The sequence below is a fragment of the Corapipo altera genome, unplaced genomic scaffold (assembly GCF_003945725.1).
Source record: "Corapipo altera isolate COAL_440 unplaced genomic scaffold, ASM394572v1 54, whole genome shotgun sequence".
Lineage (NCBI taxonomy): Eukaryota > Metazoa > Chordata > Aves > Passeriformes > Pipridae > Corapipo > Corapipo altera.
The window spans coordinates 1,087,123-1,159,211 of record NW_020884902.1 but is presented as its reverse complement, the minus strand read 5'-3'; the positions used below and the strand labels follow the sequence as shown (position 1 = coordinate 1,159,211).

The 72,089-nt window shown below is 37.6% G+C and overlaps 1 long non-coding RNA gene across 2 annotated transcripts; it reads left to right on the top strand.

Annotated features, from left to right (window-relative positions):
* The first annotated feature begins 23,932 nt into the window (after window positions 1-23,932).
* On the top strand, window positions 23,933-62,551 carry LOC113950694. Of its 2 annotated transcripts, none has more exons than XR_003528852.1 (3): window positions 23,933-24,027; window positions 54,154-54,215; window positions 61,735-62,551. It is a non-coding gene; the product is annotated as an uncharacterized LOC113950694 (long non-coding RNA). The 2 variants fall into 2 exon arrangements; XR_003528853.1 differs by lacking the exon at window positions 23,933-24,027 and adding an exon at window positions 37,242-37,308.
* Window positions 62,552-72,089: the final 9,538 nt, after the last annotated feature.

Genomic DNA, 72,089 nt, shown 5'->3' with positions numbered 1-72,089 from the left:
AAATGAGTCACCCAGGCCCTAAAATGGCTTTTTTAAAAAAAATAGTTTTAATCTCTTCATTGTCTGACTTCACGGCATGATAGTGCTGCCCTTAAATAAAACTTACATAAAAATGGTTAGTACAGCTGGTCAGAAAATGTGCTTGAAGTTTAGAATCACATATCATTGTTTATACAGATGACTGTTGGGATAGACTTCAATAGAATCTGACTTTACTAGCAAAGGAGAAGGCTTTGGCAATAGCATAGGGTGATCAGCAACAGCAACTCATATTTTCCAACTGAGATCAATGTGGACTTTAATCCATTAATGCAGACCTAAATATCACCAGACAGATATGAATAGATGACAGTGAAAGAGTGAGAAAGAAAAGTCTGGAGTAGTCAGATTTAAGAGAGTTGTTTCATATTCCAATTCTCTTTAGTACTCTACAGGAAAGCAGCCTGTTTCTAGATTTTCAATTAGCATATCCTAGTTATGAACTGAAAACACTTCTTTTCTGCTAACACAGATGATTTTTTGTTCACCCATTTTGAGCCTGCGTTCACAGAACTGGATTTTTACAAATCCTTGGAAACATGTTAGCAATACATTTTTTTGAAATGTCAGGGAACGGGTTTGTTTGGAATGGAAAGTTGCCGACAATCACGCCAAGTCGTTCAGATGCCAATTTAGATATTTAGATACTAATGCCAAGCTGGGGAAATGGGAAAAGAAAACCCCCAAACAATAAAAACACCACTCAAACCAAAAAGGCTCGCAGCTCTGTGCCTATTAGATTAAACTAAAAATAAAGATGACGGCAGTGTCTGCAAGCAATTTGGGTGGCCAAAAAACAATGGTGCCCTCTGGTTTGAAAACAGTGTTCAGTGTTTGCACTGTTCTTACTTGTCACAATAAATTTGGATAGGGTTCCTATTTCCTGAATTGACTGAAGCTTTTCATTCTTTAAATTTCTAATGTGTTATGTCACATCTTATTGTATTTCATGGTGTCACTTTGCATTATTTTGTATCATTGTCTCTGAAGTTGATGAAACACAACACAACAACACATGACAAAAAGAAATAAGCTGTTGTTTACACAAAGTGTTGTAATGCAATATCTGTCAGATGCATGAGTCATTATAAAAACCCTCAAATTTTCAATAGTTGTAACTCCTTAATCAGTGAGAAACCTGTTCAATTTACTAGTTTATCACAAAGAAAGGACCCTATACTGGGAAACACAGGATTGTCATTATTTACTCAGCATCAGGGTATGCTGCTGCTGCTTCTCAACCTCAGCATTGCTAATTCATAATATTAGAATGAGATTTGAGACTTACTAGGGTAGAGAATTTCTCAGAATGAAATAATGAGAATATCCATTTGAGACAGCATTAAAGGTACAATATGACTGTTTTGATTTTACACCACAAATACAGTGCAGATCTTTGAGACTATTTCCATTCATTATGATTAAGTCATGTCACTCAACAGAGAGAAAACGGAGGGCTTCCCCCCTCCCTCCACCCCAATTATTCTTGTTGATAGCAATATCATAAAACTGAGGAATTATACACTCACAGTTCTAGTCTGCTTAAGAAAAGAGACTATGTATATTCTGAGAAATGAACCAACTTATTGCCATAAAATATTACAGTCTGTAGTCCTCACAGAAAAAGATTCCTATCAATATTGCAAGTATTATTCTTCTCTAAGAAGGCACTACATGAATATAAGAAAACTTTGTAGTATTAAGTCATGAGGAAAATGGTCTGGTCGACGAACTGAGCTTTAAATTGGAAATATACTTGAGGAACTTCCAAAAATGTGTACATAGAATGAAAACAAAAAGACAAAAATTAGATACTGTCTTTCAGTGCAGTTGTTCTTATTCCTGAATGTCTTTTTTTGAGTGGATGGGACTCAAGTGTTTATTTTCTGTACTATTTTATTCTTATTTTATATCTTTTGCTGCAATACAACAAATTTGTTGTAAAGAAACAGCAGTTGTATTTCTGCTTCATTCAATTGTTCTGGTCATTGCAAGACATGGGCTGTTGTTGCTTTTTGCCTCTCAGGAAAGAAGATAATAGATAAGCTAAAGATATCATCTAATATTTGTGTTATATCAAGGAGGTTATGTTATAAAATATACTCACAAGTACAATTGAGAATGTGCCAGAAAATATACTCAGCCAAGCAAAGAACTGTGAAGCAAGGCTGCCTGAAAAATAGGGCATAGGGCTGACCAGGAGTCATCAGGTTCAAGTGCGTGCCAGGACATGAATCACATCACCTAAGCCCAGCAAATAAATCTGTCTCGCTCTGTGTTTACTCCCACACTCCTTTCCTCCATTTCTTGTCCAAATGTATTCACAACCCCTTTAAGTCCATTTGTTCTCTTGTCAAAATTATCATGTGAATTCAAGAGCTTTTGTTTTACCCTGGCATTTACCTCTTACTATATGTACTTACAGATATCAATTTTTACTCCTCTCGACCTCTGTTTTGCTGGGCGCAGCTTCTTTTCAGACAGGTCATCCTTTCCTCTGATCTTCATACTAGTCATCACCTCTTCACAGCTGTTAAAAAAACCCCAGAACATTTGCACCTCAACCACAGGGATTCAGAATTTCAGGGTATGTCTAACAAACACCTTGGTCAACGGCATAAATACTCTCCTTGCTTCATAAAAAATATTTTACTCAATATATCTCTAAACTGTATTTTCCTTTTCTGCGGTCTAAGTGCACCGGTAGCTCAAAGTAATTCTATGATTGACTGTTACAACTAGGTGGTTTTTCTTTCTGTCATTTCCTACTGATGAGCCTACAGTTCATAGCTGGTTCTTTTCATTAGTCCTTAAGTGCATGACCTTGCAGCACAAGACCTTAAATTCCATCCCATTTCTACTACCTCAGTCTTCAAGGTCATTTAATTCTTCCTGTATAATATTCCAATCCTCCTCTGTATTCATGACATCTCCCAGTTTTGTATCATCAGCAAATTAATTAGTACACTCCTACTTTTTCTGCCTAGGCCATTAAGGAAAATATTAAATAAAATTAATCCCCAGACCAATCCTAAAGGAACTCTACTAGTAACTTTCCTCCAGGGAGAGAGAGAAATCCTTTCAACATAACTCACTCTTGTCTCCTGTTCAATCACTTCTTTACTTATCTTACAGTCCTGATACTTGCTCTTATCTTTTTCAATTTAACTAATAATTCCCCATGTAGTAATGTATCAAATGTTTTACTGAAGAGCAGAAAGGTTGAATCTTTTGCATTTGCTTTATCTCAACAATCAAGCTGTCATTAAAATAAAAGGGGTGAGATAACAAGTTTGTCTGAATGACTTCCAAAAAAAATAAATTCATGTTTTACTTAATCCCATTTTCCCATTTTGATCTTTTTTTTTATTCTTGAAGTCCTGATTTAGTTTTTGGGTCACACCTAGTTTGCATTTAATTTCTATTCAATCTTCAGTGCACAGTGATTTTCTTGGTTATTTTCTCCTCATATGACTGAGAAAGCTTTTGCCATCTGTTTAATTTGGTTTGAAAGGTCTGACTCTGCTCAACTTTTGCCAGTTCTCTGTATCACTATGAAGTGCCAAGGCTCACATTTTTTGCTAAACTGTTCTTACAAGACCCCCATTCCTTTTCAGGCTTTTATTATTTCTTATAAACTCTCTGAGGTTGCAATCTATCTGCTAAGGCATATTGTAGGTCCCACACATTAGTTCACCTGGTTTGAGGCACATCACCTTGCTTATCCAGATTCCCAAATGAATCACAAATGCCCCAGGAAACAGACATATCAAATACTAGAAGCCTGCTTTATCCTCTTACTTGTTTGTTTGTGGTTTGAACAAGCACATGTTTTGATTAGGATTTTGGCTGTAACTATTACATTACCTTAATTTGTAACAATTTCTAAGTTGAATACTGCTCATGTGTATTCTGTGAATTGAGCAGAGTTGCATCTCTAAAGATTGTCAATTGATGTCACTTGTCCTTGCAAAGAGCAACACATCTACCTGGACAGGCAAAAGCTCAGAATAATCCCAGATGGCAGGAAACATCTCACAGGAATGTCAGAGAAAAATGACTTCCCATAAAGCCTTTCTAGTGGCGTTTGATTTGACATGAACCCTGTAGAGCTCACTCAGTGGGCCAGATTGCAAAAATGCTTCCTTCAGCACATTCTGGAATATACTAGTTGGGCAGAACTCCTTTATGTAAGTATGAACAAGCTTTAGGGGCCTTTCCTTGAGTGGAAAAGGATGTATAAGAGGGGCAAGCACAACATTTCAGAGCATTGTGGAAGTGTTTTTGCATGGGGGTTTCAGGTGCCAACAAGAAATAAGAGTTATAGAATCAACCAGAAGCTCTCGTCATTGAAATCCACGAAGATTTTGATCTTTGGAATAGTTTTTCCCTGTGTTTCTGTTTCTTCCTATGCTGGTGCTATCCTTACTCCCAGAACTACCTCATGTGTGTTTGAATTCAGTATGTGCACCTACTGTTCTCCAGAATTTCACTTGCACAGCTGCTGTCCTGACTGGTTGTGTAAAGTTTCTGTAACTGCTCAAAAGCTGTTCTCGTCCAGCAGTACCTCTAAGTCACTGATGATTTCAGGCTGTTTCTAACTGTCAGTATAAGGAGGATTATGAATGTTCTGTGATTCAAAGTTAATATAGTCAAATATGAGACAATTAATTTTTTTGAGGAAGGCTCCTGAAGGGTTCTTTCATTTCTCTTAACATATTCTGATTTTTTAAAAATTTATTCATGGATTTCAATGGTATATATGTTAAAGAAGAGACCCTGCCTATTTACTCCATGTTCTTATGCTACAGAGAAGCCAGAGCACTACAGGTCCAGGGAGGGATCTTGTAATAAAAGTGCAGAATAAGTCATACTTATTTTCCATAGTTGCTCCTTTGTTCCAGCATCACTGATTGGCTAGAGAAAAGCAGAGGCAGTGGTATGCATAAAGTAATTTTTCCTTCTGCATTCTGGATATTTCTAACTTACAAAGTAACTAACCTCAGTGTTGCCTCCAGGTCATCCTGTTTAAGAACCACTGATGGACCAAAACTACATGACTTTGTCTTATTGTTTTTTCAGTCCATCTCTACTTTTAGCCTCCATAGTTTTCTATAGAAATGAAGTCCACAACTGGCAGCATTTTCTCCATTTTAAACCTTAAAAGCTCATTTGCTGTGGGAGCCTTGCATCTCATACTGTGAGAAATAGTGAATGATGATTCCCTGCTCACATTCTGACATAATTCATGTTTTTTCATAGTTTTCTGTCATATCTCTCTTCTGACATGGCTTTTGCAAGATGAAGAGTCCTAACGTACTCGAATTCATATGAAAGCAGCTACATTCTTCCCATCTCCCTTGTAATCCTTTCCCAGTTCTCCTATAGTTTTCTATAGATGCAAAAATCAATACTGAAGACAGTATTCATGATGTTTATAGCAGTTTTATGCAGGAGCATACCCCTTTTGATTTCTTTTTCTAATAATCTAACGATCAATTTTCAATTTTGACCATTATTGATGTTTTTAGAGAATCATACACGTTGACTTCAAACCTCTTACCTGAAAATTTTGCAAGCCACTTTTACATAGGCCTAAGACTGTTTTTCTCCATAAGTGTTAGAATATATCAGTTTCCCAAACACAGGCATGTAATGCCACAGCTAAGGACTGTGTGTGATTTCTGCCATCTTCACTCGGGCATGTTCCCCCTCAGATGACTAGGTGTTTATTTTCAAGCAACTGGAACGCATACTGAATGTCCTATATGATTTTGTCCCCTACTTGGCTAGGAAATACTATTCCAAACCTTCACAGTCAGCTGTAGACACATCAACCTTAAATAATTTTATATCATCTATAAACAGCAGCACCTCCTGAATCATCCCCCTTCCTTGACAAATGTTATTTATGAATATAAAGAGTGTACAGATCCTCTGTGCTTCTGTCAGCAACCTCTGTGTTGCAAAAAAAGTTATTTCGCCCTGTTGTCTCCTATTTTTATTTGGTTATTAATCCAAGCTGTTTTCTCTTATTTCTTAAGAATCTTAAAGATCTTGTGGGTTAGGGATCCTTTATAAGGCTTTTAGAAAAACCCAGATACAATATCTTGATCACATGATCTTATCTCATGTTGTCCATAGAGCTCCTACAAAATTGTATCTGTTCTCAATAGAAACTGTATTCATACTTAACTAACTTACCTGATGTCAAAGTTAAAATTCAGCAATTTCCCTGTTGAATTCTGTCTGGAGAAATACAATCTGATCCTTATAATTAGATCCTGTTGATTTTCTCTTATTTGTTTCAAAATCTTTTCTATTGACTTTTCAGTTCAAAATAGCTTCTTATATTCATGTCCTGTGAGAGTAAACCTGGAAGAGTCTCCTGGCAGCTTTAGTGATAAAGGCTGATTCTAAAGTTTAAATTTTCTGCTGTGATCTGACATTACTTAAATGCTCTGTTCATAATTTCAACATTGAGCTCCAGGAACTCCTTTCAGGACTTTCAGCAGACTTTGCTGCACCCATTTTATTGATCTTGAAGATGAACAGACAATAAACGAAATTTAACCTACCCAAAACCACACATGGGTCACAACATCAAACAGATCTGTCTTCTTTGCAAACCACTCCCATACACCTACTATGGTACTAAATTTCTTTCAAGAAAAATCAAATCGAAGCATATCAGTGCATAACAAGGGAACTTTTTTTATTGATAGATAAGCCTACTCAGTCTTAATATCAGACAGAAGTAGATACTAATTTTCAGTATGTCACCAGCCTTACTGTCTTTGATCTAACTCTCTGTAAAAGATCTTTTTTCTTGCTCAAGTAGCACTGTCATCTTTATAGATATTCAGTGCCAGTGATCCACTGCCTGTATCGCAAATTAAAAAAAATCCACTACTGTACACGTTTCTGCTCTTCAGAAGGATGCAAAATCCCTATTAATTATATATCAACCATGTGTATGCAACCATAGACATAGAGTTAAAAAGGAGTTTCATGATAGACATACCACTTACTGAACTGAATGGATATTTAAATCCCAGTTGTCTGAAGAAGGGGGAATTGAATGTCTAGTCTCTGTGTGTAATATCTTATTGAAATGAACAATACTGTGCACTTATAGAAGGAGAAAGAAAATTGCTTGGACAGGTAATATGAATTCCAGACATGTCAGTGATTGCTTTGCTTTGCCATTTCTGAAGTGTCAAGTTTTCAAATCAGTATTATTCACCTCTAATTAATATCAATACCCCAAACCCAAATCTTTCTGTAATTGCTTTTTCATGTGTATTTTCCATATGTTCTCACCCTAAGACAGTATGTAGGTTTGAGAGGCCTAAACCATTTATAGTTCAGCAAAGACCTTAAGCTGTGCTTTTCAAGTTTTATTAACAACAAGTTCCAGTTCCATACTGATTTTCCTGCTGTGCATACAAAAATGCCACAAGCATTTTTGGTGGGTATTAACAAATGTCAACAGTACAAAACCAATCCTACATTTTGCAGATAATTAGACCATCTGAAATAATTTTGAAAAGGTGGTTTCATTTGCGATCTGTGAGTAATTCACTTTCATGGACACATATTCCTTCTTAGAACTGGCTAGAGTAATTTACACATTACAAGGTTTCTAGACATAGTTGGCCACTTATCCAGCGCTAATAAATTGAAAATGTGTGTGCATGATTTAACAGAAAAAGGAAGATGTGAATGTAATACAGGTAATTGCTGAACTACAGTTCTGCTTCTGACAGCTAAAGAATATATGAATAGAGCTGTCTGGAGGACAAAAGTTACCTTGCATCAACTTTCAAAATGTTGATTTTTCTTCTAACTATTTGAAAACAATTATATGACCATTTTTGTGAAAATACTTTTTGTCAAAAAGTCTAGTTCCAGGAAAAGTGAATCTAGATGTTCAAGTGTGAGTCTGTATGTGGGGAGAGAATGTGGAAGCACATTCTTCGTCCTTCAGAATCCATACTGGACTTCAGAGGAAAAGCAAACCTTTCGGAAAAAAAAAAAAAAAAAAAAAAAAGGTAAGACTTTTCTTGCAAAATATTTTTCTTTCAACAAAAGACTGATTTCTTTTTAAAATAATTTCTGCTATAGCTAATTTCTGCCAGACTTTTCATGTCACCAGCCACTGGCTAAATTGGTGTATCATTTCCAATGCCCTACTTTACAAAATGGATCTTCTAGATTTGGTTTCTGGTTGCTTGGAATGGACCTTTGCAGATTCACAAAAGTTTTCAGTTTTGAAGAGCTCTCTACTTCAAAGGATAAACCTTTTCTTTATAAAGGTTCATTCCTGCCTCAAGAAGTCTGAGAGTTCTTAACAGAGGTGGGATTTTAAGAGGGGAAAAAAGAAACATGGTTGAAGAGTACAGGGCTGCTGTGTGCCCTGGTATATTGATGATGCAGCAAGTTTCCCCTTTTTTCATATGCATTTTTTCTTTGCTCTTAAAACCCCTCTGTTTGGGATGAGTTTTTTGGTCAGTTGGTTGGTTTTGGGGTTTTTTACTGTTTGATGTTGGATTTCTCCCATCCCAATGAGATTTTAAGTAGATGTATGAAAAATAAAAACCTAGATCTACAATCCTCAAGTAGGAAAACAGAAACAAATCGAGCTGTGAGGGACAAATGTCACAACTAAAGTAGAAAAATTCAGTAAATTCTGTAACACTGCAATCAATTGAAATTGCGTCACAGCTCAGAAATTGAGCTGTAATTACTGAAAGGCTCAGGAAATACAAGGATTGCAGTTCTTATTAAAACAAGCCACATTAGCCACAGTAAAGAGAAACAGGCAAAATAAAAAAAAAAAACCCACATTTTTTTAAAGTAAGAGATTTCTTTAAATATCAGCCCAGGATTCAGTGTCTGCTCAAATTATGGACATTGGGAGGAACAGCCATGGTTGGGTCATATTACAAAGGCATGAAACAGATGTAAAGACTTTGCAGTTTACATCTTCCAATTGAAAGGAAAATACTTATCAGAAGAAACATTTTTTTTTGGCTTTGTTTGCTGGCTAAAACCACTCTAATTAAGATTTGTAGAACTAAAATTTTTAGTAGTTCCTTTTAATTTCTGAGGCACTTATAGCTGAAATGATCTACAATCACTTGGTACTGAGCCGACAGAGTATTTCAAAAGCAACTCAGCCTCTCCTGCCTTCCTTCTTAATTCAGACATTCTGGAAATGGTGCCATTCTTACCACTCCTACTATTATTTCTGCTCCACATCTCTAGTGGCTTCAGATCTTCCTGCCGCCCATCCAACATGCTCTTTTAATATCCCTCAACGACTCGCACCAGCCACTGGCATCAGAATCAGCCCTCAGCAGCCCAGCACTACCTTGGAAAGCGAATGTCATTATTACCATTGATCACCAATGGAGCAGGGGATCTGTGTCAGCTGAAAAGGCGCTTAACTCTTCAGCATCGCCTCAGTTCACGGTGGTTACTTTTCTGTCTCCTGATATTTTATTACAGCAGAATAATTTTAATTGGCACATGCTGGTGGAAACAAAACTGCATCTGTTGAGGGCCAGATTCTAGCACTCCTGCTCAGGTGGTATAAGTCCCTTGTTCTGGAGTGTGTCCATTGAAATCAAGAGATATGCCCAATTGTTAGAGGTTCATAGGAACACATTGTTCTGATAGGTATTCACTTTTATTCCATAATATACTTTAAAAATACACACTGTAAAAACCATTAAAAAAACTCCTATTAAAGTAAGTTTTGCCATAATAGAGCAGGGAAGCAGCAGGAAGGGAACAAAGGGCTACCCAGCACGACACTTATGCTAGCAAACACCAATTCACACCTGTTAACTACTGTGAATAAAATCTTTGGAATCAGTTCCTCAAAAAAGTCAAAGAAAGAAAGAAAAACTGTTCACCATGAAAGGAAATGGGAACCTCAGGTGTGCTGCTGAAAGCTTACAGAGTCAGATCAGCATTTATAATCAGTCACTTCTGAGACTACCTGAAGGAATGGAAGGAGAGGACTTGGCAGGTATACAAAGTATACACAAGCACAGAAGAATCCATCCTCGTAATTTTGAAGTGAAATGGAGGATAACCTCACCAGGTCCCGGCAAAGACACAATGTTCTGAACTAAAAGTTCTACCAGAGCTTTGGTTCTGGGAGATAATTATAAGGCTGCCTGACCTAACTGACCCAACTTAATGAAATGAGTATGTCTGAACTGAGGAGAAAAGAAAAATATGCGGTGAGCATCAAAATGAGGTTCCTGATCTGTCACTGCTATTCAGATTCTTGCGAAAAGAGATGTGTCATTGTCAAAGGCTTTTCCATTAATAGATGTCAGTCTTCGCAGCTCCACACAACCAAGCAGAGTATAGAAACATAAGTGAACACATTCTGATCTCATTTCTATGTCCACAAACCTCGTGATTGTTGCGTGAAAACCGTCACTAAAGACTGAAGTGATTGTATTCAGGACATCTGCTCAAGATGGGTATTTAATTGTTAGTGCTGCTTGTCAATCTAAAGTCCAATTACACATCCTCACCTTTGTGAGGATAATGCACTTGAGCAACATTTCATCAATATGAACAAGCAGGAAAAATCTGTCCCCTCATTATTAATAATATTACATTATTTGCTCTTGCAGAGAGACCTTAGACTACTGAAGAACCTATCGGCTTATATCTTACATATTTTAAATCATCTTTACACTAGCCCTGGTCCCAAAGTAAGCTTAAACTGGAAAAATCCAGCTGTGGAAGTCTGGCTTGGTGAATTTTCTAGTGGTATGGGACTGCCTTCCACTGCATACCACTGAGAACTGAGGCTTGCATATCCACAACCCAGCAGTTCTTGGCTCCCCATGCAGCCCAAATGGCCTGTTCACAGATGACACAGCATAAATCCTGAGGCTGTATCCCATTTTCCTTTATTTACACACACAGGTAGTCTTAAACAAGGGATGCTTCATCAGGCAAGAGCAAGGTACAGTACTTAATGTGCAAATTCAGTTCAGCAGAACTCCAACTAAAGCACGTCAGCCTCAAGGGCTTCTCTCTCAAACAGTGATCCTAAGTTCTCCACAGAAGGAAACTTGCTGAACTACATTTTTCTGAACTTTAAAAAGTCCTGATTCTAAACTGAACTCATTCAGCAGTAAATGAATGAACAACTTCACTGAAAGCAAGGAGTGGCCCTGGTCTATTCTAGGAGAGATATAGAGAATCCATACAACGAAGTCAGGACAAGAAAATGTTCCCACTTACTTTTTTTTTAACTCTTTTGTTGTAAGAATGTTATCCATCTCAGTGGCTTTATTCTCAGCAGCAAACCTTAGACTGGTCTTTGAGGACTCTCTTAAATAACCTCCAGTAGATGTAAAAAGGAAGCAAACCAGAACAATCAAACCTGAGGTTTACTTTTCACCATATTTCTAAGCTACCTTTTTGATTCTCAGGCCCTTGCCTTCAGCCTTTTCCCAAGTCAGTTTCATTCCCATCTTTTTCTCCCTGGATGATTGCCTCACAGCGGGCAGAGAGGCACCACTTCCAGGCAACTCCTGCTGTGCATCAGTTGTTCCACTGTAGTCTTTTTCTTGAGGCTCCTTTGCATGGCTAAGCCTTCCCAGCTACTTTGGCCTCAATTTCCATGCTTCTGTGTCATTTAGTGTTTGGCTACAATGAAATCTCATTTGATTGGAAGCTGACCTGCTGCCTATTCTGAATTATTTTATATTTGGTCCTGGGATCTTACTGGGATCTTGTGTTTTAAGAGCCCTTCCTTACTTTTCCTGGTGATTAATGAACCTTTTCAAATAGCCTCATGTGGTATAACATCACAAGGTGCATTTGTTTTGCCAAAAAAATATACAAAATAATTAGTATTTAGCTGTTACATATCTCCTGTTTTCCTTACTGTTTGAAACTATGAGCATCCGGGAAGATATGATGTTCCCATTCTGGTGTAGCAGACCCTTGATGGACTGGCTCATGCAAGTTCACCAACTTGGGTACAGCGTTACATTGAAATTGGAAATTCATGGCTCTGGCAAATAAATAAATCAAAAAAGCTGTGGAAAACTCCTGGTCTTGTTAGAATTTCAGTTGTCACTATACACTTCTGCGGATAAGTTGGGGGACTGCAGACGAGGAAAGAAATTAAGTTCAGAGGAGACTGATCAGGCTCATGGCTGTTCTGTTGTTTACTGGTTACTCTAAACTAGAAGACTAGTCATGAACTAGTTCCAAGTCAGTTCTGTCAGGTCCTTTAAGCCAACATAATTTTTAATCTCTGCCTCATTCAGCTCCTCATTCTTCCTGGCTATACCCACATGCTTTCCTCTTGTGCAAACTTTTGCTGAGGAAGAAGTAAAGTTATTATTGAAGGTCCTTTGAAGAAAATCTGGGACAGTGATGAGACAATGGAGGAGTAGAAGCCCCAGCCTGAACGGGGCCAGAAGGATTCTTAGTCACACATTTGTGACTTGGTCATGCAGCAGAGGAGTGTATGCTAGTATTGCTGGTGGAGACTGGGCGGAGTTTTCCTAGGCTCTGCTTAGATGTGTCTAGATTTGGTTCCCTAAGGCAAGGGCCAGTCAACAGCTCAACACATCCTTGGTGTTTCTGCAAGACAGAACCTCACAGTAGTCTTTGACCTTGAGGTAATCAGGATTATGTCTTTGAGCTGAGATTTATCAGCATCGCCTGGTTTCTTTCATTTGCCCGGCCAAAATTTCTCCTAATATACACGGGGAACTTTTCTGTCTTATCCCAGTCCCTCTACATGACTCTACCTAAACATGTAAGGACAGAATCATAAGATGTTTCCATGTAGACTGCTCTTTCTTTGGTCTTCACAGCACTTCTTTTGCAGGTGTTAACAGTTTTTGTCAGGAAATATTAAAAAAACCAGTTATTAAATTGTATAAAATAAGGTAATTTGGAACAACTAAGATAAAGTGATTTAAGAAAGAACATAAAAAAATGACCTTCAAGAACATTTTCAAAGATATTCCTTTCCTGATTAAATGTTTGAGAAAAATGCCAGTATTTCCTTTCTGTACAGGAATATTCAAAGGGCAAATATAACCATAGTAAACTTTAACAGTACACAAAGTAAAGCTGAATATTCTGCCTCATCATCTCTATATTAATGGTATCTTGTGATATTAATCTTAAAAAATCTAAGAAAATTAACATTACATATTTATTAGCAGATTACTAAAATGATTTATGATCTCAGAGGTTCCTGTAAGTAATGCTGAAAATTTTTCCATTAATTTCAGTGGGCACAACAGCATAAAATGACAAAAAGTGCTTCTCTTGTTTGCTTATACTTCTTGCCAGGTTACATAATCTTTTAATTCTGCCACCAGATATATCTCCTTTCTTTCTGCCCTTAGGATTCTTCTACACAATTTCAATATGCTTGTCTGAGGGAGGGAAAAAACATCTGTATTACCATTTCAGATTTTGAAAATATCTTATGCTTACAACTCTCCCTTTTCACATTAAAAAATTATTGTTTTGGGGAAATCGTTTTGGTAAGATCTCAGAAAGAAGACCTTCAAGGCTCAAGGGCTAAAGACAAGACACTCTCACAGTGCAAAGATTCAGCTGAAAATTTTAATCAAGACTGGAAGTGGAGTTGGCAGATTGATTTAAATTAGGCAGGCCTGGCTCTATATTGCAAAGTCTATGCTTGCATATCCATTTTTTTTACGCCAGTGCTTCTTTTGGATTCTTAGATAAAAGAGAATAAAGTGGGCATTCTCCACTTGATGCAATTTCACTATACAGTGATTCCCATCAATGTATAATTAAAAGTGGATTTCCTTTTCCCTGTTTGGCTGAGATGGGGGAGGGTCTGCATAAACCTGGTTGATGTGAAGTGAACAAAGAGAACTTTCATGAGTTCTCCTGCAAACAGTCTATCAGTTACAATTCCTAGTGTTCACACTGCTGCACTGTTCAAAAGGAGCTCTAAAAAAAAAGTCAAGCAGGGGGTCCAAGAAAAATTCAACCCGCATGCCAACTAAGGGAAAGAAAGAGAAGGCAGGAAAAAAACCCTAGCTTTTGTTGTAAAAAGAACTAATGAAGCTGCTCTTAGAACTGTCCACGGTGACACAACAAGCCTGTGCACCCACACACATTGTGAGAATGCCAGTCACCCACGGTAATGAGAAAAGGAAACACTGTGGGCAAAGGAAATATATGAATACATTGCTTTTATGGTTTAACTGTAGGGAATCACAACGCTGGCCCACAATATCTTGCGCCAACTGCCAAAAGTGGTAAAGTAATACATAAGGTTGTCTTATATTTTTCTTACAGACAAGATGGACTGGTGGGGGGTAAAATCCCATTATCATTATAAATTGCTAATTAAATAATTATCAATTAGATGGGCAGACAGAACTCATTCCAATGAATTCCTTAGAGGGCTTTCAGTAAAGAAAAACAGTAATTTTGATTATTTTTTTTATCCATACTTCCTGCCTAGGGGCTCTAAATAGAGATGATATATGGTGTATCCCATGTTAGACTTTCACACAGTATATCCCATGTTAGAGCTTAGGGACAAACACTGAACTTTGGAGCATATATAGATCTTTTTTCAGTTTTTCAGATAAATGGCCTTAATTTCATGATATTAATTAGAAACCCAGGGTTATTTCCTAAGGAATAAAAATAATACTTTGCAGACTTTTACATGGCTTTGAGAAGTCACTTTTTCCCAAGTAACTGATAATATTTTCTGATATGTCATTGCATTTTCTTTTGCCTTTTTTGCATAATTCAGAATTTTCTTTGAAATAAAATATTAAAATATGTAATATAGGTATTTATACAGACTATAGGCAGGATTGAACACAGTGCAAGGAGTATTTTTGTTGAACTTTGCTCTGTTCATTGGCACCAAAATCAATGCAAAATTAAACCCTATGTGCGTTGGTTTTAGCTGTCAAGTTTTCAGATCAGATCCTTGGGCATAAAAACTGCTTCCACAGTACTGAGCAACAGAATTGACCCTGTCCCTTCCTGTACCCCTTACTTATGTAAGTAATTTTTTCCTGAGGAGAGGGGCCCTGCTGGCTTTAGTAAACTTACTCAGCTCTAATCAGCCACTACTCACATGTGCAGAAAGTTGTTGCACCCAGACTTTTCTTGTCTTAAATCAGTTTTCCAAGACAAAGCTACAGTGATGCACAAACGCTATTTAAGAAAGTTTCAGTTGTCTGTGACAAGGGATATTTTCTAAGAACAGGAGTTCTACAGACTGAACTGAAGAGTCACACTAATGTTTTGGGGCAGAGCTTTCACTGCCAGCAAACACCAACAAAAAAGTGAGGAACGGAAATGGTAACATGAAAGATAGACTTTTAATTCCAAAGCCAGGAACATTTAAATATGAATGGAGTTTGCTGCAGTCCTCTATCTTTTGTCAGGAAATATGAAGCCCTGGAAGTCCTTTTGTTGCCTTCTTTGTTAACTGTATGAGGCTGAAAGGAGTTAGATGGCTTGTTTCATTTTCAAGCTCCATCACAATGAGGCCCTCAAAAATGAATGCTGATAAATACACGAAAATGATGAAGGGTTCATAAAGGATAGAAAACTTTCCTTTTCATAATCATCTGTCACTGGGCAACTTACTAGGGGCAATTATAATGAAAAACAAACAGCAAGGTAGATTTTTAAGGTTTAGAAAGGGGGACTGAGTTATATAAAATCAAATTATCATGACAGGAAGACAGATATTTGACAACAAAGTCAAGTGATATAAAGTATGATTAGCAACATGCACATCTTTTCCTTCCTATTTTGCTAGTTTCCCTGTTAGTTTTCAGGAGATCACAGAATCCCAAGGTAAGTTCCTCATGGTGATGTTCTCTAATGCGATTTACTTTGAGGAATACTTAATAGAGAAAGGTGCCTACTACATTTAGTTATTGAGTTTTTGTTCATGGTTCAGGATTGATCCACTTGAGTCTTTCAGCAGGGAGTAGTTTTCCAGTGTGGCACAGCATGACTCCAAATCAATAAGGTTAATAGATGTGGTGGCCACACAGTCAGAGGTGATGTGCCTGGCATTTTCTGTGCCAATGAAGAAAATTTCTGATGACGAGATGTCATTTTTGTGCCGGCAGTAATGTCACCCTGATTACCTAGAGCACATAGCCTGTTAGTAAGTTAGCAAGACTGTAAATGGCCCATTAATCTGAATTATCTTTACAGGAACTGTTTCAAAAAATTTTGCTTGCACCCAAATTACTGGCGCCCCTGTGATTCTTGAAATGCCAACAGCATACTTGCTATATAATAACAATATTGCTGTTTAGAAGTGACTACATGGGAATGGCTAGCCTGGAACTTCACTCCATATTTTTAAAGTCCCAATAACACACCATAAAACCAGCAAAATGCTAGCCTTAAAAAAACCCCAAAATTTGCAAGTTATTTTAAAAAATAAATACATGAGCAAAGGGGAAAAACGTATAAGATACCAATGGAAAAAAGTAATCATGTGGATGTCAAATCTACTGGTGTAATGAGAGTGCAATACATTGGTCTTCCTGCAGTTCTAATTTTCTCTGACTTTTTAAAATATGCAAACTCTTAACAGTGCCTCCCAGATCATTAATGGGTACACATTCCCAGATGGCCTGCATTGTGAACAAAGTGTTGGACTGGACTGGAAAGAGAAATCTGTTTAATATTCCAATATCTAAATGTCAGGAAGGTGTCATTCAGAGTGCCACTGAAAGATGAGCTGAACAGAATACAATTTATGATGACTTTAGTTAACAAATGGCATTAAGGGAAGAATTTCCATAATTAAATCATTAACTAATATGAAATATTGATTTCCTCTTTGATGTTACTGTATTACAGCTTGTCAGACATGCAGATACTTGAAGAACACTCAGTGTAGTCCCTACCAGCAACAACAATAATTTGCATTATGATAACACTGTCGAGCGCTATCAAGCATAGAAAAACAGAGCAAGGCACCATGTGCATCAAACTACCCCTGCCCCAAAGAGCTCACAGATAAAATTTTGATGAAAAATAGTAGGATGGTTGCAAAAGACATCTGTGCAAACAGACTGGAGAAAACGATGATTTGTATTAGGAGGCTGCCTCCACACTGGTTTTCTCACACCCTCTCTCTACTGCCTGGTAAATGATTTGGAGCTTCTCCTTGCCATCTTTACAGGGCTTCTAGATAGTTGCTTATCTGAAGAGCTAAATTCTATTGCAGTTTACATCAAGAACTTCCATTTCCTAACTGTAAGATCTGGAGGGTTTTTTTGGCTGCTTTTTATATATTCGCTTTGCCCAAGGGAGGTTGAGGATGTACTGTGGAAGAAATACAGCACATTAAATTACAATTTTACTTATATTCCAATATGTTCATTAAACACGTTAAATAGCGGAACATATTAAGTTACCTTGAAAATGTAGAAGGACTAGAAGAGGCAAGATTAAAAAAAAATTACACTGAAAAGATCCTCCTTAATTGAGTTGTAATCAGTTAGTATTGATCATTAGTCCTTTCTTTTATGAGCATGATGAAGATAATGATGATAATGATGACGATGATGCAATGTGCAGCACTTGGATCATAAAGAGAGGATGGAAAATTGTTTAAATATTTGATGATAATTCTTTCTTGAAGGTGATATAGGCTGCACAACTCTGAGATATTGCTCTCAAATTCATGACAAAGCTTGGAAAAGAAGTTGAATAAGCAGGGCTTTTTATATACTTTCCCAGACCTACTCCTAAAGAATTGGTCCATTCTGCGTTAAAATGGAAAGGGGTTATATTTTTGAGGCATGTTTTCAAAAAGATGTTATTTTCTACCTCAGTCTTTCAGCAGGAAAGCAGTTCTTTTGCCAGTTAAACATTCAAAAATCATGTCTCATTTGAATAAATTAACATATTTTGTGGCAAAAATTAATTCCAAGGAAGGAACAATAAATAGGAAAGCAATTTAAATTGTGTATTTTACAGGGGAGGGGAAAAAAAAAAAGAAAACCCAACATTGTCATGCGTATGACAGCTCAGCTAATTTGATGGGCTTTGATGTTAATTTAGGGTTTACTTTAATTTCAAAACATATTTTTTCACTTAATAAGGGAAACAAAAGAAACTTTCAACCAGTTTGTTATCTGGGAATGTTTTGGCTTCTCAAATGTGAGAACATGATTGTTTTTATTTCCAGGAGGAGATAATAACACTGAAGCAATAAAAAAGAGTCAAGGCAGCTTGCACAGCACAGGAAGTTCACAGCCAGAGACTTAATTTCCCACACAATGTACTGTGCAATGGGCCCATTAACATAGATGAATAGGCTCTTTAAAGGTTTTTTTTTTTCCAGATATGCAGCTGCCGCTGAATGGTGCTATGTTAATAAGGTACTCACTTGCCTATTCTTCAGGTACTCTGGCATTCTCTACCTAGGTAATCTCCATATAGGAAAAGCTATTAGGGGTTGTATCTCCTACCACACCTTCAATTATTTTAACACCTGCACTGATAATCCAGGCAAGGTAAACTGGTAGGGGGCTGAAGGTCTAAGTCCATCCTCTTTTCCCCCCCAGAGTCACATCTCGGGGGGAGGGGCTGAAGCAGAGGGGGGAAGGAAAAAAAGTAAAGTCACTTTTATTACACATCAGTGGGAACATTCTGAAAAAGCTTTCATGCCTAGGAAATTGTTATTTCTTCAAACAACTGACAGCCTGCAGAGGAAACTCTAATGGAAATCCAGCTCATGCATTGTTATGCATGGCCCTCATGTAGATACATGGGGGTGGATTAAGTTAGCTTCCAAAGGGTCTATTGTGTGCAGCATTAATTTGCAGTGCTCTTGATATTTGAGTTTGAAGGTTTTACAACCTTTGTGTTTACTTAGATGCAGTATATCCTAGGTTTGTTTATTTCCTTCCACAATCTTTTATTACTCAGTAAATGTTACATTTATCTTTATTAACTTTCAATACGTTGCTGTAAGTCACAGAGAAGGAAATAATTACAACCATCTTCAGATGTATTAGATTTAGAGAAGAGTTTTTTCCTTTTTTTTTTCTCTTCCTGGTCAATTCTGACTTTCCCATCTGTTAAAACAGTGGCTTTCTTTATAAAGACAGTGGAATAAAAGCATAAAAACTGTATCATTTGTTATTATTATTATACAAATATTAATCTATAAAGAAATATGTTATATTTCCCTTGCTATATATGACGAATAAATAAACCAATCAATAGTCTTCTAAGAGAACTTGACACTGATGCAATTGCCTCTTACTACACAGGGATATAAGAAGAGAAAATGCACATACAACTCTTCATCATCACAAACTTTCCACTGTTTCCTTAGAATTCATTAGAAATTTGTTGCTATAACATACAACTCCCCCTGGTATTAAGATGCAAAATACAAACAAGAGTTTTCTCATGCTGCCTTAACCTCTATTTCTGTTTTCCTGTAAAGATTCATATACACTGCAGATAGGCATTTTTGTAAATTCAACTTTTCAGTGAGCTTTATATTCAGAAGAACCTAATGGATTTTATTTGAACTTGTCAGGGATGTCTGGAAGTGTTAGTTTTTCAACACTGAACTAAGAACTCAAAGTAACTTGTACATTCAAAGGAAGCTATGATCCTAATTTGAACTAAAGGGCTCAATTGAATAAAAATAGCTTATGCTCGAGTAACTCAAGTTATGTGTGGCTCCTTCCCCTCCCCCTTTCTGTGGAAGTCAGTCAGTTAGACATTTTTGTATTTTAATAACACAAAAGGGTTTGTCCTGGAAAGAAATAAGTGCCTGACTTACAGTAATTAGGGTCTGAGTTGCATCAGGTGCACAGTTTATAAAAAACCAAAAACAAAACACCCCAGCACTAACAGAAGACCTCCTAAAATTAAGGAAGTTTTGAATTCAGTTTTTGATGCTACATAATGGATAAGAGAAAAGAAATTACCTTCTTTAGGGCTCACTCATTAGGACACAACAGCAGAAACAGCTGCCTCTAGACCTGCTTGCTTGTTAGTCTGGGGGAGTCTATTTGTAACCTGTCTCAGACTGAGCAACAAGGACTCCAAATCAAATGACATAAGCCAGTGACCTCAGCTGTTGAAGATGTGGAGGAGATCTTAATCCCACTTTTTGGGTTCAAGATATTTTCTAATATCCTAGGAAATAACAATAGTGGGGATAGAAGGAATTGCATTTCACACTTCTGAAGTACTGTGGTACTACTGGGATTGTATAAAACAATGACACAGCATCCTCTAGAACATGAACAAAAGTATGTGAAACCATGGCTGGTTCAGAGAATATAGACCTAGTGCTTCTGTTCTCTTTTGTTCTATAAACACAAGGACAAAGAGTGATAATTAAGAGATGTAAACACAATAAAATGAACCCCTTTTTTTCCTCACTTTGGGTGTTTAGGCGGTCAATATGCCATATCATATTATTTCACGAAAGTCAGGCTAAATCCAACAGAATAAACAGAAATCTGATGCTTGTATGATACAAGGATCTCCAGCATTACATTAGTCAATTTGAATTACTGGGAAATAACAAGAGACAGGTCTGAAGCAGTATAGTCCTCATTTGCTATCATGAAATTCTGTGTCTTCAACTGAATATTTAGACCCTGGCTCCTGCCAGAGATATGGTGCAGCAATATGTAGACTGTTCCCTGATACGATATAGCAATTCTCACTTTGTAGCATTGCTAATTATATCCTTCACCTTTAGTCATCATTGGGTTGTACTCATAGATTATTTTTTTTTAAATGAAACTACAAGAACTAGAGAGCAGAAAGCGTGTTTGGGTTTTTTTTCCTTTTCCTTTGTTTTTTTTTTTTTTTTTTTTAAGATGGATAACTACAAAGTTTTTCCAAAATAGAGCAAAGAACTGAATAAATATCATCTAGCCCATTTTGCTCTCATAAAAACTGGTAAAGTTCTTCTGGTCATAGTGTCCATGGAAGACTCCCGCAAGTCATCAAAGACTGTATTATTGAGATAAAAATGTACTCCTACCCACCCAGTAACACCCATTTCCCTATTAAAAGGGAAAGTGGGTGCCAGGATTTACTGCTGCCATCAGGCAGAGATTGCAGGCTTTTCTTTATTACTTTTGCAACTGTGAAAACATTTTTGATCCCTGATCTCGTTTCTGGAATGACACATCATATTCTGTGGGTCTGTTGACAACAAAGTCTTTACAGGCACATGAAACAACCTCCTATCCGTATATTTTTTGAACATTAACATATACTCTGTGTATATACTTCTCTAGCAGAGCAGCTATTTATTTAATATATGAGGTATGAGCATACTTAACTTACTGCATGTTAATTCTCTGCAGTTTTTTATATCCTCCCCATATTTCTCAAGAGTCATATACAAAGAATACATTATATACCTGAAATGGTCTCCTTCATTTTTTATCTGTGTCTTCTTTAAGCCATCATTCCAAGAAATTTGTGGTCTGAAATCTGGTAATGAATGCTCACTGTATTAAAGAAGGGATCTGATTTGCCTTTGGTTTCAAAGTGTGCACAGTACTTTGATTGGGTCTCCACCAAGCCCTTGGCAAGCTAGGGAAGGATAATCTACTCCAGTGTTCATAGTAATTCAAGATGTTCACTGCCCTCACAACATAATGGGGAGGTGTAGGATGGACCAGACCAATCCCCTCTCATTACTGAAACCTTCCAAGTAGGTATGTAGGTGTCTGTATCTCCACTTTTCCACCTCTCTGGAGCCAATCAGGAGTAGGCAAAATGAACAGCATTTATGATTTTGTGCACCCTTTAAAGGCAAGAAACCATCTATCTCATAATCTTCTGACTCATACAATACTGAGTATTGAAAGAATATCCAGAGTTACCTGTGGTAGGGAGGAGATGAAAGTCAACAGTTTCCTGATCAGGAAATGAGCAGGTAGCATTAATCTTCGAAACAGGGTACACTTCTGGGTTCTCTGAATACAATCAGTTGACCTGGGGGAACCCGGAGGAGTGGTTAGAGGCACTGTACTGTAAAGTGGAAGAAGATGAAGATAAGTTAAACTACACAATTTGTATATTTGAGATAGTAAAAGACACTCTTCAAAGCTGGTCAATCAGAAGTTTGTTAATAGCCCAGAAAAATTATAGGTGCTCTCTAGAGAGTAAAAGTTATTGGAAAGGAGCTAGTCAAGTGGAAGAAAAAGTTTAATGAGAAGCATTGTAAGGAAGAAGTAACTACAAAAAGAGAGAAGAGAGTAAATAAGCTCTCAAAGTAGTGGAAACAACTGGAGAATTATAAATATCTGTGCAAAGTAAAGCACAAATTGTGGGAGCAGGCTGCATGGGTGACAATGAAAAACAAATGGAGGGCAATAAAATGACACCTGCCTCATTTGGAGAATGATATTACTCTGTCAAAAAAAAGGCACAACTATTTTCTCTAGACTTACATGAATTATAAGAAAATGTGTAATTCTGTCTCTGATTACTCCCTTCTGTATTCATATACCCATTGCTCAGGGTCCTGAGCACCTTGTCAACCAGGATACATCACCATGGAAGCTCATCAGACACTGACCCGCTAAGCACAAACCTCTTCTGGGTGCCCCAAGCCACAGTCACACCATCTCCGAGCTGGGACTGACTCTTCCAGATTTCATCAAACAAAAAACATGGAGAATAACAGTAAGGATAGCCAAGCAAGGTGCTAGCCAGGACCCTTTGCTCACCAAGGACATTAAAGCTCTCATGTTCTGCTTTATCTGGAGTCTGGGTATTACAGCATGCACACAAAACGGACCAGACTCTTTTCTCTCTCTTTTCCCTGTCTGCCTGAGCATCTCTGGCATGTACACCTATAGGCTTAACTTCAGTCCTGCCTTCTCCAATCTTTGTAACAGCATGCTCTGAAGCACAACTTGTTATTAGTCAGATGGGGAAGAGATGGGACCAGATTCCCTAATTATTTCTAATGGCCTTTCCTGGTGAACTGCAGAGCCCTGCTCCCCTCCATAAAGGGTAGGCTGTCATGAGGCTCATGTTGTATAGTATCGGACTGATAAATCACCCCAATTTTAGCTCATTTATTGTTTGTTTTTTTTTTTTTTTAATGGAAAGCTACCAAAGCTGTCTTTTTAGATAATGTTGAAATTAATTAATTATCACATTATATAGATTTATTTTTTTCTTAATAGAAAGTGTTTTCTCATATTTTAAAGGAAAAAAAATGCACCTCAGACTTGGAGCACTAGAAGTTTTTGGGATGTATTCTGGTAGGAAAACTCAATAAGTCACTGCTTACTTTTGCACCCCAAAAATTTGGTGTCTATGAGTTCAAAATGGGCCTGTGTTTCTTTACAATCAGGACTGCCTCCACACACAGCCAGGGACAGTTACCTTCAAATGAAAACTCCTTTCCCTATCACTGTGCTTCATATAATGGAATATTGACCCCAATTAGCCTTGGTTTCTAATTGTACCTGACACAGCAAAGGCCCCTGGTGAGGGACAGTCCCAGAACTATGCATTTTAAAATGCAATATGGGCAAAATTCATACAAAATCCTTGCACAGGAAGAGGAAACCTAGACAAGTAATTTTCTTCCCTACCAAAGAATACTTCATTAACTTGATTTCTTGGGGACTAATGAAAATTACAGGACCAGGGATGGTTTTTTCCCCTACTTTATTTCTCTGTAAATACAGACTGAGTCATTAACAGGAGAAGGAACAGAGTGATCCCAGCAGTCTGCATCTTTAACACTGAAGTCTGTGTCTCTATCTCTCTGCTGCTCCTGGAGGCAGCTCTTAACAGCCACCTCCAGGATGATGTGGCTCAGAGACAACCAGCCTCATTGCTGAGCACTGTGATTTTTTTTCTACAACCAGGCAGATTGTTTAAACCACCACAGAGCAGGGGCAGAGCCTGCAAGAAGCTGAGGTAATCATTTTTGCATTAAATATCTGGCAAAGATGTGGGCTGTGGAAAGGGAGAAGGGACACGGAGGGAGGGAGGAGGTGCAGAATATAACAGTGAAAGATGAAGAAACAGTCTTTTAAAACAAATCCAGTGTTCCTTGGGAAGGTATGACACTGCAGCAATACTGGAGGCAGAGAAGGGAAGGCAGAAAGGCTGCACATCTGCATTCTACACATTTGGTTCTAATGTGATCTTTTGCCTTTATCTTTTTTTGTTGCTTCTCCATCCGGCTGCAAAGTTTTGCAAAAGACTCCCACTAACAAAGCCAACTAAAAAGGGAGGGTACTGTGGTGGTGCATCTTATCTGTGGACATTTTGTTTTTCTGAGATGGGCTGTGAAGGAAATAAAACTCCATGTAATTTCTAGCAATGAGAATGAATCAGTTCTTTTACTTAAAAAAAAAACCACCTCATTTTCATATTTCCATATTTAATTTTTGCACTTGCATGTACATTTCTGTTATCTTCCAGCCACATGTTGCTATTTGTCTCTGTAGTGAAGGATTTTTTTTCTTTTCTTTTTTTTTTTTGACTGTGGGCTATGTGGAGCCTGACTTGCATGTAAAAGATCCACAGGGAAAAAATCCTCCAGTCCTCACTGAGAGCTGGCATACTGCACGTTTTGTGGGAGCACTCCATGCTCACCACTATCTCAGATAGCATGTGGCACAGGCATGCAGCACCACACACCTACAGACCAGTATCACATGGCCAGAGAGCAAAGTTCCCCAGCAGATCAACAGGCGTGGGTGATGGGAGGCTGAAAAAAATTAGCAGCCACTAACTCTTCCAAGAATCAGCGAGATTTGGCCAACTAAACACTGTTTAACGCTCAGCCAGCCACTATGTAACTTCCATAGAGTACAACTGCCAAAACTTGGGTAGAAGGAGAGTTCTGAAATTTATGAGACCATTCCAGGCAATCTCACTGCATTTAGACTGTTTTTTATTTAGTCACCCTTCAGTTATCTGACTTTCAATGAGATTCAGGCTTCTAAGATATTTGGGTGCTTTCGAAAAGGTTACATGCAGTCACCAGCAGGCAGCCAAGACTCCCTCATTCAGCTATAATTAGTGAGGCAGCTCATGGTTACGATACATCTTAACCCAGAGGCAGCAGTGCTTGGACAGACATAATTTCTGTTGTGTTTGCTGGCAGACAAGATTTCAGACAGACTCTGGTTATGATTTAGTTTTGGTCTACATGTTCAGTGCTCAGTCAAACTCGTTGTGCAGCCAACACAGAGACTGCCTTCAACAGGAAAGGGAGCAAATGCAAAGTTTTCTCTTCAAACAATATTTCTGTTGTTGTTTTGTCAGTGGACCACAGCCACTCATGAACTGCTCCCAAACTGCAGACAGTTCTGGTTTGTCCACGTAAAATGTATTCAACAAATTTGTCCTACAAGTTAGCAGAGGGGACATAGCACCAGTATCTCAGTGTTTCTTCCGGTGCCATCATGAAGCTGCCAAACCCACCAGTGTTCCTGCTCTCTGACAGGCATGTGCTGTCCTTGCAGCAGGAAGAGATGTTTAATGGAAGATTTTTTTCACCCCCAGTTGTGGAGTTGGAACTCAAAAAATACAACAGTGCACACTGTGTACTCACCTGGTGTGTATCTCCCTCCCATTTCACTCAGCTTTCTGTATCTCCATGTTTACAAGTCTTCCCTCCCTGGCACCCAGATGCCATTGTAGTCTTCAATGTTTGTGAAGTGACTGTTGATAATGCATGAAGATTATGATATCTCGTACTGGAATTGCCAGGTTTTGAACTTAAATAGGCTACAAGTAAAATGAGTGTGAGACTCTGGAAAAGTTTTTGAAAATTAAGGAAAAAAAACTTCTAAATGTGAATGTATCCGCAATTAATATTGAATTACCACCATAAATGTTAAATAGGATAAAGACCTCATATATCTATTTCTAATGTACAGGAAAAAAATGTGGGTTGTTCTTTTTTGGGGGGAAGGGAACTGTTTGTGTGTCATTTGGAACTTTGAAAGTTTAACTAGCCTATTCCTATGAAAATCTTAAAATTCAGCCAAAGACTTCATGGTATTACACACTTTTCTCTTGCAACTCTATTCATATTCTATGGCAAATGTAGCATTTTCCTTCTGGAGCAGTTAGCATAAAAGTTCTTGGTTAAGAGAAGCTTTTCTCTTGGAAAAGATAATCTGCCTTCAAAGTTATAAGTTAAACAACTGAGTGGTCTAATTGATTGAACATTTACAAATTATAATTGAATTTGTGCCAAACTATGTGAAAAAGATTTATGTTCCGCTTCCCCAGACTGTTTATCCCTCATTTTTTTTGTGTGTGTGTGCATGTGTGAACTGAATCTTTGGGAACTCCTTTCACTTGATGCATCATTGAGGTGGTTAAACACATTGCATTATGGCAGTCTGTCACATCAGTGTTTCACACTGAAATACTGGACTTGACACATCACTGGAAAAGGAAGTCAGACGATCCAAAATCCAGAGTTATATTTCTTTTGAAACTTGATATTCTGAAGACAGAATTTTCACTTACTTAACTCCAACGGCAGGGGGAAAAAAAAAAGGAAAGAAAAGAAAAAGAGATCTAAGCAATTATAATGTAGCTTTTTAAGAATTACAAGAACTTGCATGAAGATAATAATGTCTTGATTATCCTGCTTGTGAGTGGAGACAGGCAATACCCGTATTTATTTTGGTGAACCTCTGTAAAGTAGTTATGTAAGGACAACAGAGAAGGAGACAGAATCTGACTCTCCAGCAAATAAAATGAAATGTTTCTACACAACAATGTCTAGAATATGACAACTCTAAAGTATGAACTCTTACCCGAACCCTTGATGTTGATGAAATCTAGCCTGTGAACAACCTTCTTGAGAGAATGTTTCTTTCAATAGGCATGTGATCTAACACTTATATGAAGACCTGTAGCAGTTTTGGGGCTGTATCTTGTATTTCCAAAGGAAGAATTGCGAGTCCATTGAAACACAAAGCTTAACTTCTAGAGTTGTGCAGAATATCCCCCAAAACAATGGTATCAACAACAAAGGTACAAAGTTTGAAAATTTTGTTTTCCTATGTATAAAACCCAAAACAACTAAAAAGTCTTTTACCACGTCCTTCACCTTTACCTGTTTTCACGTGGTAACCCTCCGCATTGCCCAAACAAGTCCACTGCACATATGCAAGACTGTATGTGATCACCTTCAACTCTAACCAGAGCATCAGAATTTTTCTGTGGAGATTTCATCACAAAAAAAGAGTCAAAATTATGAGCAACCATATTTCAATATTGTAGTGCAAAAGGGTAGGAATAGAACTGGAACTTTTTAACTTTTTAACTAGTGGATGAGTAATTATTATGGAAACAAGAGTGAAGATAAATTGCCAGAGCTTGGAGGAAAAAGATATGTTAGCTTAAAATTATATGCAAGTCTCAGTTATTTAGTTGTATGTAACAATGGAGGATATGCAATATATCAAGTCTAACAATAAAAAGACAAGGTTTATAATAGTATCAGAATGCTTGAAAATATGCCACACTATCACACACACATACTGCGTGGATTCTAAAGAATATCTGTTTCTTGAACACCCCATGGCATCCTTGATCCAATTTGCATGCCAGTTTATTCTCTCCTTCCATCTCTGAATCATCTCTAATTGACTCTACCTTGCTATCGATGGTTTTCCTGTGGAAAAGTCCTGTCTCTTACAACACCCACCTCAAAGCTTCTGAGTTTATAATATGCAATTCAAGGCCTCACGGGATTCTCTAAGATTTACACAGCTGTGGCAAACAGCTTCAAAATTAACCACCTGACCTTCCCCAAAATGCTCAAAGAGCTCGAATTCCTTATTGCAGACAAAAGAATAAAACACATTTGGAGGCCCTAGGGCCATGATGTTTTTTTAGCTATCAGGCATAAAAAAATGTCCCTCTGCTTTTCCAGAGGACTCCATTTCACCACTGACTTTTCTATCTGCTCTCCACATTCTGCTCCATCTTCCACCTCCACAAAAAAGCCTCTCTATTAGAAGGGCAATAAATGACCATTGAGGAAAGAGTGGTCACATTTACCCAAAAGCAAAAGAAGTGCTAAATTAATATCAAATTCGCAGCTAAGACCTAGACTTAGACTTTGGTATGGGCAGAATATAGATTACAGTCTTTACTGAGCTCCCAAAAAGTGGCACATATCTATTGTATCCTTCTAACTTCAGTGCAATTGCCAACACACTATGGGATAAGGCCTAAACCTTTACAGTATTTTTCCTATTTTTATTTATAATTAATTATTACAGTGAATACCTTAATTTACCTTCTATCTCTTCTCAGGATTCATTTTCCATGAAACAAACTCCTGTGAAAGAAACTAGTTTTTCCTCAGAAATTTACTTTCAAGATGGATGTTGAACGGAAGAGCAGAAAGACAAACACTTGGCACTCACCAAGGAGCAGCTCCAGGGCTGTTCTGAGTACATACCTCTCCCAAGAAGAGGAGAGGCTGGTGGGCACTCAGTTTAGATCCTTGTTAGCTTAAACATGTTCCAAGTAGGTTAAAATACAGCAAATTCATACAGTGGGGCTTTGTCCCTTAACAGGGACACAGTCCTTGTCCAACTCTAATCGGCTCAGTAAAATAGCACCGGTTTCTTTGCCAAATTACCTTATAAGGCCACAGCAGGGTCTGGATTTATCCATTACCACAGGGTTTAATGACTTTAAGCACAACATTGAATTACACCTCCAATTGCTATTTCCATCTGATTAACACCAAAAAAATACAGAAGGCTGGGTACATATCTACAGCACTGGTAAGTGGACTAACACACTGAGCCATAGCATGCCATATTTAATCCTCATTCAACACTTAACTCATGATTATTTACTGAGCCATTCAGAAAGGAATGTGATACTGCAAACTACAGAAGAGAAAAGGTTGTGCTGCTTAAAAAAAAAAATTTGAAGCAGTTAGCAAAAATCTTTTAGGAAATATGTCACTGAAGTGATCTCATGTAGCTACTACTCCCATTACCCATACCAAAGGCTCACCAAAGTCACGATTGTGCAAATAACTACTCAGGAATGGGAGAAATGAGTTCACAGCTTTGCCCTTGGCCACAATCTAAATTGTAAAATTCACAGAGATTATTTTGAAAAATACTTATCAATTTTACCATTGTGGTATAACTGGTTGAAGTTCATCCAAGTGGCCATTAACTAGTCTAGAAGTTTATCTAAACTCAGCATCACCATCATTAAGAAACTCGGTGAAAGGTAGTGTATGGATGTAGAACAATACTACCATTTTTAAATTACTAAAATAGAGCTTTGAGTTATAATAAGAACCAGAGCTAAAAGTTGAATGCCAGCTTTTTTTTTTGTTTTGTTTTAGGCTTTCATGTTGACCTCTGCTCTACACAAACTTAAATCTGTTTTACATCAGAAGCTGCAGGGACAGAAGAGTACATGGGAAAAGAACATGTCTGGGAGTTTAGAGAGGACCAACTAAATTTTTTGAGCTCCACTGGGATTGGTGACATAACTAAAAAGCAACAAACAGCAGGTGAGAGGAAGGATTTAAATATAAATAAGGACACTTTGAAGCCATAGGTTTTTATTGATCACATTCACATTTACAAATCAAAGTCTCTGCTTTTAGAAAAATATTTAGCTAAGAAAGAATCTAAAAACCATAAAATACCAAGCAGGGAAAGAAAAAATATTAGAGAAAAGTAAAGGCATGGAATCATGTTGATAAATATTCCCCAGACTAAAAAAATCAACTAAATACTGTATTTTCTTTAATTAAAAATCACTGAATTATTTAAGGATATCTGACTGAATTAATTATTGAAGACACATCAAGATCTGCCTGGTGGTTTGATTAGTTGTTTATATGGTTATTAAGAATTATCCATTTGGACCTGAATTCAACCTCCAATTAAAAAAGTTAATAGAAATCAATCCCACAAACAACTTAGCACATACACTCTCCATGCTTTAAAATGGTTAAATATTTTAATTCACATGATTCATTCATAGTAAAAAGAGAGAGTTTATTTTCTCTTTTCAGTGGTCAATGTATACAAAGAAATTATGTCCATTTAATGGCCACAGTTTAACAGATAGCATTTGCCATCTTACTAAAGGTGCTGTTCACGCTCCATCCATGAGATCAGAGTTCAAATAGCAGCACATTCAATCTGGAAAAAAGTGGTGGTTACAATAGTGTAGTAATAACAGTTGCAGAGAACAATCTGAAGAGCTGAAACCACTGAAACATGATGGTTTGCAGTCAGAAAATATTTGTGTCTTTTACCAGAATGTAACCCATTACACTGCCGACTGGGAGGAATAAAAATCCGGCGGGAAGACACAAAATTAGATCAGAGCTCTCTCAAATGAAAAGAAATCCTGTCTTGCTGAACTGAAATGTGATCATTTGGATAGCATTTCTATCAGCTCATTCATTTAAAACTCAATTAGAAACTTTGCTTTAACAAACACTAATGCAGATGTGCATCTCGGCTCACCAGAGCAGGCCCATTGGTAGGTCTGGAGAGATGTTCCTCTACAGGGAACTCACAGCCACACTTTGTGAACAGAGACACAGATTCACTCCACTGACTGAAGACAGACAGCTGAGATACTGAATAGTATCAAACATGTCTTGCCAGCTTGTGCAAGACATGCATTCAGCCCAGTTGGCCTTAACAGTGACCAAGTGGATGCCTGGGAATTAGTGTAAGCAAGGAATAAACATTTAGTGATATTTACCCAGAAAACTTTGACAGTCGCCAAAATTTGCATCTTAGAGGATTCTCATTAGCAGACCTTGCTGGATTTCTCTTCCATGAACTTCTCTAGTTGCCTACTGAACACCCCCATAAAGGATCAATACCCACAGCATGAGGGCCCCCCCTGTGCAGAACCATCGTGATCCCCTCTGAGGCTGTGCATGTTGCCTTCATTTAATCCCCTCACTTCTGATATCAGAAAAAATAGTGGGTATTTCTTCCTCTCCATGGCAATCATGATCTTCTGACCCTTTTTCTTATCTTCTCTGCATTACCTTTTTGGCAGACTGAAGAATATGGCCTATGTGGATGTTCCTCTGTAAAGGACGTGAAGTCAGGACTCCAGGGGTCCAAGGCTGCTCTCCGGCTCCATGGAGGGTGTTCATACACCTTCACCTTGTACTTAAGGATTCACTTCATATGGGCTAAATTATTCTCCAAATATTTGTGGTTTTCCCTAGAGTAGACCGTCATGATGACAATTCTAATCTAAGACCTAATTTAGATACCAGGCTGCTGTTTTGAAGGAGACAAAGTTAGATCGAATTGCACTAAATTTATCAGGTGAAGATCTGAGTGTTTCTGTTTAGTGAGATATAGAAATTTGTGCCATTAATGGTTGCTGTTTGACAGTGGTTTCTTTTCATTACATGAAATGAGAAAACAGAGCCAGTTCATTATGAAGATAGTGAAAGTTATAATAAGGCCAATACAGGCTGAATCCCACAAGTGCATGTGGGGAAAGTAATGTATAAAAATGCAACATCAAAGAAAGATGAGCAGGGAATGGAGGGCAGAGAAACGTAATGAGCCAAGTCAGGCTGAAGTCTAAGATAATTGCCTAAGGATTACAGCACTTGGGAAATGCTATCCTACAGCAGGAGTAGAAAATGGTTGAAAATGAATGGGACCCAGTCAATGTGTAACCAAATGGTAAGGACCAGGATAATTTCCCCCCTTTTTCAGGTATAGAAGCTGAGTCTCTGAATAGAGCTAGCAGTGACTATCTCACCCAGAACAGACCAACCTGATCTCGGATCAGACCTAACTCAACTTGCTCTTTGCCCAAAAGTCTCTTCTAAGTATTTTTCATATTAATTCTGGAGCTAGAGAGAACTTAATAACCTGTCAGTGTGAAATAATTAACTCTCCTAATGGCAAAGGCATGGAGTGGGTTTTGTGGCCCAGTATAAGTTCTTGCTGTTTGTGCAGTGTTAAATAAGCCAGTTGATCAATGGTGCTCTGATGATTTATTAACGCCATGCTGCCAATGAGAACTCATGCTGAAACTTAGGATGGATCAAACTTAATTTTAAAATACTGAAGAGAATATAAAATCTTTCAAGGACTTATAGAACTGGTTGTATATTTGTCATCTACTAAGACACAAAGCAAAATACACCTGAAAAATAAGGAATGCATCTCTTTCACCAGTTCAAAGCACTACTAACAGCAGTAAATAGCAAGTTGTGTTTTATCATGCTTTCCTGCAATTCCGCAAAAATAGCTTGATATCCTAGTGTATTAAGCAATTCCTATGTTGTTTACTAAGTACATTTGTTTTTGAAGAAAGGGAGAAAAGCCCTAAATCTATTTTCATTTGGGCAGGAGTACTTTGCTTTCTCATTTCAATGAAAACAAACCAAATGACCTGAAGTTCTCACTGAAAATAAAAAGCATTATTAAAACTGCTGAAACAAAACACTACAAAATGTATTTTTCCTTTCTCATAAAAGATTCACAGCACCACACTGCCCTATTTAAAATAGTTATTTCTAAAATTTAATTTATGATTTATGCCTTATTTAGGGTGACAGTGCACCCACCTAGTAGAGATTTATTTAGCAACTGTCTGCTACACCAAGAGAGGTGATGTTCTCCTTTACCTTTATATATACACTTATAAGCAGCATCACAGCAGAAACTGATCCCTAAACAATTAGTAGGCACTAAAAATCATATGGGAAACCAAGCAGAGCTTATATTTAAGAGGATTTGATCATGTGCACTGCCATCAGCTTTGGTGTATTTTTACAGTTCTGATATGCAAGTTTAAAATATGTGTGTATATTAAAGACAATTAAAGGATCCTGGAGATGTAGTAACACCTAAAATATTACTACACTCTGGACTTGCTCGGGTTTTTATCTCAGATGGGTACTGTTTGATAAAGATGTTAAAGTTTTATCTTTCCCATTTCACTCTTTAAGACTGAATCATGATAGACTGAATCATGATAGACTGAACATTTTCTGAAGCCATCAGAAAGTTCTTTTTACACTGAGAAAAAAAGCTCAGTTGAACTTTTAGGCTTACATCCACGTTGGCAAATAGTGCAGACCAGAAGAAGTGGATCTGCAGAGCAAAACAGTTGACAGTAAGAACCAGAAATCTACATTACCAGCAATTTTAATTAATTTATTTATTCTTACGTTGGACTGTCTCTTGTTTAATCCCACAGATCAAGTACCTATTTCTATCTGGAGTGTGTCAGATGTGGTTGGTTTACTTTTATCCGAAATTAATTCCAGTTCATGCACTTGAGACAGTTCCTCAACATGAATAAAAGCATAAACAGTGGAGATGGTCACAAGATTTAATTTAGAAGTTCAATCTTGAACTCCAAGTGTGGAGCCAGCAGGGAGCTGAGGAGATGAGGCACTTCCAGAAGCTCCAGCAGAACCAGGTTTTGGGCCACTAGGAACCACTGTTTTCTTGCCAGGTGCCCTTAGCTATTTCTGTACAGATATGCTCTGCAGCTCTTGGGTTTGCATTCTGGCTGAAAATATGAAAAACTTGCTTCATACCACACATTATACTGTGCATGAAAGCTATCCACATGACAGGCAGTCTTCCAGAGATAACAATCATCTTCAGGTGATGCCAACAATTTTTACTGACTGAATGTGTACGGTGCTCTGCTGAGCCCAGCCACTCAACACAGTCTGCTGAGCAACAAGAAAGAGTCTCCAGTCCTGCTATGCTCTGTCAGCTTTCCTAACCGCTTCCAGAAATTAGTTCTGGGGACTTTCCTGTTACATTTATGTGAAAAGACAATGTACTCTTCAGCTCCCTCATACACATATTAGATTATACTCACATATCATGTTCCATAAGAGTGCATGCGGGTTTCAGGCATCAGGGAGTTTTACATGCTTCCAGAACACAGAAGTCTATGGAGGCAGCAACTTGTAGACTTCTCAAGTCAGCTTCCGTGGGTTTTCATGCCTGTATAATGAAAATGAACATTGAGCTATTGCTTGTCATCAGAGACCTGCTGTATATGTGACACAAACAGGACAATTGTTCCTCTGTTAGTTTTATTTTGAATAGACAGACAAGGAGAAGAGAAATTTAAAGGCAGAGAGAGGTCATAATACACCAGAAAAGCTCTAGAAAAATTTCTGGAAGAATAGGTGTTTTTTTATATAAAAGATTGGAGGCAGTAGATTAGTTTGTTAATACTCTTTTGGCTTGAGGGACTGTACATCATGTGAATACAGCATACTCCTGCTGAGAATTTTGGACCCAGCTAATTTTTAAGTCTCATGTAGACCATGAGAACTCTGGCCCTGAGCACTGTCCCAATATCCTAGAATTCTCAAGGTCTGCAAAATTATTTTGAGTGATCTATAGAGGTTTGCATGTGGATGCAAGGCTTTTTATATGGAGATCCATTCCAAAGCATGTTAAGGTACCCATTTACTATGTAGACATAGCTGTTAAGGCTTTTTTAAAAAAATCAAAGAGTATGGAAGTATTATTTAAAAGTTGAAGAGGATTTAGTGCCAGATCTTTAGTCCCTTATGCAACCAATTGCTACCTTGTACCTCATAAAATATAGTAGAGTAGTTGAACTGCAGGCACTATAACTTGTACTTTGAATCTACCTAAATGTAAAAAGTAATAAACTATAGTGAGTGATCCTAGCTTTTTGACTGGCATTCCAAGTCCATTTGCCTTTCTAATGCATTTTGAAAAAGATAAATGCTCAACATTTAAGCTGCACATAAACTTCTTGTTCCTTTATATTATTTCCTATAAATAAAAATATAAAAAAAGCTTGCAGTTATGCAATTTGATCTTTGAGTACATGGTACTATAAATCTAGTCATGATATGATTTCCCCGGAAAATAAATATGAGCTTTTCTTTTAAGATGCAGGACAAAAAGGCTCTTTCTTAAGAACATAAACACCTAATAATCCAAACAGCCACTTAGCCCAAAAAGTAAAGCCGTTGCTCCTGGATATGGGTAGTCACTGGATACATGGTCTCCATGACAAGCAAAAAGCAAGTTCTTAGTCAGAAATTTTTTAGGGACAGAACTGTGCTACTGTCAGCCCTTTCCCCATATTTTCTTGACATATCTATTCTTCCTGTAGTTTTTCTTGTCTTCTGCCTTTTCTATCATGCTAACTTCAAATCTCCATTTCTTATCTCCCAATCCCCTTTATCTCCAAGGCTGTAATTTTTTATAGTAAACCCCAAGGTATACTACACATTTCCTAGATATACCATAAGAAAGGTCTCTGGTCCATTTTTTTTTTTTTTAATGTACCATACCATATGTCTGTGACAATATTATTATATATATATGTATTATGGACACACCATATCACAGAAAATTCCTTAGGGTGTAATCAGCACCTACCTACTTTTAACAATATTAAAATGATATCTTGAGTTTGGACCTTGCCACTTTCCTGCCACTGTAGACATGATGTTCTAGGAGCTTAATAAGTTAAACATATTAACAGTTGATACCAAAGCACTCTTACAGAGTTTACTTTCCATGTATAGAGATATCCAATTTTGAAGTAAAAGAAAAATTAATAATTAAACAGATGAGGGAGATTTTTTATGAATGAAATGAAATAGGATTTGATTTTAGCATCAAATATATACTATATAAAAGAATGTCTGTATTCTGTGTCAATTACTTTCTCTACTTTGAACTTACGTTCTCTGCTTCGCAATCGAAACTATTCTTTCCCTTTAACTGAAGTTGCCAAAATACAGTCTTCATCAACATTGATTCAACACATCATCATCTAAACCAAGTGATAAAGCTGGTATTTATATTGTCAGGGGACTGATTACAGATGATGGCAACGACCATCTCAAAAGGTATAATTCTCTGCCACAGTGTATATCAGTATTTTTCTTAATTATTTCTGACATTTTACCTATTACTCCAAGGACTTTCTCAGAGGGCGGAAATAAAGGGGAAAAATGGGTTTTGTGCCACAGATGAAGAAATACATCTTCTGTAAGTAATTCCCAGAAGAAATCTTGGAAATCTTATGGGGTCAGGAAAGAGGCAAGAAAGTAGCATTTGTCACCCTTGCTGAATTGGTCATCTAAACTTACAGTAGCACTAAAGCTGAGTGACTTATCTGCCACCTCTTAGGGAGGAAGAGAAGTGAGGATAAAGAAGTATAAGGAGAAAAAAAGAACACTGTGAAAGTATCATCTAGAAAGCTGCCTAAAGATTTTGATCTTTCAGTTATTTATCTCCTATTTCCCTACAGTGGATGTGGACATCACTTCTGTTATTAGAAATCACACATAGCAAAAATTAAGAACCTTACAGCTGAGGTTATGGCAAGAATAAAAGTTCACCAAGTTTAGGACAAGAAAATGATATCTGAGGGTGGCTGGGAGAAAAATGTCTAGCTGAAGAGCTATACAGATGCAATAGGAATGGACAATGATCACGATCTACAGGGAATATTAAGGTAGGACGAGTGACAGGCAATCCACAAAATCTGGAGATGCCTTGCACATGAAAAAGGTTGTTACAAGTCACCACTTTTGACATGAGTTTAATGCAGGATGGACAAGTGGATTACAAAAAGCAACTTGTCATATAGCTCTAAAAAATATTAAAGCATAGTTGGCTGCTCAGCTTAATGACACCATTATTAAACTCTAGATAAGTAAAACAGGCTATAACAGAGCTTCCTGTTCTTACCTTAAAAACATATAAAGACTGCAGTCATCTCAGAGCAATACATAAAGAACTCATTCTCTGAATCCTCCAGCATCCCATGTTGATGACCCACCAGCATGAGCATGGTTAGCAAAAAATGAGTTTTACACAGCTATTGTGCCTATTTGATCTTGCATTACACAAATACAAATAAAACTAACAGCACTCCACAGAAGCTCCTACATATAAAAATGGATTGTTAGGCATAACAGGGTTTTTAACATGGGCTAGTTAGGACATACCAGGAGCATGTGAATTATTCTGTATTTAACAGAATGAAACATCTATCTTTCAGATATTCACTAGTCAGGTGGTTTGTCCTTAATTTACACTCAATCAGAAATGAAAATGCCTTTTTTCCTCTACTTCTAGTGTTGGTTGCATGGTGGCCTGCCTTTAAGAAGGCATTCACTGCCTACCTCTGAGAGATAGAAGAGGAAGGGTGAGTGATTTTCATGCTCTGGCACTCATTGTAGGCTGTTTAATTTGTCAGGACTACTAGGCCATGGTTTTGTGCTTTGACAGGTTTTTGTTATTCCTGCTAATCCCATTTCTGTTGTGTAATGTGCGTGGCAGCATCTGGTGACAACAGAATAGAACACCTAATTGTGAATGAATACAGAGAGCCCTGTTCTGCCACATTGCCTGTTGCACTATTTTTGCATTTTTATGGCTGAGGGTGGGCTTCCAGAAGCTGCAAAGCAGACAGCCCATCGTTGTAATCAAATTTGCCATTTGCATGTGTGTGTTCTCAGCAGTCTTCGTATTTCTATGGCCCTCAGGATTCCTTGAGTTTGGCTTTCTGGCTCCCTCTTCTGAACAGAGAGGATGATCATATATAGTTATTAAACAACTTCTTTTTATTTTAATTATTGAGTCACAATGTGAAAGTGATAGTTTTAAGTGCATTTGGGTGTCACGAAAAGGAGCAGTACATGTGGAGAGCCAGTGCAGTACCTGCAGAGCTGTCATTGCCTTCACCCATTTCATGGTTTAATTCCCTTGTTGGACACAAGAACCAGGAGCTGCCTGGAGATTTCCTCTCCATCTGAGCATTTTTTTGCTGCTCCACTCCATTATGATTTGTCAGTGACTAACTAGGTCCAAATTCAATTCTACTTTGCCACTTGATATGTACTAGGCTTGGGAGCTACGGGCTATGCTCAGCACTGTTCATATAGACAGGCTTAGCAACTTGTATGAAAATGGGACACTGACTATAAATGCTTCCAAATGCAGGATATCTGTTTTTAAGAAGTGGTCTTAAGGATTTTGAGGGAAGGAGTTCAGCTCAACATCTTCAAAAGTTCCTGAAAGTAGATTACTGATTTAATCAAGAGTTTATACAAATACTGTCCTGGTGGGGTTCTAACCAGATGGCTTCATCTGTGTATAACTTAAACTGGTTCCAGCTAATGTCAGTACTGCAACTTAATGCCTTCACTTACAGGATGTGTTGAAAAACACCCTTTTGCAAGAAGCTAGTTTTGGTAACCATAGCTATCCAAAGTACTGATAGATCAGAGCGGTATACAATATTACAAGATGGACCAAGGTTATTATTTTACAGGACAGATGTTTTGAATAGACTGATAAGCCTTTAACAGAATTGCAGAATGGGTGAGGTGAAAAGGGTCATCTGGTCCAACCTTCCTACTTAAGAAGGGTAATCCTAGAGCACATGGCACAGAATTGCATCCAGATGGTTCTTGAAGGCCTCCAGTGAGGGCGACTCCACAACCTCTCCTGGCAATCTGTTCCAGTGTGTGGTCACCTGCACAGTAAAGAAGTTCTTCTTCATATTCAGGCAGAACTTCCTGTGCATCAATTTCTGCCCATTGCCTCTTGTCCTATTGCTTGGCACCAGAGAGTAGAACTTGGCTCCATCCTCTTGACATTGTTGCTTCAGATACTTATGAACACAGATGAGGTGCCCTCTCAGATGTCTCTTCATGAGGCTGAACAGGCCCATTTCCCTCAGCCTTTCCTTGTGAGAGAGATGCTCCAGTCCCTTAAACATTTTTGTTGCCCTCTGCTGGACCCGCACCAGGAGCTCCACATCTCTTTTGTACTGAGGACAGAATTGGACATAGCACTCCAGATGTGGCCTAACTAGAGCTGAGTAGAGGGGCAGGATCACCTCCCTCGACCTGTTGGCCATGCTCTTCTTAATGTACCCTTTAGTGCCTTTTTTGGCCACTTCTTGGCCCCCAGGACGCACTGCTGGCTCACCAATGGCTTGTCGTCCACCAGTATCCCAAGCTCCTTCTCCACAGAGCAGCTTTCCAGTAGGTTGTCCCCCAAGTACTGGTGCCTGGGGTTGATCTTCCCCAGGTGCAGAACCCCACAGTTGCCTCTGTTGAATTTCAGATGGTTTTTCTCTGTCCATCTCTCCAACCTGTTGAGGTCCTTCTGAAGGACCTCTGGGATATCGTCCACTCCTCAAAGCTTTGTGTCAGCAGCAAACTTGCTGAGGCAGCACTCTACCCCTTCAGCCATGTAACTGATGAATAAGTTAAGCAATACTGGGCCCAGTATTGAACCTTGGGGGGCACTGCTAGTGACAAGTCTCCAACTAGATCCTGTGCCACTGATTACAATTCTCTGGGATGTGCTGTTCAGCCTGGTCTCAATCCACCTCACTGTCTACTCATCCAGCCCACACTTCCTGAGTTTGCCTACAATGATGTTGTGAGAGAGTGCCAAAAGCTGTGCTAAAGTCAAGGTAGACAATCTCCACCACTCTCCCCTCATCCATTCAAGTAGTTGTTTCGTTATAGAAGGCAATCAGGTTGAACAAACATGATTTACCTTCAGTGAATCCATGCTGACTACTCCTGATCACTTTCTTTTCATCCACGTGGACAGAGACGGCCTCCAGAATGAGGCACTCCATCACCTTTCCAGGGACTGATTGAGGCTGACTGACCAGTAGTTCCCTGGGTCCTCTTTCTTGCCCTTTTTGAAGACCAGGGTGGCATTTGCTTTCTTCCAGTCCTCAGGAACCTCTCCTGATTGCCATGAGCTTACAAAGATGATTGTGAGTGGCCTCGCTATAGTGTCCCCCAGCTGTCTCAGCACTCGTGGATGAGTCCCATCAGGGCCCACAGACTTGTGGATGTCAAGTTTGCCTAGGTGTTCTCAAATCCAATCCTCCTTGACCAAACAACTGTAGACATTTTCAGCTTAGATTCTTAGCAGACAAAAGCACTAGTATTGCATAACAAGACTGAAAAAATTCACTGCCCACATCAATCCTGCAAAAACGTTCAAAAGATTAATTAAAACATAGCTCTAAAATCCAAGAGATCTGAAGTATATGAACGACAACATCAAAAAGAAAAACTTTAAGGAGAGTGTTCAGAATTTTAAATTAAAATGCAAGCTTCAATTTTCTCCTGGTAACACTTGGTATAATTTTTCTCCCAGTAAACAACACACCTCTTCTGTATTTATGATAAAAATATGGAATCAAAATACAAAACCTGTTGGATGCAGCAACCAAGAAAAGATCTAAAGCTTGTATAAAATTTAACAGATTATTTATACATTTTTCTAACTCCTCTGTATTATAGGATGCTGAATTTACTAAGTTTTAAAAAGGTGGTCAAATAATACAGTAAATATGAAAGCAGTTTCAAGACTGAAGCATGAGGCAGCATACAATCCATGAAACTAAGATCTTGTCTTATGCTTTCTCTTATCAGCTACAGTTCAATTCTAAACTGAGTTCTAAGAAACATAAGATAGTGTGAAAGTAAAAATATTTATGTACGCTATGCATACAAAATAGACAACCAAGGGAGAAATGTTCCTCCTTATCAAAGACTTGTATTAGATGTATCCTTCTTCTAAGCATCTGTGGACAAGTTCCCCAGAAAAGATGCCTTTCATCAACTATGGGAGCTGTTATTCGTTATCATCATCTGTTTATAATCAATGAGAACAGTTGGATGCTCAGCAGTCTTGAAAATTGAACCAATTATTTAGGTCAGTAGTTTTTAACCTTTTTCTATTTGTGGACTCTTAAGCATTTTTCACTGGATGTGAGGAACTGTTAGAAATTTTGCTCATGTAGATAGCTGTCACTTTCTTTGGCACTTACAACAAACTGTCTAGAATTTATCCCTTCCCTTACATCTCCTTATGAAAATATTCTCAGACTTCAAGCTGAAAAAAAACCCCAAACCACAATAGAATATATACATTTTTGGATAAATTAAAAAAAAAAAAAAAGGCTACTTGAATCCAAGTGTTTTTAAGCGTCTTGATAAACTACGCAAACAAAACTTTCTCAGTTTGAATCTATGCTATTTTGATTACAATCCAGGACAAGTGCAGTTTTCCACTGGCATGAGCAGTTTCTGCTCAGGCTTAGCCCTCTGGAATCCTCCCTGTCCCTGGCTGCCATGCACTCATCTCCATCATGTGTCAGCACATGTTTCTTTTCTGTTGAATGAGCTGTGCTGTGAGACCAAGAGTATTCAGGTAGGGATGAGAACCTTTAAGGAAGAACTGCTACCAAAAATACTTAAGTAACACTGAACCCCAGAAGCATTTTTGGTGCTACAGTCTCCAAGAAAAATGTGAACATAATTTTGAACAGAGAGGGAGGGAGAAAATCAGAGACAAGCAAGCGATGACCCTAATTCGGTCATAATAGCACAAATTAAAATGTCCCGATTCCATCCAGTATTTGACTTTACATTCCCAAACATGCATTATAACCAAGCAGGATGGCTTGGGTCTGCCTTGTGAAGAAGCTCTGACTGAGGTCCAGCCACAGGTAGCTTCTGAAGTCCCACCTGAAGCTACCCTCCACTGTATCTCGTGACCAGTAGCAGGAAAAACTGCTTCTGGCACTGATGCCTCTTGTGAAAATGGCTCTGATCACACATTTTGCTGTGTCAAAGGAGAGTCACTACAGCAAATCCAACCAAATCCAAGGATCACACACTGAACAGAGATTTGTTGGTAAGACCTTAAAATATTTCTGTGTCATTTTGGTGTTTATTGTAATTATAGTTACTGAGATACTCAGCAATTACATATATTTGATTGTATCTCCATTAGATTATGGTAATGCAGATATGCTTGTACAGCCAGTGTGAACACAGAAAAGTCTCATTAAACAGAGAAGACTCTTAAGGTTCCAAAGCAGCTCAACCTCTGGTCTCAGAATAGGCAATGAAGCAGCACACCTAGGTCAGCCCTGTGGAGGCTTTGGGAACGCCTAACACAAACCCTCTGGGAAACGCTCCGAACTAAAAACTGGCAAAAAACTTTAAAAAATAACTACTAAAAAGACCTTAAAAAAAGAAAAGGCTGGAATGAGCCAAGACCCTTCCTGGTTTTAATGAAAAAACCTTTAGGCCTGACTACTGTATTTAAATTAAATCTATTTGCTTTTTGCACAGTTCGAATAGATGCTTTTTAATTATTGCTAATTGTTTAAGATATTGTTGTATCCCCCTGAAGATTTAAACTGAATAAATTTAATTCCTTTAAAATATCATTCAGCTACAGGCAATACAGTAAGAAGCCCCATAGGTATGGCAGTAAAAATAACCATAAAGGCATAAGCATTTAAATGAGGAGAGCATGGAATACTTCCCACTAGACCAAAAAAAAAAAAAAAAAGAGAGAGAGTAAAGAGACAGAAAAGAAAAGAAAGAAAGGGTGGGGGGGGAAGCTATGTGTTTTGGAGACACAAGAACCAAACCATGAAACACACAGTTGAAACATTTAGGATGACTATGAAAAAGGTCTATGTTCACTTGTTAAGGAATGCGCTAAGGCAGACTAAAGCATATGAATGGCCCTTTCACAGGTCACAGATTCTATTCAGTTCTTGGACATTGTTATTATCCGACAGAAATAGATGGGCCTAATTAATATTCTGGACATACCTGAGAGAACATTCTTAAGGAAATCATCCTCTGGTGGTTTAGGTTTGTTGTGTTTTGGGGGTTTTGTTTTTTGTTGCTTTTTCTTGGGTGCTATGTGCTTTTCGTTTTTGTTTTTAACAAACAGCAAATGCTACAAATAGCATCTGGTTAAAAAAAACTATGAGCACAATTTTGGTGTTAAAAGTTTAATAAAGAGTCTACTTCTGAATATATTTGTTCATGCAAAGACTTGGATTTTTTTTTTTTTATTTTAGTAAACAATTTTGCCATGTAGATTAAAACTGAACTGCACAGTCATTTTGCAAGCAATTATATTCTTGGCACTTTTCTGAACATAATATAACAATTACCACAGCAAATGCATTTTATCAGAGCACTCCAAGCATGCAGCAGGTTAATATCAGTGTTCAGCAACTTCAGATAATATTTCTAAGATGCTAATGTTTAGCCAGTTTCAAATGAGCAAACAGCTTCTGATATGAACTGAGTTCTGGTCTTTTAAGATAATGTGGTTATATGGGCCCCAATCTTATATGTAGTGGGACTACTGTCCCCCTTACAGAATCCTGTTAAAGTTGATGGGAATCTGTGCAAGCAAATCCAAATGCAAGGCCAGCAGCACAGCAAGAAAGACAGACTGATTAGAAAGTTAACACGTTACACAGTTCCGGGTAAGCATCTCGGTGCTTGCTCTGCCTGATGTGGGGTGAGCCATCCCCTCATACAACTTGCCCATTTACCTTCTAACCTTTGCAAGCATCAGCTATTCACTGAGTGTCTCTTACTGATACCAACCACCGCCCTAAAATGATTTTGTTATTAGTCTAATCTACACTGAATTTTAAAGATATGTGGTTTGGTTTCAGTTATTTGACTCCTGCTGAACAATCCCAAAAACCATAACCTCATTTTTTGAGTCTTGTTTTGCCTCACTGCTCACCCTTGTGGGAGTTTTGCTGTTGATTACACAGAAATCAGAAGTAGGCCCAAAAAATGTACAATATTCCAAACTCATCCAAGCTATATCACTGTATTTTGAATTCAGAACACTGCTTCAATACAGTAACTTGTTGTTCTCATCTTAAATGTCTGGATGGCATACAAATATAGATAAAAGTAGATGACTAATTATCACATCTATTCTCAAGGCATGCATGGAGGGAAGGCAATAAAGAGGAGGGGAAGTTTGTGGGTTACTCCCACACATAAATCCTCTATGTGTCAATGGGTGAATAGACACTACTTTAGTCTATTGTGCAAGGTTGTTTTGTAACAACAATAAGCTGAAACAGAGAAGAAACTATATTAGAAAGGCAAATATCAAAATACATCACTACTAAAATGCCTGCAAGTAATCAAGTAATTCAGTTCTGTAGTATACCCAGAAACAGGAGTCAAGTGTTTTGTACTCAAACCTTAGTATGGCATATGTGGAAAAAAAAAAATCCCATTGAAATAAATAGACCTATTCATTTCAGAGACAGTGAAAAAGAGACGAACTTTCTTTGTCTTGCCACTTTAGGGCCCCTTGATAGCATTTTCCTTTTTTATTGTCTTTTAGATATAGATGCCCCTCTGCTTAAGTATCACCACAGCTACCAGTAACAAATATCTAAATATATAACAGATGCATAAGTGCATCTTGGGATAAATACATTATGGACAATTAACTGTCATCATACCCCTCAATTACATTTTCACCCGCTCCTGTAGTGTACACCTGTGGCTTGTTAGTAATGCAATAAGTGTTGTAAAGCAACTCTAAGGTTCAAAGGTAGCGCCGCAAAAATCTGTTTTCCTCTCTTTTCTTAAATGTGCATTACATAAATGTGAAAACAGAGAAACAAACACAAGAAAAAAGAATACTACCTTTTCTTTTGCTGACTGACACTGTTGATCAAGTGAAAATTTTTCACTTTCCTCTTACATCACACAAGAAAGACCATCTGCATGAAATATTGGACCCGATTCTGAATTCACTAATGCAGAAATTAACCCAGAAGCAGCAATCAAAACTCACTTTAGCACAGTTTGTAAAATTATTTTAAATGTCACATAACTCATCTATGAGGGAATAATATAATGACCACAAACATTATTTGAGAAAATTTTGTAATGCACATAATTTTTAATAAAAAGTCAAAGAGCTTGTTAAATTAAATTAATTAAATTAAAACTGATACACTTCTAGGTTACAGTATAATTAAGTATACAACTTTGCAAAATGGATATTTTTATAAGTTAAAGTAGCTATTGGACATCCTTACTATAAGCACACTTAAATCCATAATAGTTCCTGCAAGGATTATTTGTTATTAAATATGTGAGTGGCATAATTCAGTAAACTCTGTATATGACATTGATGGAGTGCCTGTAAAGAAAAATATTAAACAAAAATATACTGTACAAATGGTCTTATAATTGTAGCTAGAGGCAAATCCAGAACAGAAATACCCCTCTCAGTTAATATCCCAATGGCATTAACACATCTGTGTGGTTGCTCTATTTTTTTATGTATTAGTCTTATATGGTCAACATTAAGATTTTTTTACTCCTATCCTGCACTTTTCCAACCTTATTTACTACCTCCCTCTGTCAATACCTCTGGAGTACTGCACTACTTGTTCAGGGAGAAAGCATAGGAAACCAGAGACTTCCCTGTGCTTCAGCAGGAACAACGGGGTGATCTTTGAAAAGGTGACGTTGACTGCTCCTCTGACCTCCATACACTGCTTGGCTAACATACAAGGAATCACCCCAAAATCTCATGTGCTGGAGTTCAGATGACCCACTTCACCATCAGGGTGCCTGAAGCACCCTGGCAGGGACAGTCTGGAATACCTGTCCCTGTGTTACAGACTCCACCTCACACCCACTGCTGCACCCCTTCTGGATGATGCATCCAGCAAGTCCCAGCCATGGTCCATGGAGCAAAACTACTCCCACGGAATTACTTCATCAACCAGGAGTAGGAAATGTTATAATTCTTTTTGGTTCAAGACTTTCAGTGTAGACAGGACATAACTGGTCATACCTCTGATGCTGACCGAAGACAAACCAGGCTATTAGGACTTTGCAGCTACATTGTCACTGCTTTTTGTCTGACCTCAGTACTGATAGGGTGAATGAGCTGAGTAAAGCTAATCTTATCCCTTGTTGATTCAGGGGCAGTGAGATGTTCACATACTCACCAACAAATTTCAGTGGAGGTTCTTAATCGTATTTTTCCTTTTGGCAAAAAAAAAGTCTTTTTTTCAATCTTCACGTAGCTTTTCCCAGAGCATTTATATATGTAAAAGTCAATAACTTTATCTGTATAATGAACAGTGGTATCAGCTGACACTTCTATAGATTTTAGTAGCTCTCTTTAATTGTGTTGGTTTTTTCTTTGCCTGTCTTTTAAAGTTCTGTGAAGGTGAGTCGAAGGATACGACACCATGGTATTCACAGATAACATTCAAGAGCTGCATTTTGTTCTATGTCCCGAGTGACTTACCTGAGAGACACTGAGAGGCTGGAAGTTGGGCTGCAGAATTAATGAAGGATATTACAGGTGTTTATTCATAGGTGAGAATCAAATTTGCCTGGGTTGACCAACAGTGACTTAGAGATTGTCAAATAGCAACATTTTAATGTGTTCAGGCAGTCCTGTGAAGAACTGGGTTAGCTGACTAAATGATAACAGTGGCTGGCCAGTCAGCATAAGCTGTGATGAGTTATATCATCTTACTTTACTAAATCCATAGTCTCAAAAGAGTTTAATCACTGTTGGATGACATAAAGGCAAATACAAATTGCCTTGCTTAGCAAAGACTGTCAGCTAGCTTGCATTTTTGCTACCACACATGAACTAAATATCATAAAGTGAACCATAGAAAGAACAAGAGAAGATACATAAACGTAAATATTTGGAAAGTGTTAGGATTAACTATGGAGAAATACTTAGCAGAAACAGGAGAGGAAATAACTGTTAAATTGAGAAAATCCTTTCTGATACATGCTGTATGCAAATCCTCTGATATTTGGATGCTTTGCTGCATTTCTGAAAAACCTAGAGAGCACCAAGCAGCAGAAAAATGCGTTACAAAGAATAATGCTGCATGATCCAGGAACTGGACTGGATGATCTAACTCGACACTCATTTCTAGCAATTTTTTTCCTTGGAAGTACTACTCCTTTTGCTAAAAAGCTGGCACCATTAAAAACAATAACAAAACCCCCATGTCTTTCCTGTCTCTGGTCTTTTTTTCAAAAATTATTTTATTAGGAATTTTATCGAAAAGCATCTTTAGGACTTTAACTTATTTAATGATAATAGGAAACACCCTAATGTCTATTATATAAGCATTTTTGTTGACTAGCCAGGGCAAAATTAGTATCAGTAGCATTTACATTGTTCTATAAATGGCCTGAGCAAAATCTCATAACAAATCCACAGTGTAGTCGGAACTCATCTGTTCTTTGCACTTCCTACTTTGCAGATGAGACAGTCTCAAAAGACAGGGTAGGCTGAAGACTGGTTGGACAACTCTATAAGTGAAGTCTCAAGACTCTTGTCATTCTAGCTGTCTAAATTACTTAAACAGGACTCAGAGGAATTTAAAGGGGAGAAACGACATGACAAACAATTATATTCTAACACACTATTTATAACAATGCCCTTTCAGATTATTGTTCCACTCAGACTGACACATTACTGTAATCCCAGGGATGAATCAAGGGACTTAGAGTTAGATCGTGCACAGCTTGTAGGCATAAAAAAAATACGAATAAAGAACTGACATTCAGGAAATATAGAGCGACTCAAGGATAAATTCTGCTGGGATGAGCTTAATTTATCAATGTCAATAACAACGGTGAACACATCGCAAGAATACATGCATATTAATTGAAAATAACTCAGATTAAATCACTGTAGTTTGACATTTTGAGATAGGCACTTTATCTTTTCAAGAAAGAGAGCACTATAAAATCTTTAATCTGAAAACACATCTTAATTGCGTGTTATCACCTCCTAATTGCTTCTATATTATATTAAACATTTTGCTAATTACTAGCCTGATCATGGTGTAAATAGCTTGAGGCTAGAGCTCATAACCAGCTGAAGACAACTGGGCACAATGAGGGCCACAAAGAAGTTTATCACTTCGGTGTATTGTCGCGGACTTCCATCATTATCAGTGTCTATCACTCTTTATCTCTGCTTCCCTTGTGAGATAAAGAAGAGAGACAATAATGTAGATCAGAGGTTGGGTTGCATTTCAGTTAATCCATCTATTTCTAGCTCTAGATTTCTAATATTCCCTGGGGACAAAAGTTGTCTGCCTACTGCTGTCACTAATCTACTGCTTGAAGACTGAGACCAGAATGCTATTTGCTCTATCACAAGACTGGGTAATGGAGGCGCTCCTGGGCAGCTGGAAGCGCGTGCTGCATCCAAAACCAAAGGACATGGATGAAATACGTTGCTGTGAGCAATCTACCCACTTAGCTTCAGACCCCAAGTAATACACAGATGATACACAGGGAGAATCTGAGGCAGCAGCTTGTGAATTAATAAGAAAATTATTTATGTACAGGCAATAAAAATGCTCCTACGAAACTGTCAGGTGACCCAGCAATGCAGGCAGTCACTAATAATTTAGGTACAGTAATTGTTTAAACAATTACTGTTATCTGAAATGAGTTGACCAAAACATAATTGTTGCAGGTTTCTTGAAAGCAAAATGATTTTATCCAACATTACATTCAGGAATTAACTGACTTTTGGGGTTCCAAACTGCAAGGTAAAACACAGCTTTGTCAAAAATGACTTGCATTTCCCAAAGGAACCAGGGAATAAATTAAGTAGGAATAAATCAGCACACAGGTAAACAGCTTTTCTCACCGTCTCCTTGGCAGAATATGAGTTTAGTCAGTGCTAGGAGGATGTGCTGATGTCTGGTCTATGCATTTTGCTCTCTGTGTTTAAAATTAGATTTTGACTACAGCTACTCTGTCAGGGCTTGCTGTAAGATGCCAGAGGCCCAAGTTCATCTCTGTTAATAAAAGCTTACTTTTTTGTCTGTCTTTGCACTGTGGCAACAGCAAAGAATTTACACCTGGAGCTTCATTTGCTAGTTGGAAAAACCTCACAACTTTTACTAAGTAGAAAGTTTATAAGTCTGGCAGGAAGAAACAGACTGCAAATGAGGGAATATGAAATATGGATGAATTTAGGCCTGAGTCATGAGACGCAAAAACAGAGCATTCTCAGCTTCAAACTTTTTGTGTCGGAAGACCATGTTTAGTGAAATTGTACATAATTAATTAATGAGAAAGTAATGCTCAAATCTGAAGAAACACAGAGATAGATGCCTAATTGATGGGATAAGTGACACTTTCTCCAGTGAGATAAGTAGTCCCTGCTTAGCTCATTGCCTTCCAGATTCCCTCCCACACCTCCTGGACACAGCTGCGGGTTGTTTTTTTTTTCTACTCCAAGAAGTATATCACTCTCTGTTTACCTAAACTCCTGATTTTCAGGAACAACATAAAATAAGCTGGGGAAGTGGACAGTGTCCCTATCCATGGCAGAGGGTTTGGAACTAGATGATCTTTAAGATATTTTCTAACCCAGACTATTTTATGAGTGTATGAAATAAGAAGTGCTAACACCATCCCTTTGCACTACCTGTGTACCATTGGACTTGCTGCCACAGGTGCTGCCAACCTCCCAGGGTCTGTCTCTCTCCTCCCCTGTGCCTGCTGCATCCCCTTGGCCACCCCATCTCTGTAGCACTGTCCCATGGCAGCTTGATCGATCGCTTCGGTGACATGAGCTTCAGCGTGACGGTGACAGGAATCCAGGGCTCTCAAAGACTTTGTGTTGAAGCTTAAGAAACTGGGCTTCTTGTTAAAAAAAAAAAAAAAAAAAAAAAAAAGGAATGAAATAAAGCACAGCTATCCTCAAGCAAGCAATGATGCACAGCTGTTTTATTGCCTGGTACACGTAAGACAGTTTTAGGCAATATATTCTGTCTTTTAAAGAGCCCAGGGCAGAAAGCCCTGAATTTGTTTCAGCTGCCAGAATCCTTTTACTCTTTCAGTTTCCTATTACTTTATTTCCTTCTTTCTTTGTTTCTAGGCTGTGTCTCTTTAAAGTGTCTCAGACTCTTTCTTCAGCTCCTAAGCAGTTTTTACAGGTGCCTGTGTTCTCCCTAAGAATTCTTTAATTTGCCACTTCCTCTTATGGCTATGGGAAAGCCATGCTCTATTCTTGTCTTCCTTTGTATCCGAAGTGAGGAGAGGGAGATATTTCCCAGAAGAATAAATATTCTGCCATAACAGGTTGGGGCAAGGCTGGGCCCCCTGTGTGGTGGTAGGCAATTTCAAGAATACCTTGTACTTACACACGAGGGTGCACACAACTTAAAGGAAAGGCTGTACCACACAATACACAACTTCCAAGGGCTCATTTCTGCAGTTGTATTTTAAGCTTGTGCTACAGATGAGTTTTATGATATTTGCTTGTTTGTGTTTTCTCCTCTGTGTTAACGTATATTATCTCCACAGCCACTAATTCCTGATATAAATGATGCTAAGCAGTAAAGTATGGTCCATTAACTTGATTTTTAAAAGTATCTAAAATTTACGCAGTGATTTAAATAATAATATAAATTATATTAAGTACGTGCAGCAGCAGAGGGTACGGCCTCCTAAACAGAATGAATTTCTCCTTGGAGAGCACTGATTAGTTCATTTTTCCTAATGAATCTTTCGTTGTAGTCAGAAGTTCCTTTTTTTCCCCCTCACTGTCTCACTTATGAAGCATGCATATGTATATATGTATGTTCCATTTATATATTTGATAGCTAGATTAAGTAATATCCTACTTCACCTCCAGAAAGGGCACAGCACTTCTCAAGGAGGCAGCTGCATTTCTTAGGAGGGGGAAACTGAGGCCAAGGCACTCCACCCATGGATCCTCAACCTGCTCAATCTATGGGCCAGCCACTTCCAAGCATGTAATTCATGGCTAAAAAACACTGCAGAAAAGTGGATGGATACTGCTGCTTCTCTCAGTGCAATTTATTGTTGAGGCCAACTAGAAAGTGTTACCCCTTAAGCCTGATGTAGCCAGCATTTCTCCCGCCCTGTCAAAAAAGTGCAGCAGATGGTTTTGCACTGCCTTCTCCGGCATCTAGTGATGCCCCCCTGCTTCAGCTCTCCCCTCACTCTGCGTATTCACACCATTTTCCCCCAGGGCAGGGTGAAGGAGAGAGAAGTTCCTCCGTTCCCTCATAAGTGCTTTACGTGCTCCTAGAAGACAGGCTGCCATCTGGCCTAATGAGCTTTGGAACAAACTGCCTTTAAGACAACTTTCCTTTACCTGCAGTGACGCTCCTTTGGTGGTTGTTTACCAGCACCCCGGTCAATTAGGCTGTAGTTTAAGATGCATCACAGTTGTTGGTTTTTTCCCCTAGAAATATCAATGTAGGTAGTGTTTTCCAATAAGTGGACATTAATTCATGCTGAATTACAGTGGGATTCCCAAGAAACTACATATGAATACTGAAAGAAATCATTATGATTAATGATATAATTTATATGTGCATGTTGATGAAAGAATCATAATCTAGAGTAAATTAGTAGAGATTTATGTACTAATAATTTTGTTGTGCTCTAAGGTCCAGATGAAAACCAACTAAGTGATGTTGCATTGACAGCCAGTTCATATTAGCGTATCTTAAAGGGATAGTATAATAGAAACAAATAAACAATTTCTAATGCATATTAACTCTATTTAATTTTTTCCCCCCTCCCATAATCTATATTTATGGCATTGATAGGAGTAAGGTTTCATCCCTTTCATCTTCACATACATGCCAAAGAGTCAATGTGAATGAGATGACTGAAAATATTTAAACATAAAATAACTGACTTTTAAAAGAGAAGAGTAAATTAACTGACCTGATCCATCCATGTACTTCTGAGTGCATGAAGGCCATGCGGCTGCACTCAGGGAGGAGGAATTTCATGCCTTTCAGGACAGCTGGTGCAACTCTCCCCAAATCCCACGGTGCCCCAGGTCAGCACCCAGGACAGCCATGGCAGCACCCCACACACCCCCGGCCACCCACAGCACTGCAGACGGTGGTACCTCACCAGCCATCACAAATGCACAGCACAGTCTTTGATATCTTAAATACAGCCTTTATTGCTTACTGCAGATAATGCAGCCCTGCATCAGGAGAACTGAGGCCAAGAAGTGAATTCGCGCTTAGTTCTCCATGCAGGAAAAAACCAACAGAAGCATCTTTCTTACTGACAATATTTTTTCAAGTGCTTATTGCATAAGCTGGAGCGCACCTGAAGCTGAGGGTAGTATGGGCCTCTTCAAAACTGTGTGGCAGAGGCCATGTACCAGTGTCACACAGTCACCTTGTGGGGTTTGAAATGCCAGCTCATGGTAAACACACAAAGTACAGTGCATTACTTAATATTCTGAAGAGATGGCTGTGAATTGTTTTACATTAATCACTAAAGCAAATGTTTATAAAATGTATCTCTGTATAATAACTAACTGATCTTACCTCTGAAATTCTTATGCAAAATAGAAAGTGGAATGTAAGTGAAATTATCTATTCCAATTTATTTTTAAAAACAAGGATAAATTGCTGACCTAGCAAAATCTGCAATATTAATCATACTTTTCAAATATTTTTTTCTAAAGAAGTGGTACAATCTCATCAAAATAGTCTTTTTGTAATGAGATACATTATCAATCTATATCAACTCAGATGGAACTCCTCCCCAAGGAATTTAGAGCCTAAACTGTTTGCAGTTTTCAAGAAGAAAACATCCCCTGAGTTATGTGTCCAAGACTGTAGTGATGTGATCCAACAGCAGGACTACTACTGTACATTAGTAATTCAAACAAGATCCAGAATTTTTCCTCCCATATCCTCCCTTTTAAGTTACCTATTTTAACTTTTTGCTGCTGGGGACATAGTTTTGTAGCACAAAACTGAATACTAGAGGCAACGTTTAAATTTTATACGAGCTTGGATATATCTCTTCACAGCAAAGCCTGCTGGAGGAATTAACTCTCTTCTACAGGGAACCAAATGTGAATTTACAAAGGAGAAATTACTAATAACAACATTTCTAATGAAAACCAGTCTGTGTCTAGCCATTTTACCTAGCTATTACTTATGGAACCTGTGGCCACCACTAGACGTTATGCAGAATACCTAACTAATTTTCAAAATCCTCACTTAAACCTTAATTCAAGGGAAAGACCTCTTGATCTTACAAAAGGCATTATTGCCGGAGATTAAACTGCTTGATGCTATGTATTGTTCTAGCTGTAGTCAAGAGGGAATATTAATTGAGATGTTCCATGGATTACAGTGTGTATTCCACAGTGGTTCACATGTTTCCTGGTGGTCTTTCCAACAGGAATAGCATAAATGAGGGGAATAAGACGGATCATTTTGAACCTTAGTTGTTAAGCCATTGTTCTGTTGTGCACAAAAGGTAATGCTTGGTTGATTTGCTTTATTTCTGAGCTGTTCTGATTTTTTCCCTGTGCACCTAATCTCTGCCACTTCCTCTGTGAGTCATCAGCAGCTGGACCCAGTGAAACCACAGGAACTAGCTCCTGGTAAAGAGCTCTAATGGTGCTATTACTCAAGTTCAATTCTCTTTAAGCCTAGTAAAGAAGCATCATGAGTCATAAGGTACAGACAAGAGTTCTTTTGCATTTGCTTCTTTAGGAAAATCAAAACCCATGCCTTGCTTTTTCAGAGTGATTACAATGGTTGTCTCTTATACCTATCTCACTCTGCCTGTCCTTTGCAGCAATGAAGTGTCATTTTCCTTTCAATTCTTCATTATTTTTTTCTTGTACTGTTGCAGTTGCAGCACCTATAATTTAAAGACAGTTCTTAAAAATGAAACAAAACAAAAATTCACCATCATTTAGCTCTCTCCTTTCTGGTCGTTTTCATTGCACAGAAGTGCAATGTGACTCACACCTCCGATTCAGCTGATTTGATTAGTTGTTGCTGCCATACACCTGCTGCTGTCACCACAGTAGTCTGTATTTGTGGCATACATTCCTGCTGTCTGACAGAACAGGTGGATATTGTATAGTAGATTGAAAAGAATGGTTTTAATCGTAATTGTTCTGCATCCCTGTTTACACAAACTCAGTAAAAGTTGGGTCTATAAAATGAGTCTTGTGATTTGCCTTCAGTAAATAGGGAGGTCAAGTATCTTATTTTAAACTAAAGCCAAATTTTTAACTTCAGAAGAAAATAAACTCCTCAGATAAACTTTACAGTAAAATGGCTGGAAATTTTTTATAACTTTTTTTAATTTCTGATTCTCAGGCATTTCTATACAAGACAATTTGAAGACTTCAGAGAGCACTGGGGGATCTCTTTGACTCTTGGTAGGAGTTCCTTTCCCCTCCTTCAATTAAAACAAGTCATTCTTAACATTTAAAAATGGTCCTTATTAAAAGAATGTCTCAGTTATTATCCTCTCAGACTAGCGTTTTGCCTTCTGATGAAGGCTTGCATGCTGGTTGAAGGAGGTTTACTTGAATTGTAATGCAATGCTGCTCAGGGATGGATAGTCTGTGACAATCTGTAACACTGGGCAGCAGGAAAAGAAACGGAGTTTATTTTTCAGAGTGTCGAATGGAGGGAACTATATGGCAGTTGAAAAAGATCTTCTTGCCAAGTGTCAGGGTACCTCTGACCATACAGGTCTTTGAATCATGCTTTAAACATGAAATGGGAAGAACCTAAAATCCCACATGCTTCCCGGGTCAAAAGTACTTCAGTGAAAAACTGAGGGACAGTACAAGTACCATTTAAGTGGTAGGAAGAAATGGAGACCCCAAATACGGAAAATATGAAACCTCTCAAGGACAGAAAAAATGCTATTGTAGTCTCTCTAAATCAGAGAATTTATTTATTAGCACAGTTGTATTTTAATGAATTAAGAGCTCTAATACAGACACTCCCAAGTTGCAAACCACATATCACAAGAGACACACAAGAGTCTGCACCCTGATGTGAGCCCGTGTGGAGCTGCAGGCTGAGGCTGCTGTCACCACTGCTGCTGATGGCAGTACTTGGCAAGAAAAAGTTTGAAAATCATAGTCCTAAGGGATGAACAGTTTTCCCTTTCATTCAAGATAATTTTTAGGCAAGTAGTGTGGCTCATCTAAAGCAGACACATTATTCCTCTGGTTTGAACAAAACCAAATGTTTTGATGTTTCATACAATAAACGCCATCTAAGTACCAATTTACCAGCAGTGCCAACATTTAAAATTGATTACTTCTGCCTATTTCTCCAGCTAGCTATTAAATTTGCAGCAGATTGTAAATCATGGTTCTGTAGAGGAAAAATCCAACAAATATTTGAAGAAAATATTGTGCACATTTTTAATGTGCACTTCAAATATGCACATCTGAGGTACTGTGTTACGGAAGAATTTTTCTTAAAGCAGGAAAAAAGCATAATGAGATAAAATTTTAGGCAGACTATGATTTGACATTTTGGAAGTTTCCACAAAGTTTTATGGCATCTACTTCAAATTAATATTTCATTAAACTAATTTCTTGTGCTATCTTTAGAATGATTAATTTGATACGTTACTTCAGGTTCTACCTTTTGTCTATACAGCCCACATTAGTGTTTTGGAATCATGCTACCAATGATTTTTCAACACTCAGGTACATAATAGGATAGGATGGAACAAAAGAGCTTTCAATTTTCATCCAGTTCTAACAGATGTATTTGATTTATAGTAGAAGCTGGTTTCATACTCTTAAAAATGTTGTAAACAATTTGCAGCTGCTTGATTTTTTGATGCCATCATAAATATTCATGATCTTTTTCCAAGATCTACAAATATAAGGTGACCTTAGACAAAAAAAAAAAAAAATCAGACTTGGGTGGTACAGGGTGTTAAGTCATTGCTTTTTCACCTTTCTAAGAACTACAGAGACAGCTGCAAAGTGTGAGCCCACCATCACATACAGGGTTTCTGGAAAATGTAGTGCCATGGATTTTAAACAGAAACAATGAAAAGCCACTGCACTAAAGCTGTGTTAGCAGAGAACCTGATGGCACAGTTTGGCATAAACACAGTGGCCTGGCAAGAAGTCACTGCGTCTGTAATCAATAGGTCTGAACGTGACCTTTAATAACATTAGTAAACATTTTTCAGCATGTCATAGCACAGTTTTCTGACCATAATGGAAAGGAAAGAGAATGACTGCTGGAAAATAGATGGAAGTACTTAAAAAAAAAAAAAAAAAAAAAAAGCAAAACTGGCAAATGGCAAATCTAACTATTCTGTTTGCAAACCTATTAAATATTCAGCAATTAAAATTGACACTAAAGTATACAAAAAATGTTACATTGTGTCATATCTTATTACACAATAGGATATTGTATTATCATAACTTTATGTAACTAACAGGTACATTTTGCTCACCCTTCAGCAAAGCTCTCTGTTTCTTTACCCCCTTGAGATTTTCTCCTTCACTGTTTTCACAAACTATCTAAAACAGGTACATTTGTGTTTCAGCTAAAATTTTTATGTTTTTTAAGACTAATTGTAGAGAGTGTATGGAGACAGTAATTGCATCAGTACCTCAAGTCAGTCAGATAAGCCAGTGATGGGAAGGTAGGGGGTCCTGACTAAAATGAGAAGATGTAAGAAAAGACTTGAGAAGGTGAAATAATTCCACTCAGAAAGATGTAGGACTTTGAGGGTGTTGATCTTCAGTGGCATAAATTGCTTAAAGTGATGCTGAATTACACCATCTTGCCTTAAACATTTGGGTCATCTGATATGTAATTTAAGCATGGCCTATGTGACTGAGATTTCTAATGATACATCTCAGCAAGTAATGACTAAAATGACACATTAGTGACAAAACCCAGGATTTGTCCCAAAATTCATAGAACACATTTTATACTAACGCACTGCATCCACAACACATCTTTTTCCTGGGGTATTCACAAGGTTTAAATAAATTACAGGTAATATTTTCATAAGTACACATATGATTTAGAAATCCATGCCCCATTTTTTAAATTGAAGGAAAGTGTTTAAAGTGATTTCAAAGGGATTGAGGTGATGAAACACTATAAAAAGAATCCTACCAAGCTTCTCTTATGTTCAGTATCTGACCATAAATGCTTAGATGTCCCTTTGAAGGTCAGGGAGATCTAATGTACTAAGCATCCAAGTTGCTTTCAGAACAGTGAATTAGACCCCTAAATAACATAAGTGATTTTGAAAATGAGATCTAACAAAATCCTGTAGATATGTTGGGTTTAGTAAGGGTATCTGAAAGACTCGCCTGGAAGTCTTAACAGCTTTAGAAGCCCTTGACAAAATCCTATAGTCTTTGTGTATCAACGTCAGAATGTAAATTGAGTACAGCCCTGTAAACAGAAAGAACAATATAAGTTGATCTGGTTTTCAATGTTTATTCCCAAAATACCATGCAGCCTGAAAGAATAGTTAAGAAAAATCCAAATAATTTCAGAATAATTCCCTCATATTAGCAATATCAATGTCATATGGCTCAAAACCAAGCAGCACAGTGAAAATTGCACCACAACAATGCCATCACTACTGCCTCTGCTTTCAGGTTTCAGAAAACTTGTATTGAGACTAAAGAGAAAACTTTCAGTCCAAATAGAGATTAAGAATAATCTACTGAGAACTGAAACAAGTTTATGTTTTGATATATTTCTATATTTTTTTTCTGATGTGAAGTCTTTTAAGAGAAGACAGCAACATATGAGTTATACATCAAACTGATTATTCATTTTTATAGGACTCAATACTCCAATATGAAAAATCTAAATTTCTTTTTTCTCTCTGTGGCTTTAATACAATTTGTCTTATGCCTATAAAGCCTGGAAAACTGGTGCAATAAATTAAGGAAACATATTTGACAAATAAGTAGACATTTTCCAAGTCAATTTTTAACTGTGTATATGAAAATTTTTCATGACAGTGAACACTATTTAGACAACAAAATGATCTAAAGAAAGTGTTCATTCTTGGAAAAAAATTAAGGGAGTACCTCTGCTTGATTTTCCATGAGAATATCAGTCAGGTAAGTCTTATCCATCTGAGAGTGCTCTGGATGGTTGGATGTATTATTTGTTAGTTTTTCCTACACCAAACGTGGGAAGCATGAAACACTTGGGTAGAAATGCGGTTAATATGGAACCATGCCTGGGTACCTTTATGATTTTTCCCCTTACGCACCTAAACCATACTTTTACGAAAGCTACTTTTGGAGTTGGATAAACTGCACAGAGAGATATTTTATTTTAAAATTAAAAAAAAAATCAAACCCGATTCTCAGCAAGTCACATCCTTTTTACATTTCACAGACATGACATGTCATTAGGAAATGGTACTACTCTTGGTTACATTGGCATGTCATGTTACAGTACATTAGAAAACATGATGTGCTGACAGAACCATGCATGACCATTATCCGAATGACATGCTAAATTCTGGCAGTTCAGAAAGAGGCACATTTAGGTCTCAGTACACATATTTTGCATATATCATAATCTACACTTGCAAAGTGTAAAAGATTGGAAAAAGACACAAAGGAAATAGTGCAATCATGAAGTTAAATCATGCTTTATTCAGTGTTCATCCAAATTCACATCTCAGTCTGCCCTTATATTGTACATGCAGAGTATTGAGCACAGTCCCTAATTGATCATTTATGCAAAACAAACCTCAAACAAATATAAATAATTATCTTTGAATACTAGAAGAAAACAGAATTACTTTTTATTACCTCCATAGCTGTTACAGTTGATCTTTATATTTTATTCACTCTTGACTTTTGGTGTGTGTTAACATCTGGGACTCATCATACTGTCCGGCATTTCAACAGAAATGATGTCACTGGTGCCAAATACTTTGACAAACATGGCTACTGCATAAATCCAAAGAACTGAAAGACCAAAAAAATTATGTTTACAATTAGAAACAAAATGAGTCGTTTGTACCATAAGTTTAAGTATGTTAAACACAGACTTTCTTTCCAGAAGGAAGACATTGACTGAAAACTGTAAAAGCAGGCAATTCTTTTTTTCCCCTCTCTTTGACGGTCTGGAGGAGCTTTTGATCTTCCAGTGTCCGTTACAACCTTGGGGAAGGTTAAGTTAACCCTTTGAACAAACATTCCTACCAGCATCCAATTCACTCAAAGTACCTTAATCACCAGCTAACTTGAATTCAAACTGCTCTAGAGAACATGAACTGACATAACTTAGCTCTGATGAAAAGGAAATTAAAAGGCCTGAATTTGATATTGACATGCACTGAGGGGCCCAAACTCCTGATTCCAACTTTGGAGACACAAGGCAGTGTGATTTCATTGCACAGAAGTGTTGGCCCACAGCTGGCCAAGGTGCAAGTTGTGTGCCAGTCATGCAGAGACCCACAACAGTGACTTCCTCTTGCAGTGCTGATTGGAGGCAGTGTAGGACAGGATAACATCAGAGGACAGCCCTGTGTAACTCTGTCATTTCCCACCCTGGTGAGGGAGCAGAGGCAGCAACTGCAGAAAGTGCTTCAAGTATCATCCCTTTTCTTCCTGTGCACCCATCCAAAACCGAGCAGGCTTTTCAAGAATTGTTTTGTTAAAGATATAATTCAAAAGGGAGTTATTCAATTCAGTACTGACCACTCCCACCAGGAATTCATAAAGGCAGAATGGCTTTACCAGTCTGACAGGGTAGAGATGCAGGAGACTTCAAGGACACAGGTTTATCAAGCAGAATAGCACTATAAGCTCTGTATGTCTCTGCTGCCAGCATGTACCTACCATTACAGGGGTTGTGATCAGTGATTTCTCCAAAAAGAGTGTAAACATAGGAGAATGATTAAAGGAGATAGAGAAGCACCAGTTCCTGCTATCAGGCCTAAACCTGGCACTACGGCAGTTCCAAGGGGTGATAATTGCATGGGGAATTTCTGTGACATAGACACTAATTCACATTATATTCAGCTTAACCATGTAACCACCAAACAGCTGTAAGCAAGATGGGATGTACATACCAAGACAAGTTTACTACCTAAAAAAGACAGACAATGATCTTAGCTGAGACTTGCCAATCTCTATTTAGAAAGTAAGATGTTCAACAGAAATATGTATTTCAGCTAACATACAAAAGAAAAGATGAGATTCTAGTTTATAAATAAAATCGCAAATAACCAAAGAAATCACAACATAGCAAAGGTGTCAGATAAGGATTTGAGTCCTTTAATCACACTGCTAATAAAGTTTAAATAAAATTAAGTCACCCATCATTTATTATACTAGACAAAGTACAAGTTCAAATATTAAGCTAAAGTATTACTAACTCAGCTTTCAGTTGGCTCCAAAAGCATTCATCTGCACTTGATATTGGTGAATACTTTCACACCAGCAACTATTACTTTCAGCCCTCAGGTATAACATCTTGCACCCAGAAGTAGCAGGAACACATTGGTATTTTTCCCACACGCAGGAATATTAGCCTTGATACAACTACAATATCTCTCTATGCTTAACTGTGCCAGTATTTCCCTTTTGCTTTCTACCACATGCCTTTGTGTAAAAGCCCTGTGATAAAATTAAAAGGACAAGGAGCTTTATAAAAATGAATAATCCTACTGAACATGCAATCAATTAACTGAAACGTGGAGATGGATATTTTCTGAAAGCTCCTTACAGGCTCTAGACAAACACAGTGAGATAACAATGGAAAATTGTTTGGCTTACTAATTGTAACCAAATGTATGCCATTCTATCAAAACATTCTCAGGAGGATGTCAAAGACTTTTTAAAGTAAACATCTTGTGTCATCCTTTTACTGAAGTGGAACAAGGGTCTCCAATAAAAATCCTACATATCAAGGACCCTCAAAGAAGTTTATGTACGTATTACTGATCTTTGAAAATGCAGCTTGAGAGGTACATTAATAATTTCACCCAGCTGGGCAATAAACATTCTTGCCAAAATAATTATGTAAAATTACACCGACCCTTTTAAAAGAGAATAAGTTTCAAGAGGACAAAGTATAGACAGAGTGACTTCACTTTTTTTTTTTACAGCTGTGTTTTATGGAAAGCATTTTAGTGTGTAAAATCTCTGTCCTTGTAAAATACTCCAAAGAGAAGCCAAAATTCAAACCTGTTTGTAATGCAGAATTTTAAAATACTAGAAAAGTTTATCAGTGAGAAATAAACAAACCTCAACCAAATAAAAAAGCTTTTCACAGCTGAAGAAATAGATAAAATAGCAATGAACAGCTAAAGGCAAACACTTTCATCAAGGCATACTTAAACCTTTAAATACAATACATGTCCAAGGGGAACTACCAAATAAAGCATTCAATCATTCTTAATTTGTGGATTACTGTGTTGGACTCCTCTGCTGAAAAGTAAAAACCAGTTAAAATCTCACATTTTTCAAAAGAACCCATACGTTGTAGCAATGGGTTCAATCTTGGAACTTACACTAGCAAAACATTCAAGAATATTCCTATATCCAAACTTCACAGGAAAGCATGGTGCTTAAGCAAGTAAGTAAAAATTAAGAAAATGAAGGATAAACAGAAGTATTTTGATAGATAATAAATAAACTTGCTCTAGAAAAACTGTCTTTTATGGGTAATTCACAAAAAATTTCAAAGATTTTGGGAAAAATTAGGAAAGATTGCTAGGTACCAACTTATTTCCCATAGCTCTCTATCAGTTCTGACATCTGAGAACCAAGGTTGCAGGGAATGTTCCTGAAACTATTGGGAAAACTAAGCTATAAGAGGTTGAGACTGCAACTGGCTGAATTACCAGCCTCAGGAAGGCAGGAATGCCATGACATTTGTTCTCCTTTTCATTTTCTTTCCTCCTTCTAGGCAGTGAACAGACTAAACTGAGAAGTACAGAAGTGTGAAAAAAATTGGGAACTTTCTTCTCATCCTTTTATCCTTCAGAAATCTAACTATCTGCAAAAACAGAAGAAAAATCAAAGCACAACATAAAAGTTTTAGCATAAGAACAACTGGATAAGAGCAAAGGTCTCTCAGGCAGAGTCCTACTTCCAGCAGCAGCCAGTGGCAGAGGCGGGAGGAAGAGGAGAGGAACCAGGCTTGCACATAAAGATTCCTGTGCTTGGCTGTACCTCTCCAATCACTGGCTGCCAGCACGCTTGGACTTCCTTCAGTGGAGACTGCTCTAAGCCAGGATGTTTCACAGCTCCCTCATGGCCCTCTCAAAGAATAGTATGAGACAAAACAGAGATGACTATCAAAGAGAGTAAAGAGTGATGCCTGAAAGAAAATTCAGGGAGAAAAAAACTCTGAGGCAATTTAGTTTCAAAGGTGAGATAAGGAAAGGGGTTTTAATTTTGTGCCTAGGCATAAGAATACAAGACACGCATGTGCCCCTCTGTACAGATGTTACAATTTATAATATTGTCTGTCCAATCCCAGGTTTTGCCCACCCACTGGCTTTTGCCCTGGACCACCCTCAATCACGCCCCTTGGGAATTGGGGCTAGGGTCTCTAAGACCGCCTCTTCATCAATCTTCATCTTCTTCAGGGTACAGGGGGCATATATTCACCCAGTTCTTGACTGTACTTTTGCAGTTCAGGCCAGGATTAGATATCCTTTAACAGAAGATGCCTATCTTAAAGAGAGACATTTCTACTGGAATTTAGGGAGTAGAATTGATATGGGGAGCATGGAATGGGGTAATGTGTGTAGTTTCTGTGCTAAGGGTAAGGGAATAAGTGGTACTGCTTCTAAATCTACTTCTGCTCTATAAATACTTATAAAGCTTGTAAAAATTAGAAAAATAAAAAAAGCCAGATGGACCTTAAGGCATCAGAGTAAGAGGATATTCACTAGAAGAGCAGTCGTTGCAGTGTGCTGGCTCAAGGACCAAACCAGAGAAGAGAGGTTCTTAACACCACATAAGGAATTGCAAATTGCATTTGTTCAGTCACTGAAGGCTGATTCAAGGGTCATATAGGTTTAGTGTAATGCCAAAGCACTGCAATGCAGTTCTAATTGTAAAAATGTTAGTTGTGATTTAAAAAAAAAAATAAATTTTTAGTATCGCTTCTTTGAATCCAAACAGATAGTGAGTTGTTAGTCTTGAGCATAGGCAGACAAAATTTCCATAGAAAACTGAGTGGTATGCACAATGTGCAGTTCAAAACATATCACTAAAACATAGTAACGAGAAATTAAACCAGAGTTAAGGGCATTACATGACTAGATGAAAGATAACCAACAGCATTTTTTATAATTCCTCTATAATTTCATAAGAGAAAAATCAGTGACAATTGCAAGTCAGACCTATAGTTGCTTCAGTTTCACTGGAGCTGTGGTATTAATGATATGACCTAAAGAATAGAATAATAAGAAATGGATAGCTGAAATATCAGAGGTAAGAGAAGTTTGCTTTGTTTTGTTTTGGTTTTTTTTTCAATTGCTGCTAGCAGTATCCAGTGATAAATTTAATAACCAACAGCTTAAAAATAACCCTTTGGTTCCACACATACCTTTTTTTAATATCTGCTGTTCACTATTACTTCTTATATGCCTGGTATTTCCTTTCAGACTTTCCATCCAGACCAGAGCTACACAAGATGCATAGGTTCAGAGGGACTATTCAAACACTGATCTAAGCTCCAGTTAAATGATTTTACAAATTGAGATTTCACTGTGCATTTCAGGCTTTTAACCAACAGCAAAACTTCAAGCAAAACTTCAAGTAAAACTTCATCATAACACATAAAATTACTGAAGTTTCTGAAACAAAACAAAGTACCCCTCCAATATTGTGAAACAAGAGGTTATGTCTGCTATATTTAAAGAATGAATTGGAAGCAATTCACTTTTTCACTCTTTTTGTGGATTTTTATTGTTGACATGACAAACCTGTTTATAAACATAAAATCCATGTACAGTTTTGTAGAAAATCAAAATCCCTTACTATAATATACAAAACTAGGTAGATTCACTAGAATAATCCACAGAAAAGAAGTACTTATGGGCACACAGATGCATACATGTATATACACACACATACAAATCTATTTCTACTGGCTCCTAATTTTAGCATGTCACAGTGGAATTACTGCAACAATTTTGCTATTAGACAGGACTTGATTACCAAGCGAGGGTAGAATTTATAGCCTCCTAATTTTAAATTCTTACCATCTGAGCACATTTGTCAACTTAAAAAAAAAGTTACTGGTTACCAGTGCATTGTTGTGTCTGTTAGCTAAACTTAGCGAGACACAGGGGAGAAGGTATATTAGAAAAAAATTGTATTTCAGTTAGAAAGGGGGTCATAATAATGAACAACATGTAGATTTGTATAAAGATATATCTACTCAAGATTTAAAAGGAATCAAGACTATGTAAGCACGACACCCCCCACCTATGTATACACGCATATCCGTGAAGCATGCTACAATTAAGATTTGCAGCTGCTAAGAATCAATACCAAATTTTTTAAAGTTTGAAGAGAGAGTTAAGATCAGTTTATATAAAATCTGAAATAAATACTTTTTGTGATGTTGTTCTGGGCTGCTCCATGACAAAGAGAAATCATGACCTTCATTTCATACTCCAACCTTCCAGCATTTCACAGGCTCCCACAAAGTCTTTGTGTTTCCAAACTTTCCATAGCTGAAGCAAGGCATGGATGCAATTCAACAGCCAAAATATTATTACAACTAGATATCAATACTGTCTAAGTGGCATGGGAAAGGGCTTCATTAGGGTCTTTTACCATAACTTGTTATGTAAAACTGTTCTAGTCACTGTTGGGAAATTCTTTGGTGCTAGACTCAAGCTGCTCTTTGGACAAGCTAAACCTTCAAAACTACCACACCTTTTGGGAAGGGGAACTAATTAGTTAGGAAGAGAATCTATTCTCATGATGCACCAATAGAAATATAACTGTCAGTCAGAAAACTCACCTTTTCTTAGATGGGATTCTTTCATTCTCCACATTACCATACTGACCGTTTTAGAATTGCTCAGGTAGATAGCAAGCAACATGAAATTATTCATTAAGACAAATGACTACAACCTTTTGCCTAAATTCATGCAAATTTAACTCCTTACAACATAAATTATTCCACTACCTTCATTGCAATTGATTGGTCAGTTATCAGCCAGTATGAGTGAAAATGGCAGAATCAGGCCCAATGCAGCCTACAGGAGACAGAATTTTTAACAGTTGCCCTAAACACATTTTTGTCCTCTCTACCAAAGTTGGGCAGCAATCTTTCAGTGTATTTCATTGAGATATTTTGTATGAATGAGATAGAGAATTTTCCGGCTCACAATCTGGAATCTCCTCCAATAGATTGGAAGGAATTGACACAGTACTTAATGAATGTTTTCCAGTTTCAGTTTATGCCCTTAAAACAGCCTGCTATAACAATCTAGGAGTTCATTTCTAGTTTTATCTGGATGACAAACTGTATTCTAACTTCTGTGGTTCAGTCTATGTTTTCAAAATTTAAAGCTCAAGATTCAGACACCATAATGTTCTGCCTTTCCTATGTTCTCCTCCTCCTCCACCTCCTCTGCTATAATTTGTTGTCCTTCTCAAAAGAGATTTTTTCTTTTTATTTGTTATTTTTCTTTTATATGCAGCCCTTCACTCAGCCTGAAGTTCAGAATAAAGTCCTCTCTTCATATTGAAATTAAAATGCAATTGAATCAATTAAGCAAGAATGGAAAGGCCTTAACAATGTTTTCAGACATTTCTTTCTTTGTTAAGGAGAAAAATATTAATAAGAATTCTAGTCAGAAACTGCACTATGTTTCTGTTGTGATCAACTCCATTCTTTCTCTGATTTGCTAGGCTGTGTCTGTGAGCAGCTACTACGGCAGCCTTTTGCTCCCTGCTGTATTTTGGAACAGATAAAAATATTTCAGCTACACTGTGTGGCCAGATTGGAGTCATCTGCCAAGACATGAAGGAGTGGCATAGCTCAGGGCTAGGTTTCTCTAGGAATGTAATGGGATACCCAGTGCAGTTCTGAGTGGACACTCTCAATAAACCAGTTGCATTACATAAGGGATTCTGGATCTATTTTGCAGAGACTTCGGAAACGGCAGAGAGAAATGGTTTCAGCAGGAGATAATGGGCTTTATGACTTTGCCCGAATTATTTCCTTTTTAGTAGCCATCATCTTGTCGGGTGACATCTGGAATGATTAGAGGGCGATATCTTAGACTGACAACTGGGCTGTCATTCACACTGTCAGTCAGCAAACATCCAGGTTGCCCAGGGTTACAAAGCTAGTTTATGCCTTTGTCCTGTAGTATTTAGTGCTGCTGATCTTTACCTCGATTTCAGATGAAGCAGTTCTGACAGCCAGTGCCAGAGGCAGGCAGAGAGTTCGTGTTGATGGTGGGGTCCCGTGGTGCCTTTGTGTGCGGCAGTTTTAGAGCTTCGGTGGCAGCACATTGGGCAGGAGACAACCCCAGAGTATTAGAGTGAGCCTAGTAAGTTCATCTGCTTTCAAAAAATAGAAGGGCAATGTTTATCTCTGCCAGAGGAACACATCTAATTATTTTAACCTTATGTACCTGAATGGGAGCTTTCTTACAAAACCCAGCTGTCAGCAGAATTGTTATCCTAAACAGACCTGAAAACGAAACAGCTCAAAGTGACCTTGTGGTCCAAGGATGAGCAGCCCCTGTGCATTCCTCAGCAGGCAAGAGAGCACACTCACCAAATTAGCATCAAGAATAAATGTGCTCCACAGCAACAACTTCACGTTGCTCAGCCATTCCTCAATACACAGTTTAAATGATGTTTCACTCACTCACTCACTCACGGTCTGTGCACATCCCCAGTCAAAACAAAGACCTCTGATTTCAATGTTTCAGTTTGGGAAACCAGCTTTGGGCACCAAAATTCTAGTTTTCAAAAGGAGAAATACCCTACAGTTTTCAGTGTTGTGAGCATATACCAGCTCTGATACTCAAGACCTAGAACACAGAAATTAGGAAACCAAGAACCAGAGCACCAAAAACAGTTTGCCTGCAGCTTTTTCTTTGCCTCAGTGCATTGTTTTAACACAAAACTAGTATTTCTTAAATACTGAGGGAATGAAATTTTCAAAAAGCCTAATAATTTTAAACTAATAAATGAGCTTATAAATGGAGATAAAGAATGACTAACATCAGTTTGTTATTAGTAAGAAGGAAAGTAACTCACTATTATTTTGGTGGCAGACAGGTAATAGTAAAAGCCATCCTACTGCAGCGTCTCATGGACCAGTTTAAAACTCACAGCATGTGTCTGTGACATCTGCCTTCTGCAAACAGGCTAGCAGCCTTGTCCTCAGAAAACAGAAAATGAAAGACTGTGCTCAAAGCAAATTTGCTTAAAAAATCAATAAAAATGCCTTAAAACACTGTGAGAAGTTGCATAGCCTGAAGGCAAGGAACTCCTTTAGTAATGTTTCTAGCTAATGTTTCTGAAGCATGCAAAAAAGTAATAAAATTCCATAAATAAGTTGGAGAAAAAGGATGACTATTTTTGCCTGAGGTATGTATCTGAGACCATAATGCCTCTACACAGGGCTGTATTCTGTATTCTGCTTTCTGTGTACCTCGTTCCTGGTGCTCTACCAGAAGAAGCTTACAAATTACAGCAACAGAGAAGCTAAAACTAGAATTAAACAGGCATGTAGATGTGTGCGGACACGGTGTTAAAACAAAAGGAGAAAAAAATCCCTTTGAAAAATGCTTTGGTAGCTTTGTTCTGGGTCTCAAGCCAACAACCTTCTATAGAGCAACAGGAAAGCAAGTAAATCACTATAATTTATTTATACTAACTTTTTAAATAGTTCACTCTGATTCTTTTTGAGTACCATCTCACAAACCTGGTTGTTAAGTATAAATTAAAACTATTCAAGAGGTAATATTTGTAAAGTACTTTTGCATCCACAGATGAATGCTGCTGTATAATATGAACATTGACATATTTGACAAGGCAACAGAGTTAAGTGTGATACAGAGTCAGACTAAAGATTTTTTTCTTGTCTGAAAAGCCCTTGTTTTGTTACTAATATTAGAGCTATAGAGGCCTATTTGACAAAAAGCACCTCCTAATTCGAGAGCTGTAGCTCTTAAGCTCCATAGTAGCAGCTATTTACCTGGTTGGCTCACTCTTCACAAAATGTGCCCATTAAGCTCAGGGGATAAAGCCAAAAAAAAAAAAAAGCCAACCACTCTACTGAGCATGACTGAACAAGTGACTGTGCTGGCATGTGTTTGATAAGAGACAGGAAAGGAAAAGGAGATAAACCTTGGACTGAAAGACAGGAGTTACATATTGTCTATTTAGAACAATAGGGAAAGCTATTATTTACTTTACTGGGAATAACTCATAGTAGTACAAATTCTGGTTGCAGGTGTTTGGAGGATTTTCCCTGAGGGAAGGTTTTATATGTACATACACAACACCAGTTTAAGTAAAGGGAATTTATGCATGCACTCTCAACCGAGAGTAAATTTTAGCCCTTTTCTTGTTCACTGATGTTGTACAAGCATTTTCCCAGCTTGGCAGGGCTAAATTAAATTGGGCAACGTTCTGTGTGTGTTTGATGTCTGCTAAATGAAGTGAGCGTCCAATTCGTCATATTTACTCAAGCTCACTCAACTCTGGTAAAAATTAAAATGTTCCAGTTAATTTAACGAGATAATTCAGCTCTCTCAAATCTTTCTTGCTCAACATTTGTTGCTATTTAGAAGTTGAGGGTATGTACTGCCATGTAATTCTTTGGACAGGTCTGAGGACTCAGTAGCAAACAGTAGACATCTAAGACACTGGACTGACATTATGTTTAATCTCAAGCAAGTTCCTGAGGTGCCACTTGAGAGGGGAAGTCTAGGATCAGACCCTTTGGGTTTATTATTTAGAGAAAAGGGATCACACACAAAAAGCCATGGAATGCTTAGGAAAAAATCAGGGTGACTAAGCTAGTCGTTGGAAGATGAGAAGTAAAAAATTGCCACGTTGAGAAACTTGGATAAAAAGCATAAAGTAGGCAAGGGTTCCAAGAACCAAAATAATCAAGTATCTACACAAAAAGCTCCTCATGCTTGATACTTGGAAATATCAGCTCTGCCTTGAGGTGAATATGTGTCTTGGTCTTGCAACTCTGTTTTATGTCAATACAGACAAAGAAGCCAAAACATCACGGAATATTAGTAGTACATATGTGATAAAGTCCACTGAACTTAATGAAACAAACCAAGACAGGTACTGGCCATACCTGTAACACTGAGATTTACTCACAGAGGAGCTTGTACTGTTGTCTCTCTGCAAACCAGCACGACCAGATGTGATCTGTTGGCTTGAGCACAGCCCCCTTCAAGGAGGACAGGAAACTTAGAGAGATCAACCTCCTAGTAGAGCTGGATGTCTTAAGCTAAGGAAAACTATTCTAAAGTCTCACATACAGGTACCGTCAGTCCTTCTGCAATTTCCTATGAGACTGTGGAAAAGACAGTCACATTTCAGTAAGAATCCATTAAGCATCTTAGTAGCTTGGCAATATTCACTATATCTTGAAGAAAATGCAGATAGCTGAAATGCAAAAAGCTAGTACACAAATGCAGAGTAATTTAAGCAAAATCTTGCTGGGGATTTGAGTAAAATTACAGCTATGTGCTCTTCCTGCAGAATCAAAAGCAATGCAGAATGCACCTGGTTTTGTTATATAAACCATGAGCAGCCAAAGATGACTATGATTCACCCTTGGAGAGATGTAAGTTAGATGGGTGAAGAAGTGTCATTATAATAAATATATTTTATATATGGGTTTTTTTCAGTGACTTTTTTTTCTTCTAGTGATTCTTAAAATGTTTTCATTTAGCATCAGTTCAGAAAGACAGACAACACAAATGGTAGTATTGAACTGCAGTGAAAAAAAGCAAATATGGTGCAAGAATGTGATAGTAAAAATAAAAAACATCATTAAATGACTTTATCAATGATAAAGAGCTTTCGAAAATACATCATTATTTCTACCCATTTTGGAGCAAAAGGGATAATGCAGAAATAAATGGGAAGCTGATAAAATAGAAAGATAACTAAGAATAGCCAAGAATCTAAAAAAATAAACCATAAACCTCACCTGAAGTTAAAAGCACAGGGTTATTTACATTGGAAAGGAGACACATAAGATGGACATTATCCAAGTATGAACACTGAATGGCTGGGAAAGGTTAAAAACTTCACCTAAGAACAAAGGATTTACTGAAGTGAAAAGATGGCAAATGCGACTATGATAACAAGAAACTTATTATTTTCGTTTCATAATTGAACTATGGTAGAGAGTTAAATAAAATATTTTTAAGTTTTCTGTTGTATAGTGCAATGTAGTAAAAATTGAAACATTATAAATAAAGTATCTACAACAATATCTACAAATCTTATAAATCTAAAAAATATTTTTCAGAGAAAGTAAAATACTGAGTTTAAACTTTAGTTTGTTGATTAAGCTTCTTTCATTATATCATATATTAGATAAAAGTTGAAAAGACACAGTCAAATGCTATTGAAGTAAAATATTTCAGTGATCATCAATTAATAATTGCACCAAAATTGGGAACTGGGAATTCTTGAGAATTTTGTCTCTCATTTTTGCATTTCATTTTTCTCAAAAAGGAAATTCTCATTTCCAACTATTCTGGAACTCATCAACATTGGATTTTTTTAAGAGTAAGAATTTACCACAGTTAAACTTTTACAAATGAAAGAATATCCACAGTGATTAGAGAGAATAAGAATTAATATTTTGTAAAGAACACAAAATCTCTGGGACTTTCTCTACTTTCAGACACCCTGACTTGGTTCCTGGGATGATGAGCTGTGTTTACTCACTAAAACTTTTTTAAACTCTCTTCTGTGGCACCTGTAGGAGGAAGGAAGTGGGGCTGGAAGAAGCTCCATCCGGGTAGAAAGGTTTCTGCATTGAGTACAGGGGGCTCATGGCCCAGCTAGATCAGCTCCCCAGCCATGCAGTACTGATGTGAACTCATGAGATCAGGATTTCAACCTGTCTTCTCTACCAACAACAGGGAAATGGCTCCCTGGAATGCTGCTGAAGCCTTGCAGCTCTCTTGTGAATGGAGCAGAGAGCTGATATCAAAGGAATTCGGCGAAATGCTGTCCTTTTGTACCCAAGAACTCAAATCTGGTAACAAAAATGAAAGAATGAAACTGGAGCCAGAAGTGGAGATAGCAGAATAAAATACATTTTCAGTTCTTTTCAGGCTGAAAAAAACCTATTGTTCAGCCCCTGTGCTGAAGATGGAATAAGCACACACGTGCACTGAGTTCATAGATTGAGCATTACTTGCAGCTCTTTCAGATGATGAAAAATGCAGATGAGGTTGATAAGACGACTCAGGGGTTTCTTCTGGGTGCTGCAGCATGAAGAGGTTGCCTTTCATACAGGACAGAAAGCTAAATTAGGTCCATGTAACTGTTCAAAATTCATTAGAATGACCTTAGTTAAGCTTTGCTTGCATGCACACTACGGTATATGATAATATAGCCTGGAGCAACAGCAGTAGTAGTGGTAGTACTTTCTGAAATATTTCCACTACTTGAAAGCTGTTGGATTTGTTAAAATTTCTAAAAGGATTATAACAGGATGAACTGGGTTTTTTCCTTTTACTTTCTCCCAGTCAGTATAATAATATTACACAGAGCTTTTCATCTTCAAAGATCTTTACAAATCTTAGCAATTCACAGTAACCGAACAGTTAAAAAACCATAGTAAAACTCATTTTTGCTGTCTTGCTAATGTTTTCTTATTATTTGTAAGAATTCACATGAAACAGCAATAACTTCTTTAACTGGGCTGGTTCTGTAGACGTAACATTAAACTCATTACTAAGGGAATTTGAACAGTCACATATCCCATATAATCATTAGTCATAATAATAATAAAAATATTTTCTGACTCCCTGCTATTCCAGTAGAAGGTGACACATTTTTCTCCTTTCAGTGTAGAAAGTTAATTCATTGTTCTTTTACTACTTAAACCACGAGCAGGAATAACATGGAAACAAGTGCTACCAAAGAAATCGTCTTACCAAATATAATCATATATAATAGCTGTGTCAGGTAAGAACAAAATGTAATTTTATTATTTCCTTTTCTATTTCTAAAATGCTCCCACAACATTCAAGTTGTTGGTGTACAACCAGG